Here is a 71,535-nt window from a genome sequence, read left to right on the forward strand (position 1 = left end):
CAACGTCTACTTAATAACCTTAGCCATCTTTCTCTTGACTGGAATTGTCCTGTATTCTACTACAGTTCTATTATGTATCTAACACCAATATACTAGTATTGACTCTTAGCTATATAGCATGATGGGAGGGAGGAAGGGGGAAATATGTAAATTGAAAAACACTGTTTACTTGATGTTTTGTTTATTAATAAAATGCCTGTACATTTGATTGAATAACAGCAATAAAAAAAAAATTAAAAAAAAGCAGAGGAGATGGGGGAAAAAGCTCTCCAGACCCCCAGCAGCTTCACTGACAGTCCTGACAGTCCTTACAGCTGGCTGTAAGGACTGCCACTTTGTGTTGAAAATTCAGGATTTGGGCTATCATTACCCTAGGCCTTCCATGATTCTCCTCGCTCGATTCTGCCCGCTCAATTTGGATTGGCCATAGAGATTGTCAGCCAGCTTAAGTTCTCTTACAGGTCTGGCCTCCAGCAACCTCCGCACTTCCAGCTCTGTAACACTTTCTGGCAGCCCTGTAACCCACAGTTATTGTGGTGCGATCGATTCTCTATATCCTCCAATTTCTCCTCTAGCTGTGCCATCGCATGTGCTCCATCCTCCATGTCTGAGACGTGCTGTTCCAGCGTGGTCACCCACTGGGTAAAAACCTCCATACTTCCTGTGATAACATCGAACTTCAAAAAAAACTTGATCGAATTTGGCATCGATGGCTGTGTGACTGCCGCAGTGACTGCCTCACGTAGGGCTGTGTCGGATGCAGGTTCGGCTGTTACCGGCTCTCCCTCACACGCCGGCATCTTAGATTCAGTTGGCTTTAATTTGACCTTTTCTTTTCGGACAGTCTTGGAGGTTATAGCCACTCCAATTCCCCGCAACGCTGCAATGCTCAAAAAGCTGATAGCGTATTAGCCCGATTTGGAAAGGTATGAAGCCAAATGGCTACTTGTTGGGTCCGATATGGGGCGGCCTACGGAGCAGGACAGACCAGCATCCTGCTTCCTTTTAAACGTTTTCTGGAACTTAGGAACGAATATGACATTGAAGAACATACACAACATGTTTTCTCACAACTGCAACATTGCGCAAATAATATGATGTTACGTCCCCATACAGGGCTCCCATGCACATACAAACAATGCATACAGGCTTCCATTCATACACACAACACACATCTCAGGCAGGCTCCCATTGAATCACACACATACACACACACACACAACTCAGGAAGGATCCCATTCACACACATCCCAGGCAGTCTCTCATTCACACACACACTCACAACCCAGGCAGATTCCCATTCACAAACACACACAATGAAGGCAGGCTCCTGTTCATACACTCACAAACACATATACACAAACACATCCCAGGCAGGCTCCCTTTCACACACACACACACACATCTCAGGCAAGTGTCACACATGCACACACACAGGCAGTCAGACTTCCTTTCTCTCACACATACATACTCATACACAGGCAGCTTCCTCTCTCATACCCACAGGCAGGCTTCCTTTCTCTCACAAATACAGGCAGGCAGGATTTATTCCTCTCTCATATATAGGTAGGCTCCCTCTTACACATACACACACACACACACATTCACATAAGCATGCAGGCTTCCTCTCTATCTCAAATATACACACAGGCAGGCTTCCTCTCTCTCTCTCACACACACACACACATAGGCAGGCTTTCTTTCTCTTTCATACATACACACACAGGCAGCTTCCTCTCTCTCACACACACATACACACACACACACACAAACATACACACATATAGGCAGGCTTTCTTTCTCTTTCATACATACACACACAGGCAGACTTCCTCTCTCTCACACACACACACACACACACACACACACACAGGCAGGCTTTCTTTCTCTTTCATACATACACACACAGGCAGCTTCCTCTCTCTCTCTCACACACACACACACACACATAGGCAGGCTTTCTTTCTCTTTCATACATACACAGGCAGCTTCCTCTCTCTCTCACACACACACACACACACACACACACATAGGCAGGCTTTCTTTCTCTTTCATACATACACACACAGGCAGATTTCCTCTCTCTCTCACACACACACACATAGGCAGGCTTTCTTTCTCTTTCATACATACACACACAGGCAGCTTCCTCTCTCTCTCACACACACACACACACACACACACACATACACACATATAGGCAGGCTTTCTTTCTCTTTCATACATACACACACAGGCAGACTTCCTCTCTCTCTCTCACACACACACACACACATAGGCAGGCTTTCTTTCTCTTTCATACACACACAGGCAGCTTCCTCTCTCTCACACACACACACACACATACACACATATAGGCAGGCTTTCTTTCTTACATACACACGCAGGCAGGCTGTTCCATTGGCACTTGGTTTCGCCTCTTTTTCAGCCGCCAACAGGTTGGGCTCCACCAGCAGCCCCGCAGCCTTTCTTCTTTTTTGGCCGCTGGCAGATTGGAGTCCATCGGTAGCCCCATAGTCTCTCGTCTCTGCTCCACTGTTAGTTGCCAGTTTGACTCAGCTTACTGCCGCTATCCCCCAAGTGTACCACCCTGTGCAAATGCACAATCGGGCTGATGCTATAACTAAGCACTGAGCCTAGTGCACAGGCGCATGAGCTCTTAGACGCGTGCTTTGGACGCGCTAGGCTAACACCTGATGCAATAAGGGGATTAGCACGTCCAAACCAGCGCGTAGCTAACAGCACTCATCACATGTAAATGCATGGAGATGAGGCTGTTAGCTATTACCCTGATGCAAAAGATCACTGTGCACCTGATGCACACATTTTAACTTGGAAAAGTAACACCAGCCCCTCGGCCCCGAGCCACGAAGCCACAAAAAAGCAGGAAACCACGGGAACCAGCATGAAAAAAAGAATTTTGTTGGCAGTCAGGTTAAGGAAATGGACGCCCATTAACTGAGCATCTGCTTCCCTAACCGCCGCACAGCCACTTCTCCTGGACGCCCGATGCCGTGGATGTGGTAGGGACGCACAATTTACCCCTAGTGCGTCCTTTTGGGCTTGACCTCTCATTCAAATAATGCATCGCGCGCCCAGGAGAGGCGGCCGGGCAGGAGCTAGGAGAGCACGAGCACCGTTTTACACAAGCCGAACATGCACAGCGGGTCGTGCCGGGCCGCCTCACCTTGTTTAAATCCCATGTAAAAACCCACCCTTTTAAAGCTGCTTTTAAATCTTAATGCCTGCTTATCCCAGTCACAGCTTTATTGATTTTAACTGTGTTTTTAATACATTAAATTTCTTTTTTTTTTCTCTCCATTTTATTTCAAATAATACATTTGAATTGCCCTTGAATAAGAAGCACATCACTCATACCATTAGGAAATGCCACAAGAAAGAATAACCTTAAGAAACAAATACCTGATTGACATGAAGTTAGTTCACACGGAGAGGATGAGAGCATACAAACAGATATTTTTATATATTAATACCCCATCCCGTAGTAATTAAACGGGAACCTCCCTATTTTGTAGAAAGCTCTCAGGCTGTAAGGGATCACAGAAAATAAACCTTGCCCCCGGGAATGTAAGTTGGCATTTGCATGGGAATTTAAGCAAAAACTGAGCCCTAACAGCCCGAACTCTGGGCTTTAAAGCAAAAAATGTTTTTCTTTTAGATTGTCAGGAACAAAGCTGGACTTTTAGAAATAAATAACCTGAAGGCTAAGTGCATGTCAGGCTGTGAGACTAAGAGTGGCCGAAGCTCCAGGAAGGCTGTAAGAGAATTGTTAGGGCTCACCCTCTGCTCCCGATCTAGCATGTTGTACAGTTTGGCAAAGTTAGGCTGAGATTCTTCAGTTAACATTAGAAAATCCAGGTAAAATCTTTTCAGCATCTCAGTAGGAAACCTTACTGGGCATTTAGGGAAATTTAAAAATCAAAGATTTAACCTACCAGAAAAATTTGCCAAATTTTCCATTCTAAAATGCAACATTAAATTGCCTTTAAGCAAAGATGCATTACAATGTTGTAATCCTGAACATTTTTCCTCACCAGAATTAATCTTACCATTCACATGCATAAAAACGTGAGAATGATCTCTAAGCAGATGGGTTGCAGAGGCTGAATTTGCTAGCACAGAGTCCATTCTAACTGTGAGGCATTGCTCCGTTTCAGAGAACTGCGAGTGAATACTTCAGCTTTGATGGAAGAAAGGGACTCACTCCATGCTGGAGTTACATTTTCAGGAGCTCCCATCTTGGGAAGGTAAGGGGAAGCAGTACCTAAACCAGACGAAGGGAGTGAGAGAGCAGGATCACTCCCAAGCAATGAACTCTGCACACTAAACAAGTCGAGAGCCAGGAGGAGCGGGCCCAGATGGGAGGCTGCTTTGTACAGATCCCTTTCATTTCTTACCCGTACCTGTAGGAAACAGAATGATCAGTGTTCTGGCACTAGGGGGGGGGGGCGCCGTAGTGGGGAGAGGTGGGCATTGGGAGGGGAGAGGTGAGAGTGCGGGGTGGCAGGGTCTGTGTGACTCATAGGTGAGGGAGAGGAGGAGAGGTGGGCGTTGGGAGGGGAGAGGTGAGAGGTGAGAGTGCGGGGTGGCAGGGTCTGTGTGACTCATGGGTGAGGGAGGGGAGGAGAGTGGGCGTTGGGAGGGGAGAGGTGAGAGTGCGGGGTGGCAGGGTCTGTGTGACTCATGAGTGAGGGAGAGGAGGAGAGGTGGGCATTGGGAGGGGAGAGGTGAGAGTGCGGGGTGGCAGGTTCTGTGTGACTCATGAGTGAGGGTGGGGAGAGGTGGGCGTTTGGAGGGGAGAGGTGAGAGTGCACGGTGGCAGGGTCTGTGTGACTCATGGGTGAGGGAGGGGAGAGGTGAGAGTGCGGGGTGGTAGGGTCTGTGTGACTCATGAGTGAGGGAGGGGAGGAGAGGTGGGCATGAGAGGGGAGAGGTGAGAGTGTGGGGTGGCAGGGTCTGTGTGACTCATGGGTGAGGGGGAGGAGGAGAGGTGGGCGTTGGGAGGGGAGAGGTGAGAGTGCGGGGTGGCAGGGTCTGTGTGACTCATGAGTGAGGGTGGGGAGAGCTGGGCATTGGGAGGGGAGAGGTGAGAGTGCGGGGTGGCAGGGTCTGTGTGACACATGAGTGAGGGTGGGGAGAGCTGGGCATTGGGAGGGGAGAGGTGAGAGTGCGGGGTGGCAGGTTCTGTGTGACTCATGAGTGAGGGTGGGGAGAGGTGAGAGTGCGGGGTGGCAGGGTCTGTGTGACTCATGGGTGAGGGAGGGGAGGAGAGTGGGCATTGGGAAGGGAGAGGTGAGAGTGCGGGGTGGCAGGGTCTGTGTGACTCATGGGTGAGGGAGAGGAGGAGAGTTGGGCGTTTGGAGGGGAGAGGTGAGAGTGCGGGGTGGCAGGGTCTGTGTGACTCATGGGTGAGGGAGGGGAGGAGAGTGGGCGTTGGGAGGGGAGAGGTGAGAGTGCGGGGTGGCAGGGTCTGTGTGACTCATGGGTGAGGGAGGGGAGAAGAGGTGGGCGTTGGGAGGGGAGAGGTGAGAGTGCGGGGTGGCAGGTTCTGTGTGACTCAGGGTGGGGAGAGGTGGGCATTGGGAGGGGAGAGGTGAGAGTGTGGGGTGGCAGGGTCTGTGTAACTCATGGGTGAGGGAGGGGAGGAGAGGTGGGTGTTGGGAGGGGAGAGGTGAGAGGTGACAGTGTGGGGTGGCAGGATCTCTGTGATTGAAGGGTGAGGGTGGGGAGGAGGTGGGCATTGGGAGGGGTGAGGTGAGAGTGAGGTGTGGTAGGGTCGGTGTGAGGGAGGGTGAGGGTGGAGAGGAGAGGTGGGTGTTGGGAGGGGAGAGGTGAGAGGTGAGAGTGCAGGGTGGCAGGGTCTGTGTGACTCATGAGTGAGGGTGGGGAGGAGGTGGGCGTTGGGAGGGGAGAGGTGAGAGTGATGTGTGGTAGGGTCGGTGTGAGGGAGGGTGTGTATAAGAACATAAGAACATAAGAAAATGCCATACTGGGTCAGACCAAGGGTCCATCAAGCCCAGCATCCTGTTTCCAACAGTGGCCAATCCAGGCCTTAAGAACCTGGCAAGTACCCAAAAACTAAGTCTATTCCATGTAACCATTGCTAATGTCAGTGGCTATTCTCTAAGTGAACTTAATAGCAGGTAATGGACTTCTCCTCCAAGAACTTATCCAATCCTTTTTTAAACACAGCTATACTAACTGCACGAACCACATTCTCTGGCAACAAATTCCAGAGTTTAATTGTGCGTTGAGTAAAAAAGAACTTTCTCCGATTAGTTTTAAATGTGCCCCATGCTAACTTCATGGAGTGCCCCCTAGTCCTTCTACTATCCGAAAGAGTAAATAACCGATTCACATCTACCCGTTCTAGACCTCTCATGATTTTAAACACCTCTATCATATCCCCCCTCAGTCGTCTCTTCTCCAAGCTGAAAAGTCCTAACCTCTTTAGTCTTTCCTCATAGGGGAGCTGTTCCATTCCCCTTATTATTTTGGTCGCCCTTCTCTGTACCTTCTCCATCGCAATTATATCTTTTTTGAGATGCGGCGACCAGAATTGTACACAGTATTCAAGGTGCGGTCTCACCATGGAGCGATACAGAGGCATTATGACATTTTCCGTTTTATTCACCATTCCTTTTCTAATAATTCCGAACATTCTGTTTGCTTTTTGACTGCCGCAGCACACTGAACCGACGATTTCAATGTGTTATCCACTATGATGCCTAGATCTCTTTCTTGGGTTGTAGCACCTAATATGGAACCCAACATCGTGTAATTATAGCATGGGTTATTTTTCCTTATATGCATCACCTTGCACTTATCCACATTACATTTCATCTGCCATTTGGATGCCCAATTTTCCAGTCTCACAAGGTCTTCCTGCAATTTATCACAATCTGCTTGTGATTTAACTACTCTGAACAATTTTGTGTCATCTGCAAATTTGATTATCTCACTCGTCGTATTTCTATCCAGATCATTTATAAATATATTGAACAGTAAGGGTCCCAATACAGATCCCTGAGGCACTCCACTGTCCACTCCCTTCCACTGAGAAAATTGCCCATTTAATCCTACTCTCTGTTTCCTGTCTTTTAGCCAGTTTGCAATCCACGAAAGGACATCGCCACCTATCCCATGACTTTTTACTTTTCCTAGAAGCCTCTCATGAGGAACTTTGTCAAACGCCTTCTGAAAATCCAAGTATACTACATCTACCGGTTCACCTTTATCCACTTGTTTATTAACTCCTTCAAAAAAGTGAAGCAGATTTGTGAGGCAAGACTTGCCCTGGGTAAAGCCATGCTGACTTTGTTCCATTAAACCATGTCTTTCTATATGTTCTGTGATTTTGATGTTTAGAACACTTTCCACTATTTTTCCTGGCACTGAAGTCAGGCTAACCGGTCTGTAGTTTCCCGGATCGCCCCTGGAGCCCTTTTTAAATATTGGGGTTACATTTGCTATCCTCCAGTCTTCAGGTACAATGGATGATTTTAATGATAAGTTACAAATTTTTACTAATAGCTCTGAAATTTCATTTTTTAGTTCCTTCAGAACTCTGGGGTGTATACCATCCGGTCCAGGTGATTTACTACTCTTCAGTTTGTCAATCAGGCCTACCACATCTTCTAGGTTCACCGTGATTTGATTCAGTCCATCTGAATCATTACCCTTGAAAACCTTCTCCATTACGGGTACCTCCCCAACATCCTCTTCAGTAAACACCGAAGCAAAGAAATCATTTAATCTTTCCGCGATGGCCTTATCTTCTCTAAGTGCCCCTTTAACCCCTCGATCATCTAACGGTCCAACTGACTCCCTCACAGGCTTTCTGCTTCGGATATATTTTAAAAAGTTTTTACTGTGAGTTTTTGCCCCTACAGCCAACTTCTTTTCAAATTCTCTCTTAGCCTGTCTTATCAATGTCTTACATTTAACTTGCCAATGTTTATGCTTTATCCTATTTTCTTCTGTTGGATCCTTCTTCCAATTTTTGAATGAAGATCTTTTGGCTAAAATAGCTTCTTTCACCTCCCCTTTTATCCATGCCGGTAATCGTTTTGCCTTCTTTCCACCTTTCTTAATGTGTGGAATACATCTGGACTGTGCTTCTAGAATGGTATTTTTTAACAATGACCACGCCTCTTGGACATTTTTTACTTTTGTAGCTGCTCCTTTCAGTTTTTTTCTAACAATTTTTCTCATTTTATCAAAGTTTCCCTTTTGAAAGTTTAGCACGAGAGCCTTGGATTTGCACACTGTTCCTTTTCCAGTCTGCCTCCTCCCTACCACTATGTGGTAGGGAGGAGGCAGACGTGTGGCTCCCTTCTCTCATTCTGTCTTCCTGCCAGGTCGCTCCTCTTGGGTTGGGTCTCTCGCCGCCCATTCCTCCAGCACGGCCTCTGCTCGCTCCTCCGCTCGCTTCCTGACTCCGTGGAGGGCCTCGGCTGGGTGGCGTCACCGCAGCTCCACCATACAGGCAGAGTTTGGGGGGTTTGATTAGAACTAAGAACTATTTCCCCCTGGGGAGTGTTTTTTTCATGGTTTCTCGTTTTAGCAACAAATCAGAAGACCTAAGTATAACTGGGATGACTCAGACCTGTTGACCTTCAGCCCTGCTAAAAACATCCGTTCTGGCTTTGCCGCTGATCGCAGCAGCGTCCTAAACATGAGCTGACCAGGGACGACAAGTCCTGTCTCCCTCTCCCCATCTCCCCTCCTTACCCAGCGGCGAGGGCACCGGCGGGCAGCCCCGGGCCTGCATGGCTTATTCCCAGCGTATCTGCGCCACCTCCTTGACCACCTGAAGAGGAGACGCTCACACACCTTCTTCGGTCAGGCGCGCTGGTGAGTGTGAGAGCTCGCGGGTGCTGTGAGAGAGAGCCAGGGCGGCAGCTTAATGCACCCACCCCCACCCTCCAGAAAAATGACAGGAGACACTGGTGCAGCTGCGAGTAACCTTTACTGAGTATTAGAGAGGGGGCGGGGGGGGGGGGACGGAGAGACACAGGCACACTGGTGAGTGTGAGAGCGCGCGAGCGCTGTGAGAGAGAGCCAGAGCGGCAGCTTCGTGCACCCACCCCCCCTCCAGAAAAATGACAGGAGACACTGGTGCAGCTGCGAGTAACCTTTACTGAGTATTAGAGAGGGGGCGGGGGGGGGGGGACGGAGAGACACAGGTGTGCTGGTGAGTGTGAGAGCGCGCGGGCACTGTGAGAGAGCGCCAGGGCGGCAGCTTCGTGCACCCACCCCTCACCCTCCAGAAAAATGACAGGAGACACTGGTGCAGCTGCGAGTAACCTTTACTGAGTATTAGAGAGGGGGCGGGGATGGGGGGGGACGGAGAGACATAGGTGCGCTGGTGAGTGTGAGAGCACGCGGGCACTGTGAGAGAGAGCCAGGGCGGCAGCTTCGTGCACCCACCCCTCACCCTCCAGAAAAATGACAGGAGACACTGGTGCAGCTGCGAGTAACCTTTACTGAGTATTAGAGAGGGGGCGGGGATGGGGGGGGACGGAGAGACATAGGCGCGCTGGTGAGTGTGAGAGCGCGCGGGCGCTGTGAGAGAGAGCCAGGGTGGCAGCTTCGTGCACCCACCCCCCCTCCAGAAAAATGACAGGAGACACTCGTGCAGCTGCGAGTAACCTTTACTGAGTATTAGAGCGGGGGCGGGGAGGGGACGGAGAGACATAGGCGCGCTGGTGAGTGTGAGAGTGCGCATGCACTGTGAGAGAGAGCCAGGGTGGCAGCTTCGTGCACCCACCCCCCCTCCAGAAAAATGACAGGAGACACTGGTGCAGCTGCGAGTAACCTTTACTGAGTATTAGAGCGGGGGCGGGGAGGCCTTGCTACGGCTGCATGCAGGGCGTACAGACTCTTCCAATATACATTCGTATGAAAAAACATGAGATATCACCTCTAGTGATTATATAAACCGTTTCCTATACTGCTGTATAAAAAATCCATACAAAAATATATATATATGTGTGTGTGTGTGTGTATAAAAAAGAGAGCGTGTGAGAGGGGTGCGCTGCTCTCACACCGGGAATGTAAACGAGGACCGGACGCTCCGCCGCAGAAACAGCGCCTGCACCATTCCTGATCCCAACCAGTCCTTCCAAGAGAGGGAGCGGCCCTGTCCCCCGTGCTGGCCCGCCTGGACGGGGGGGGGGGGGAGTGCGTCTCTGTCCTGTCACTTATTTACTGGTGACATTTATAGCCCCCCCCTTCCTCCTCCTCCAGGGGCCGCTGCCCGAGGGTGAAGTCCCATCGGCCGAAGGCGCTGCCTGGCTTCACTTCTGCTCCCGCTGGGGGCTTTTCACGCTGTCCGTCCGCACGATGCAGGTCGGCCGGTGTCGGTTCAGCAGGAGGATGAGCTGCTGCCGCTCCTGCTTCAGCTCCTGGATCTGGGCCTTCAGCTCCGAGTTCATGCTCTCCAGCCGCTCAGACTCCTGCGGGATTGAGGGCAGACACAGGGGTTTAGACGTGCAGCGGGCACACTTTCACCAAAGAGAGCTGCCACGGCCCGTTTTCTGGATTTCTTTTTAATTCACAAGAAAACCACCGCCCCAATCAGGGAGAAAATCTGTCATGTAAGGTTATTAAACACGCCGCCCGCCCCCGGAAACAAATCCCACGTCCGAATGCTTAGCTTTTCACAGTCTTTCCAGGGAGAAAGCTCAGCCATGACTCCCCCCAGGTAAGAAAATGTGGCTGCAGCCCAGCAGCCCAGGAATAAGTATCCTGCATTAATTCTAACGCACCTGCACCAGGTCTGAGGGAGGGCTCACAGCAGGACACCCGCCCTGCATCTCCTCCTTCAGTGAACCCCAAGAGAATCAGCACCCCCCAGAAGACTGAGTTGTTGGGCACTGCCACCCGCTCTGGCATGGATTCTTTAACCCCCGCCACGATAAGAAGCAGCTGAAGCCTCCCATTCACCATCGCTCTCAGGCATCAGAGTTAGGCAAAGCAGGAGCACGTGGCAGAGCTCAGAGTTTGGAAGTCAGGCCTGTGTTAATTGCCTTACTCAGCTGTATGAGGGCACGGTTCAGAAGACAGGTACACGGTAAAACACCCATTACCACACAGACATCTCTCCTGCAAATTCCCTGCACGGGAGGCGGCACAAGGAAGGGGACAGGCAGAGGACTGAGGCCCAGGATGGTATGGGGGTTGCTGTAACACAGGAAGGACTCTGCCACGGCTCTGAGTTACAGCGGGATGCGTGGCTCAGTGATGTGGCTACACCCGGTCACAGTGTAGGGAGCAGGGAGGGGTGGGTGGGGTAGATACCCAGTTACAGTGTAGGGGCCAGGGAGGGGGTGGGTGGGTATATACCCAGTCACAGTGTAGGGGGCAGGGAGGGGTGGTTGGGTATATACCCGGTCACAGTGCAGGGGGTGGTTGGGTATATACCCGGTCACAGTGCAGGGGGCAGGGAGAGGGTGGTTATATACCCGGTCACAGTGTAGCAGGCAGGGAGGGGGGTGGGTGGGTATATACCCAGTCACAGTGCAGGGGGCAGGGAGGGGTGGGTGGGGTATATACCCGGTTACAGTGTAGGAGCAGGGACGGGGTGGGTGGGTATATACCCAGTCACAGTGTAGGGGGCAGGGAGGGGTGGGTGGGGTAGATACGCAGTCACAGTGTAGGGGGCAAGGAGGGGGTGGGTATATACCCAGTCACAGTGTAGGGGGCAGGGAGGGGTGGGTGGGTATATACCCGGTCACAGTGCAGGGGGTGGTTGGGTATATACCCGGTCACAGTGCAGGGGGTGGTTGGGTATATACCCGGTCACAGTGCAGGGGGCAGGGAGAGGGTGGTTGGGTATATACCCGGTCACAGTGTAGGGGGCAGGGAGGGGTGGGTATATACCCGGTCACAGTGTAGCAGGCAGGGAGGGGGTGGGTATATACCCAGTTACAGTGTAGGGGGCAGGGACGGGGATGCTTACCTTTTGCAGGAACTCTGTCCTCTCTTTCTTTTTGTTGCGACATCGAGCTGCTGCCACTTTGTTCTTTTCTCTACGTCTTTTCCTCCTCTCTTCTTCCTCGTCCAGCTGAGGGATAGAGAGACAGCGACCCTGTTAAGCCCTGACATTCACTTACGGGACTGTACCTGCAGAAAGGTCAGAGGCTCCCTGATGAGAGGTGGATGTCATGGTGCAAGGGCAGTGGCCGTGCGCGATGCACCCTAGATGAGAGCCAGGTGTGAGAGGTTGCACTTGATGCCTGTTGGGTAGGAGCCAGGGGTCACTGTAGGCTCTGCTCCTGGGCCTTTGGCAGATGTGCTTTTCAGTTTGCAGCTCAGCCTCCCTGCAAGGTGATATCAGTCAGAGGGAGGGGATACTGAAAGCCCACATTAAGGAGCTGCCTGCCTGATAGCTGCACAAACGTAGGTAAATGCTGTTCACAGGAAAGGTTCCTGGGCTTCGGGCAGACTTGTGTGTATGTACATTTCCTTTGGGAGTGCGTGCAGGGTGTTTGGCTGCTAACGCTGCGCACATGAGAAGCTTGGGAGTGAGCACCAAGGTGAGGCGTGGATTACAGGAGACAGCGGGCAATGCTAAATGTTACATGCCTTGAAAAGAAAGCTGTGTGGGACCGGTTCTCTTCAATATCTTTGTGAGTGACATTGCGGAAGGGATAGAAGGTAAGATTTGGCTATTTGCAGATGATACTAAGATTTGCAACAGAGTGGACACGTCCAAAAGAGTAGAGAGAATGAGACGGGATGTAAGGAAGCTTGAATGGTGGATGAAGATCTGGCAGCTGAGATTCAATGCCAAGAAGTGCAGAGTCCTGCATCTGGGGTGTGGAAATCCAAAAAGCTGTATGTGATGGGGGGTGAAAGAGAGAGAACTTCGGGTGACAGTGTCTGGGGATCTGAAGTCAGCGAAGCAATGCGACAAGGCGATAGCTAAAGCCAGAAGAATGCTGGGCTGCATAGAGAGAGGAATATAGAGTAAGAAAAGGGAAGTGATTATCCCCCTTGTACAGGTCCTTGGTGAGTCCTCACCTGGAGCACTGGGTTCAGTTCTGGAGTTTGTATCTCAAAAGGGACAGAGACAGGATGGAGGCGGGCCAGAAAAGAGAGACTAAAATGGTGGGAGGTCTCCATCAAATGACTTACGAGGAGAGGCTGAAGGACCTGAATATGTACCCCCTGGAGGAGAGGAGGAGCAGGGGAGATAGGATACAGACCTTCTGATACATGAAAGGTTTCAATGATGCACAATCTACAAATCTTTTCCATCAGAAAGAAATCAGTAGCACTAGGGGTCATGAAATTAAACTCCAGGGAGGAAGACTCAGAACCAACGTCAGGAAATATTTCTTCATGGAGAGGGTGGTGGATGCCTGGAACGCCCTTCTGGAGGAGTTGGTGAATACAAAAATGGTGAAAGATTTCAAAGGGGCATGGGATAAACACTGTGGGGATCCCTAAAGGCTCGAGGATGGGAATGAAGGAAAGAGTGCATGGGGGTAACTTGCTGGTGTGGCTGTTACTGCCCTTAACCAATAAGCCTTCATACTGTTGATGCAACTCCATCATTGCTCTCTGCTTCAACAGCAGGGGGAAAAGAGGAATTGGACTCAGAGAGCAACCAGCGAGGGCCTTGACTTTGAAAGTCTGGGAACTGATAATTATAAAGGTGGCTTGTATGGCGCAGTGCTTTCTACCACAAGCTTGCTGGGCAGACTGGATGGACCGTTTCGTCCTTTTCTGCCGTCATTTCTGTGCTTTGTGATTTTTTTGAGAGAAGCAATAGATCAAGACAAATAAATCAATAACTGGAAGAAAAATGCAGTGATACATGCACAGGTGCAGTTTCAATATGTAAAAACAGAAGATAAGCAGCAGGGTTTTGTTAGCTTCTAGATCAGGGGTCGGCAATGTACGGCATGCACAACGGGGGCGGGATAGGTAGCTTGCTATGGGTTGTGATACCCCTCCACCATGCAAGCCTGCTGCCACGGGGCCAGTCTCACAGCTCTGAGGCACAACTCCTGCTGCCGCCCGCCCCATGATCTGGCAGGCTGTCATGGAGCCAGGACGCGGTGGCTCCCTACAGACTCATCTCGTTGGTGGCTGAAGAGTAAGAGAAGCCCAGCAAGCCGCTGTGCTAGAGGGACAGTGTCAGGATCCCGCAGTGGCTAAAGACAGGGAGGATCCACCAGCTGCCAATGGACCCCATCCCACTGGCGGCTGAACTGAAAAGTCATGGGATAGGAGGCAATGTCCTTTCGTGGATTGCAAACTGGTTAAAAGACAGGAAACAGAGAGTAGGATTAAATGGTCAATTTTCTCAGTGGAAAAGGGTAAACAGTGGAGTGCCTCAGGGATTTGTATTGGGACCCTTTTTCTCATCTCCTGTTTCTAAGTTTGTTTTTATGTGAGGGAAAACATAACAGTAAGACCATAACTTACAATAAACCCTGCCCCAGTGCGGACCTAGCGAATGCTCTAACCACCGCACTATCCAATCTAAACTGCTCTGACCCAGACTCAGCCCTAGCATCCTGGAATAACATCACACGAGACATCGCCAATAAACTCTGTCCAGTCTCCAAAAAAGATTAAGAAACTCCCCAAAACCCACCAACCCATGGTACACCACAGAACTGAGAACCCTAAAATCTACTCTTAGGCAAAAGGAAAGACAATGGCGTAAAGACCAAACCCCGCAGAACTCCGCAGCATACAAATCAGTTCTCCACAGCTACAGACTCTCCACCCAAAAACACAAACGAGATTATTACGCTAAAAAAATCCATGACTACAGATTCAACCCCAAAACACTCTTTTCCTACGTCTCTGGCCTCACGACTCCTATCCCTCCCACTACACCTGAATTCGATGACTCCGCCAAATGCAAGGAACTAGCCAAGTTCTTCTTCAACAAAATTGCAACGCTCCTAAAGAGATTCCCCCCTTCTTCGAACAATGTCACACCTACCATGACCATTCCCTCTTCCCCCTCCCAACCCTCAATGCCTACTCTTAACTTTACCTCCACCATAGAAACTCAACCCTCAATGCCCACCCTTGTCTTCACCTCCACCATAGAAATCCAAACCATTCTCAAAAAACTCAAACCCTCTTACCACCCTGAAGACCTTATACCCTCCAAAGCACTTCTAACCATACCCAATACAATAGCTAAAGCCATAGCAGATATTATCAACTGCTCGATTGCACACGGATCTATTCCAGATGCACTCAAACACGCAGTGGTCAAACCCCTCCTTAAGAAACCTTCGCTCGACCCCAAAGACCCTGCTAACTTCCGCCCAATATCCAACCTCCCCTTCATTGCCAAGCTTTTGGAAAGAGTGGTTAACTTCCAACTCTTGAACTATCTAGAAGACCACCAGATCCTCCACCCAGCACAATTTGGTTTTAGGAAACACTTCAACACTGAATCCCTTCTGCTCTCCCTTTCCGACCACCTCCTCAGAGGCATGGGTCAAGGCCATAGCTACCTCCTTGCCCTCCTCGACATTTCATCAGCCTTTGACACTATCAGCCACCACCATCTAATAACTCGCCTGGAACTCATTGGCATCTCAGACCTAGCCCTTTCCTGGTTTAAATCCTTCCTCCCAAACAGAAAGTTCTCAGTCAAAATCGGGAACTCCACATCCACACCACAACCCCTCCAACAGGGAGTCCCCCAAGGCTCATCTCTCTCATCCACCCTTTTCAATATTTACATCACCCCCCTCTGCCAACTCCTCTCTGATCTCCATCTCAAGTTTTACCTCTACGCTGATGATGTTCAGATCATCATCCCCATCCAGAACTCCATCTCTGACGCACTAGAACATTGGGAGAAATGCCTTACAGCCATCAACTCCCTGCTCACCAACCTACACCTCGCCCTCAACACAAACAAAACTGAACTTCTACTCATCTCACCTCACGCTGCCCCTGCACCTCCGCCATCTGGTACCTCCAAACTCCACCTCCTCTCAACACAACCAGCCGTGAGAGACCTTGGAGTTCTCCTTGACCACCAACTAAGCATGAAGAACTACATAAACTCCATTCTCAAAGCCTGTTTTTTCAAACTCAACGTACTTAAAAAACTCAGTCCCCTTCTTCACACCCAAGACTTTCGTACAGTCATACAGGCCACCATATCATCCAAATTAGACTACTGTAATGCTCTTCTTCTAGGACTCCCTTACTCTTCCATCAAACCTCTACAAATGTTACAACATGCCACAGCGAGACTCATTGCAAACTCTCGTAAATACGACCACATCACCCCTATACTCAGAGACCTACACTGGCTCCCCATAGCCTCTCATATTATCTACAAAACACTCACCATAATGCATAAAGCAATTTACACCCACAACTCCAACTGGCTAGACCTACCCTTCACAACCACCCAGTCCAATCGACCGACTAGAACGACCAATAAAGGCACCCTAGTTGTGCCCTCCCTTAAAGCAGCCCATCTCACCTCTACACGTGACCGTTCTCTTTCCATAGCAGGTCCCACTCACTGGAACACACTGCCGCCTGACCTACGCCTTGAACCATGTATGAACAACTTCAAAAAGAAATTGAAAACATGGTTGTTCAAACATGCCTACCCAGAATAAAAACTCACACCTCCTCCAATAAAAAATAGACCACATTGCGTCTGTTCCATCTTCCTCATACTGAGGAACCATATGTTGTTATCCTCTCTCCTCGTTCACACCGAGGAACCATGTTAATGTTACTGTTATTTCTCGTCTATCCTATTTAATTATTTACCCTCCTCCCAGTTACTAATTCCCTGTTAAAATGTAACTTCCATACTTTACCAGTTTTGATGTAAACCGGCATGATGTCCACAACTAATGCCGGTATATAAAAATGTTTAAATAAATAAATAAATAAATAAATAAATATCAGTTTCAATCATATGTTTACATAACTTTTGAATATTTTAAACTTGGAATTAATGTCAATTAAAATTAATATTCAAGAGATGTGTGAAAGGAATCTGTCGGATCAGGATGACGACCGGCTTGTGGCACTCGAGGACCAGCGTTACCTACCCCCTATTTAAATCTTGGCACATCACTTCCAACAGGTTGCCTACCCCTGAGTTATATTCTGTATGCAATGTAAGGCAGGAAAAATAGAAACAGAAATGCATTTCCTCCTGTGCTGTGCAAAATACAATGAGATGAGAGATGCTCCTTGCCCAAAGCTGAGAGAGAAAATCAGAGACTTCCACAAAAGAAGGAGCAAGAATCCAGGGCAGAAAGAGGAGAAACAGCAGCAAATGTGTTGTATCCAGCCACCGGGGCAAAAGCAATATAGAGCGGCATCAGAACCTGGAAATTATCTTATGGACTTTGTAATTCTCTTTATTTTAATCGCTTTGGAAACTATTTACTGAACAGCATTCAAAAGTGCATTAACATCCTATTGTGTTTAACACATTAGTTAATGTGCTATTCAGTAAACGGCATACGTGAATATGCAGATAATGAACTGGTAAAGAGCAGAAGGAAGGTATCTGTGCTCCTGCCACCTCAGCCCTCCCTCTCCCCAGAGCACGAGGACACCCCCACTCCCAGCAGAAGTCCTCCTCCGAGCTGCCCCCTACCTCAGGTCCATGGGGCTTCTGGACTAAGATGCTCGCTGACGTCACACTCTTTGCCGCCCAGAAGACCCATGGACTGCTTTGAATGTGGTAGGGAGCACCTGGAGAATGGGAGGATAGGATTCATCCTCAGAGTTGCTGAGGGAAATGGACTTCACGGGAGGTGTACCGGGTGCTGCATAACCTTTGCGTCCCCTACAGCACCCCACTGTTATGGCCGCCGGCCGCGGCAGTCCGCGACTGGCGCCCGCCACTTACCAGAGCGGGCTGCAATAGGCACCATCCCTGGCATCCTCCTCTCAGCCGTTCCAGCCGCAACCGGGCTAAGCCGCGTCCTGGCCTGCCTTCCCTTCCTGATGATGGCTCCTCCCACGCCGGGCCTCCCTACAGCCGCGCGCGCAGTCTCTCTCTCATTTAAAGGGACCACGACAGGAAATTGTCGCGGTGCCTCCCTCGGACCCCTCCTGGCTTGGTTCCATTTAAGGCAAGGTCTGCCCCTCAGCCCTTGCCTTGGTTTCTTGGCTCCTGGTCCGTGTTTCCTGCTCCTCGGAGGAGGATCACTCCTAGATTCCGTGCATTCCTTGACTCTTCTGGCTGTTTGCCCTTCGCCTGGAACTCGACTTTGTAGATTGCCACCTGTCCCGTCCTTCCGCCTGGATCTTGACTCTGCTTTCTGCTGCCTGGGAGTCTGCCCTGGGGTCCTGACGCTTGTTGGGTCCTCCGCTGTCGGGTCCAGGTCCACTGCAGCCCTCGCTCTTCGCTTCAGACTGGTCCCAGATCGGGGAATTCCTTCGAGCTCTTCAACCGCATTCAGAGACCCCACGTAAGTCCAGCCAGCACCGGCACCCAAGGGGAATGTGGCTGGTAGTGGTGAAGCTCCTGCGGGATCTCTGCTTCATCCCAGCCTCGCCTTCCGACGGTGGGGACCTGTGGGGGTCCCTCCACAGGTGGCGCCAACTCCACCTCAGACAAGGGATCCACCTTTCAGAATCGCAACACCCCACTGGATTATCCCACTAAATTAGTTTTTGTACCATTTTGTAAGCCATCAATTTGGAGTTTAACAATACCTTACACATTACTAAAATGTATTATCTATGGCCTGAAAGTACGATATCGAAAAACAGCATCAGATTGACCATATTAAGTGTATCGCATTTTGTGAGGCGCGTGATGCTGGAGCAACCTTTATTACAAAAAAGCAAATTGCTGAAAAGTTAGGTCAAAGCAAAAGCTGGGCTCAGAGGACATGGGGCAAGACTGCTAATGTGTGTTTTACGAAATTTGCTGACAGTCGACCGCTAAAATTGTCTCAAGAAAGTCACAAAATTATTGAAAATTATAGCAACAAGCAAAAAAAAACCTGTTACCAAGCGGCACAAACGATTTTAGATGAGAGGCGGAAAACAGTTGATAGGGCAGTTTATCATTATTGAGTCAGGACTGGTATCCAGGTATTTCGTGTTATTTCAAAACCACTGAAAACGGAAACTGATATCCAAGACAGGCTCGGGCTGGCGAATGTTAGGTTTTGTAGGTTTCATGGACCCTTGGCCCAAGGTGGGGGTTGACACTACCTGAGGAGTTGGGCTCCACGGGTCCCCACCGTCGGGAGGCGAGGTAGACTGGAAACAGAGGCAACAGGACCACGGCTGTGGCCCAGGAGAGAGAAGGTGTAGAAGAGCTGTCTGCGTCACAACCACGTGATGGTACGCGCCTGCACTGAGCAGTACTGTGGGGTGCCCCGAGGAGTGGGGTCAGAGAGAGTCAATTCAATGGTATCACAGTGCTAGGCAGGTCAGGAGAGAGGATGTACCAGAGGAAGGATCTCCAATGCAGAAACGCACAGGGAAGGCCCTGAGAAGCGGGGTAGCGCGGAGAAAGAGTCCCAGGAATGGAAGCACAGAGCAGGCCCCCGAAGAGCGGGTACCCAGAGCCAGAGTCCTCAATCAGACAGTAGAGATCCAAGACAGGAACAAGCCCCAGAGGAGCTCAGGGAACTCGTTGCCAAGTCGTTTAGTGTAGGCCAAAGGAGGTGCTTAAATGTCTCAGGCTAGTGATGTCATCAGCCGGGGCGACCCTGGAGTTCCCACCAATGGGCCTTTAAAGGGAGGACAGATGGCACGTGCGCACGCATAAGGAGGCCCGGAGTCAGAGCGTAGGTCGGTGGCGTCCCAGCCGCCATGTGGGGCACAGAGAGCCAGGAGGAACGTGGCAGTAGCGGTTGGCCACAGCTGCGAGTTCACCAGGAGTGGAGAGCCAGGCATGACATGACGTCAGTTGGGTTGGCCACGGCCAACGGTCATAACAGCGAATTGATTATGAAATTGGGATGAAGAGGATTTCCTACATCTAGCATCTTCTGATGAATTTTTCATTTGGTCAACTCAAAAAACAAATTTTCAAAATGATTGAGTTTGATAAACTTTGAATGAAATTAGAGGAGAGAAACATCATCGCCAAATTGTCAGAAACTCTACTTGCATTGGCTTATTTGTCATGTTCACAGCAAAGAAAATGTTATGGGTATTTATTTATTTATTTATAGGTTCTTCTATACCGCGGTACGTATAGCAATACATCACCTCGGTTTACAGTGAAACATTAATTTAGCAACAGGCTTTACATGTAACAGTATAAAATAAACAGTAAAACAATTAATAGCAACAGGCTTTACAGAAAAACATGGGTTTCAAATAATATGCATAAATATCGAACAATAGAATATTAATCAAAGAACGTGGTAATCAAAGTACGTGGGCAATCTTGGGATGGCGCCTATTTTCAGAATACGATTTTAGCCGAAAATGTTATCCCATTTTTGAGTGATCCGGAAAACGTTTTGGTAGAAGGCGCTATGCATGCAAGCCAACGCCACGCAACAGCTGCTTAAAGAAAATGGCATTAATTTTTGGGGTAACGACGCTTGGCCAGGGAATTCTCCAGGCTTGAACTTGAACTCATATTAAGGATAAGTTGGAGAGTTTAATGCTGAAGGAAAGTGGTCAGGGATGTTATTCCACTGAAACTTTGCATCATAATTTGAATTTAATCTTAATAAATTTGGAAAATGATAAAGATATATTTCAAAATTTGTTGTATTCATACCCCACTTGTATTAAAGCTGCTCTGAAAGTTAATGGTGGAAACACCAACTATTAATTATATGTTGCATAATTCCACTTTGAATGCTGATTAAAATGGTACACTGCATGGGGGAGGCAAAAGGTTTGCAACACCCAGTAGTTAACATTTTTTGTTACTGCTGATAACCCGGCTTAATGTGATTTGCGGTAAGCAATTTAAAAACGAATGCGCTGCTTTGCAAACATTTACATATAATGCATATCATTTAACTTTTTTTTTTTTTTTGTAAAATGTATTTTGTTTGTGCATTCCTGGTAATGCCCATGCCTGCATCATCATTAACTTATTATACGCCAAATTAGGTATTTAATGAACTGAAAGAATATGTGAACGCCAGAAGTCTGAATAGTAAAACTGGTGAGTTAGTACATATAGCATTGTACAAGAATAAAGACATTGTAGGTACTTCAGAGACATGGTAGAAGGAGGATAACAAAATGGAAAACAGCGATACCAGGGTATAAATTCTATCAACATGACAGAGCAGATGGAATTGGTGGAGGGGTGGCATTATATGTTAAGGATGGCATAGGCTGTTGACTGTAATCTGCTGAGATTGGTGGATCAGCCAGAATAAAAATTGTCGAAATAAAAAAATAGAATCAAGCAGGATAAAAATCCTGCAGGAAACAAAATCCACTGTGGAATCCTCATGGATAGAAATTCCATGTATATTGAGTAAGAGTATAGGAGTGGGTGTATATTACCGGCCACCTGGCCAAAATCAAGAAACAAGACTATGAAATGTTAGCGGGAAATTTAAAAAACAAATAAATGTAGCAACACAGTAATAATGGAAGACTTCAATTACCCCAGAATTACACCTGCTTTCGGTGTAATTTGGTGTACAAAGGTGGGGGGGTGGGTTAGGTAGGGGAAGGGAGGGGAAGGTGAGGGGAGGTGGAAGGAAAGTTCCCTCCGAGGCCGCTCCGATTTCGGAGCGGCCTCGGAGGGAACAGGCAGCGCCCGCCGGGCTCGGTGCGTGCAGGTTGCACAAATGTGCTACCCTTGCGCGTGCTGACCCCGGATTTTATAAGATACGGTGCGCGCAAGGGTAGCACATTTGTGCAACCGGCGCGCGCTGCCTGTTCCCTCCGAGGCCGTTCCGAAATCGGAGCAGCCTCGGAGGGAACTTTCCTTCCACCTCCCCTCACCTTCCCCTACCTAACCGACCCCCCCGGCCCCTATCTAAACCCCCCCCCTACCTTTGTTGGCAGATTTACGCCTGCCGAAAGCAGGTGTAAATCTGCGCGCACCAGCGGGCTGCTGGCGCGCCATCACGCGACCCAGGGGCTGGTCCGGAGGCCTCGACCACGCCCCCGGGCCGGCGTCACACCTCCCGCCCCATCCCGAAATTTGTGCCGCCCACCCACCACGCCCCCAACACGCCCCCTTTGCAAAGGGGGCGCCTGGTGCACGAACAAAGTACGCGCGCGTAAATTTATAAAATCTACCCCTAAATGTTTTTATGAGATATACACATAATTTAAAAATACCATTTTGGAAGCCCAGATAAAATACATTCCATGCATTAAAAAAGGTTAAAGGAAGACCAAATGATTGCCAATATGGTTTAATGGTGAGGTAAAGGAGCAATTACAGCTCCTCCTCGATGAACTTCCTTTTGAAATATTTTTTGATATTTTTGAATAAAATTTTTAATACATTTTTGAATAAATTTTTGAATAAAATTTTGAAATATTTTATTGATATTTGGACATGCTTTAATAATTTTTATGAGTTCTAATTGTTGGATAGTATTCTGTTCAGCAGCTGTTTTGTAACATTTTTGGTATAACTTTACAATTATTTCTGTGTGGGGCTCTGTAGCAGCTTGGCTTACTCTGTTTTCCCAATAGAAAATGTATTAGTGTTTAGGGCCTGGTTTAATAGTTGTATTTCTTAGATAGGGCTGTTACTGTTTGAGTGCATGCCATACTACAGGTGTAACTTTGTGCAGATTAGTTTGTGTGCATTATTGCAAATCCTGAGTCTGTTAGGTGCTATATTTCTCTTTCCATTTCTCCAGGTTCGCACCGCATGCGGAGTGGCTTTTTTGGTTTTCCATTCCAGTTTCTGTCTCCATATTTATAATTTGTGGTCTTTCTGTACTTGATGAAGGTCAGTTCTGGGTGTGTGACCGAGGTGAGGTATTTTACTAGCATGTAGGCATTTGTATCAATCTTATTTGTTGTGTTTTCTCAATAGGACATGCATTAGTGGTAAATTACTGTCTTTTCATAAGGAAGGCTATTTTGGCTGGTAGTAAAAGGAGTTTGTTTTGCTTTTACTGAAATGTCATCAGAACCAGAATATCTTTTTTGTATGGCGAGTTGTACAGGGTAATGCCCTAGATCTGCTCTGCACTCATTACTGGGGGTTATGGGGATTCCTGTGGATGCAGAGTGCATGTTTACAGTTAGCCCCGTGATGGTCACATGTTCAGTGTGTCATGCATGTGAGAACCATCTGTCAGGTGTGTCCTGGCCAAAAAAAGGTTGAGAACCACTGCTCTATGCTATCGAGTAGCCACAGCTCAGGTATAAAAATCAGGTCACATAGAAACATAGAAATGACGGCAGAAGAAGACCAAACGGCCCATCCAGTCTGCCTAGCAAGCTTTCACACTTTTCTTTTTGTCATACTTATCTGTTACTCTTGGCCCCCATCAGCAACCCCCTGGTTCCAGTTTCCCTACACCCCCGCCATCGATGTAGAGAGCAGCGCTGGAGCTGCATCTAAGCGAAGCATCCAGCTCAATTGGTCAGGGGTAGCAACTGCTGCAATAAGCAAGTTACTTCCATGCTTATTTGTTTACCCAGCCTGTGCCATTCAGTCCTTGTTGGTTGTTGTCTGAATATAATTCTTCTTTTCCTTATTCCCCCTGGTGTTGAAGCAGTGCGTTGCGCTGGATATGTATTCCCAGTGAAGTATCAGGCTTAATTGATTCAGGGTAGTAACCGCCGTAACAAGCAAGCTACTCCCATAATTATTTGTTTGCCCAGACTATGTAATTCATTCCTTGTTGGTTGTTGCCTGAATATAAATCCTCTTTTCCTCTTTCCCCCCTGCCGATGAAGCAGAGAGCTATGCTGAATATGCACTGGAAGTGAAGTATCAGTCTTTCTCCCCTGCCGTTAAAGCAGAGAGCTATGCTGAATATGCACTGAAAGTGAAGTATCAGACTTTCCCCCCTGCCGTTGAAGCAGAGAGCTATGCTGGATATGCACTGAAAGTGAAGTATCAGATTTTCCCCCCTGCCGCTGAAGCAGAGAGCTATGCTGGATATGCACTAAAAGTGAAGTATCAGACTTTCCCCCCGCCATTGAAGCAGAGAGCTATGCTGGATATGCACGGAAAGTGAAGTATCAGATTTTCCCCCCTGCTGTTGAAGCAGAGAGCTATGCTGGATATGCACTGAAAGTGAAGTATCAGACTTCCCACACTGCCGTTGAAGCAGAGAGCTATGCTGGATATGCACTGAAAGTGAAGTATCAGACTTTCCCCCCTGCCGTTGAAGCAGAGAGCTATGCTGGATATGCACTGAAAGTGAAGTATCAGACTTTCCCCCCTGCCGTTGAAGCAGAGAGCTATGCTGGATATGCACTGAAAGTGAAGTATCAGACTTTCCCCCCTGCCGTTGAAGCAGAAAGCTATGCTGGATATGCACTGAAAGTGAAGTATCAGATTTCCCCCCTGCCGCTGAAGCAAAGAGCTATGCTGGATATGCACTAAAAGTGAAGTATCAGAGTTTCCCCCCGCCATTGAAGCAGAGAGCTATGCTGGATATGCACTGAAAGTGAAGTATCAGACTTCCCCCACTGCTGTTGAAGCAGAGAGCTATGCTGGATATGCACTGAAAGTGAAGTATCAGACTTTCCCCCCTGCCGCTGAAGCAGAGAGCTATGCTGAATATGCATTGAAGTATCAGACTTATTTGGTTTGGGGTAGTAATGACCTCTGTGTGTTGGACATGGTGTAACTGATTCCATCCCAGCACATGCAAATTCTCATTCTTTGGAGAGGTAAGGAATGAATTCTCTGTAGGGAAAATTGTGAAGAAAGTTACAAAGGTTGAGCCCAAGCATTTTAAGGGAGAGAATCAATAAATGTTTTCATTTCATCTGTTTTTCTGAAATATCTGCATTTTTTTTTTCAAGGACCCTGACTTTTACAGTCTGAGAAACTAAGTATGGGGGTGACCTGTACGGCACAGCAGATACTGCCATAAGCTTGCTAGGCAGACTGGATGGACTGTTTGGTCTTTTTATTTCATCATTTCTCTGTCTCTATGTTCCTGCATGCGATACGCGAAGACGCTTCGGGAACTGAAGATTAAACTTGATTTGCTTTTGCACCAGCGTGGAATACAAAGGGTTAAGGTCCTTACGCTGTGCTGAGATTTTGGCTAAGTGATCTTGAAAGATAGGAATCTGCTGATCTTTGTTACTGCACATTTCTGAGTTTATGGTAGGCTTGCATTATCTGTTTGCGGGCAAAATTACGAACTTTAGCAATCTCAAGGAGTACCCCAAGGATCCTCTCTTTCCTCTATATTATTTAATATTTACCTTACACCTCTATGCCGGCTACTATCAAAACTGCGTCTTCAATACTTCATCTACGCGGATGATATTCAGATACTCATACCAATCACCAGCACTATCACAAATGCCTTGATCACTTGGAATGCAGCCTTATTAGAAATTAAAACAATTCTCATGGACAATCAATTGGCTATTAATACCAATAAAACCGAGCTTATCATTGTTTCACCTCCAAAAAATGCATCCCCGAACTATGCTGGTCTTTCACATGACACATCTGCTATTACTCAGCAAGTACGCAGCCTTGGCGTCATCATTGACAGCAATCTCACTTTTAAAAAATTCATCGCGGATACAGTTAAAAGTGGTTTCTATAAGCTACATACACTAAAACGTATCAAACCTCTTTTATACCAATACGACTTTCGCACTGTTTTACAGGCGACTATTTTATCAAAGATTGATTACTGCAATGCATTGCTTCTAGGTCTTCCTAAAACTACAATTCAACCCTTGCAAATTTTACAAAACGCAGCTGCCCGCATCATCACTGACACAAGCCGCCATGAGCACATCACTCCAGCACTTCAATCATTACACTGGCTACCCGTGGCATCCAGAATAATATATAAATCCTTGACGCTGATTCATAAAGCCATCCACAACAGAGATATGAATTGGTTCACTGATCACCTACAATTCAAAACATCAATCCGCCCAACCAGATTCCAGCATTTAGCTAAACTGAAGATCCCTGCACCCAACCTGACTAATCTTTCCACTACAAAAGAACGTTCATTTATCATTGCTGGATCCAGAATATGGAACACTATGCCATCAGAATTATGCCAAGAATTTTGCTACAAAAAATTTAAACAAAACTTAAAAACCTGGTTATACAAAAAAGCCTACTATTCTTGAACTGAGTCCTTTGCTTTGTGTACTAGATAGTCCCACAGACACTCATATTCTGATATTTATATTCATTATACAAAGTTTTATATGGATTTGTATTCTTTCAGTTATAATGTTTTATTGTAAAGCTCTATGCTGAATTAATGTTTGAATGTAAACCGAGGTGATGTTACTTACGTGCCCCGGTATATAAAAAGCCCGTAAATAAATAAATAAATAAATAATCACAGTACAGGGCTGGTTATCACCATCCCTTTTGTTGCCCAGCTGATGCTCTTTCTCTGTTTTTAAAGATCCCGCCATCTCAGTCAAATTTAGGGCTTCCAGCAGTCATTTCTCTATAAAACTTGGCAAGTTATAAGAACATAAGAAATTGCCATACTGAGTCAGACCAAGGGTCCATCAAGCCCAGCATCCTGTTTCCAACAGTGGCCAATCCAGGCCACAAGAACCTGGCAATTATCCAAACGCTAAGAAGATGGCTGTTCGAACAAGCTTACACCCAATGATCCTCTCCTCTACTGAAATACCGATTAATATTACTGTTCTCACTGAATCATTGCTACACGCTGATTTTATTCTTCTCACTGCTAATTTTGACTTTTTTGGTCTCTGAACTTCCATTTATTATTAGACTTGCCATTAACAGAGGATTACGATTACCATTGGTTTATTGTATTTGGTTTTATTTTGTTGGTTTTTGTTGATATATATCATGTCTATGTTATTTCAATTTCTCTGTAAAGCCTGTTGCTGAATTATAGTTTATTGTAAACAGAGGTGATGTTTTTAACGTGCCGCGGTATATAAAAAAAAAATCACTAAATAAATAAATAAGATCCCATGCTACTGATGCAATTAATAGCAGTGGCTATTCCCTAAGTAAACTTGATTAATAGCCGTTAATGGACTTCTCCTCCAAGAACTTCTCCAAACCTTTTCTGAACCCAGGTACACTAACTGCATAGGTGAAGGATTGCCTTCAGCCAGTTCTATTATTTAAATACTTATCTAACAAAGGGCTTTAAACTTAATCCTCGATTTCAGAGGGAGCCAGTGTAGAGATTTTAGTATGGGTATTATATGGTCACTGTTCTCGCTCCAGTTAATCTGGCGGTTGCATTTTGTAAAAGTTATAAGGGACTGAGAGTACCTATTGGGAGGCTGAGTAATAATGCATTCCCATAATCTAAACCAGAGAAAGGTTTGGAGTACTGTGCGAAAATGCTCCTGATGTAGTAAAGGCTTTAAACACTTCAAAATTTGGAGTTCATTATGACTTTCACTACTCTTTGCAGTAATATGCCTTTTCCTGTTTAAATCATTGTCTCTTGTTATTGCGAGATCCCTGGCATATGAGGACAATTCAACGTTTGTATGATCTAAGTGGAAGGCAAGGTTAGCAGGTTGGTTTCCTAGTTAGGATAATTTCAGTCTTTTCAAGATTGAGTAGGACTTTTATACGAACCGATAATGTTTTAATTGCAGAGATGTGCACTCCTACTGGCTTCATAGATCCCCTCTGTTTTCCTGCTGATACTGCTTCTCTGCCACCTGTTTCCCAGGTCATCTTGTCTTGTCTGTTGGCACCGCCACTAACTTGCTGGTATCAGCAACCGAGTGGTCCTCCAGGACAGACAGCCTTCCTTCAACGTTATCCAAAAGAGGGTCCCGTGCCGAGAGTGTGGGTTTGCTGCGATATAGAAGTGAACTTCTTGTCTAAGGTTAGCTCAGCGAGAGTCTCGCTGTCTAGCTCTGGCCTGCGTGACTTCTCCGCCTCGGTGGCCATGTTGTCAGCTATCGCACGCGGTTTCTCCTTTTTCCCCCCCCCTTACCCAGCGATTCATGCACGTATTGGACAATTGACGTACGCTCCTCTGCCCTTCATGAAAAGCAGTCGATTGTTTTCCTTATGATTACCGAGGGATGGCACCACATCCCACTAGGCTCACCACAAGATGTGACCTCCCTAAGCATTTTAAAGAAGTGGTTTGTTTTTAATTAAGAACATAAGAACATAAATTGCCTTGCTGGGTCAGACCAAGGGTCCATCAAGCCCAGCATCCTGTTTCCAACAGAGGCCAAACCAGGCCACAAGAACCTGGCAATTACCCAAAAACTAAGTTTAAATGCTTATTGGAGACCCCAAGAACAGGTACATAACACATGGGAAATCCCTTTGCAAAATCAGCAAAGTCTTCACAACAAGGAAAGAAAGAAATAACTTAGAGACTCCGGAAACTGAACATTAATGGCTCCGACCGTTACAGGAGAACTTTACGTTGTAAGAGAGGAAATCCCTTGCTAATACCAGGCTGGCAATGAAACCATGAAGCGGGTAAGTCTGTGCAAGAAGAGCTTACATTAATGAAACCTTTGAATTTGGATTTTTCTGCAGCTGAGGTGGATGATTTAGTTATCGGGTGGAGTCAGCAAGGAAGGAAGGTTCATGGTCAGAGAGCTCAGCAGCGGCAGCTTTTAGTTAATAAATAAGAAAAACGTTTCCCTTCTATTCTGTGGATTTAGGTGACAAAGATGGAGGAAAAGGAAAAGTGAATTGGATAAAGTAGGCTATTTCCCAGAATGTAAGTGAGAAGTGAAGAAAGCTAAGGCTGTTTTATACTAAGTCCAGCCCGGTGTGCCCATCCTCTCACCGGCTCGCTCTTCCACATGCCCTATTATTCCCTTTCCTTCAGTCTTCTTAACTTTCTTTTCTTTTCAACCATTGTCTCGCTTTATGAAATGCCCCAAGTCTCTTGCCCTGTATGTTTGTCTTATTGGACTGTAAGCTCTACTGAGCAGGGACTCTCTTTCCTTGTGTGTGTGCAGCGCTAGAGAAATGTTAAGGTGGGGGAGGAGAAGCACTTCCGGGGTGACCTGGGTACCCCTGGGTGCATGTTTGTCTGTAAGGGGGGTGCAGTCTGGACTCACTGTGTTACTGCCCAAAATGAAAGACTTTCCTGTTTAACGCTGATGATGATGAATGGCACAAACTCACACTGCAGCATTTTCCTCTCAATTTCTTACAGGCTCTTCCCTTTATCTGTGCAGGATTCACTTATATCAGGACAGGGAAGGTGGGGCTCCCAGATATGCAGGGATGGTCAGAAGCCTTTCCAAAGTGATGAAAGCTGGCAAACGTCTATGACACGGAGAGTAAATCCTCTCTCTCTCTCCCCAGGGTGGTGAACACCGGATGAGTGTCCCCATGGTTAGCAGATCTTCTGCATTGCCTTAGTCTTACACAGTCGCTATAGTTCTCCCTGGATCCCTGATGGGAAGGATTAGCTTGAAACGAGCAGCTCTCCTGCTTCAGACAGGAAGGAAGGGCAGCCAAAACCTCCTCTGGGATCTTCTCACACAGGGCTGCTCAAACCGGTCCTAGGGGCCTCCCCAGGCCCCAGCCAGTTGGGTTTTCAGATAACTCTACTAGGGATGTGCATTCGTTTGCGACGAAATAGGAAATATAGACGATATTTCCTATTTTGTCACATTTCGGGGGAGTCGCTGAAACAATAGGAAAACCCACGAAATTTCCTGTGGATTTCTTATCGTTTTTGGGTGGGGAGAAAGGGCACATAAAAAACAAACAACCCAAACCCACCCCATCCCTCCAGGCAGGCGCCAAAGGTACAATAACAATTTGGGAGGGGTGGGAGAAAGGTTAGGAAGTTTAGTTTAGGGAGAAGGGAACGGGCCATCCATTGCTCCTACCATGTGACAGGGGCCGGCCAATGGCACCGATAGCCCCTGTCACATGGTAAGGGCAAAGGGCCATCAGCGCCATTTTGATTAGTGGCAGCCAACGGCCTGAGACCCCGCTGGACCACCAGGGACTTTCAGTAAGTCTTGGGGGGGGGGGGGGGGATCAGGAGGGTGAGTTGCAATTAATGAAATTTGAGAGAGTTAGCCAGCCAGATTCAGGCTGTGGAAACCCCCTCACTTGGACGGATTAATTACAAGAGGAAGGCGACCAGCAGCAGTATCCAGCTATCAACATTATGGATGTGGAAACACTTCCTGAGCTCCCATATTCAGTGGTTTTAGGGCTTGATTGTCCCCACTTTAAAACCTTGTGCAGCTGGCCAGACCAGATGGCCGCCAGCAGCATTGCCAAAGGGAAGTGAGGTATCCCGGACACCCGGGAACTTACTGTGATAAATTAAGACCAGCGGGTGACCTGCAAACCCTTGATTGCGGGTGTAGAAGGGAAACCTTAGATGGGTTAGATAGAGGAAGAGAGGAACAGCGGCAAGCGATCAACCTAAGACGCCTGAGCTAAGGGAAAGGGCATGGGAAGAAATATACAGGAGAAAACCCTTGCACTGCTTAAAGGACCCCATGCGGAGGTCTGGCCTGCTCCACTTAAACAATAAAATAATAAATATTTAAAGTGGGCGATAAGATACTACAAATTTAATATCAATAAAGGCCTATTTACAATAAAGTCTAACATAAAATGAACCCAGTGATGGATCCAATGCACCCGGCATGGCCAGGTTTCCATAAGATGTCGGCTTCAGGGCTGATTCTATATTTGAAGAGAAGAGGCTGACATATTGATTACTTTATATTATTTATATTTTTGTGTACCGCGCTTGTTGCTTTCGTCCTTATTTGTGCGGTTCACCTACCTCACTGTTTGTTTTTCCACCTTAAACCCAACACATCAGGGAATGCTGGAGCGGAGCGGGGCGGAGATGCCTGGGGAGCTGTATAAATAGGAGGGGCCCATCCTATTTATACAGCTCCCCAGTGGAAGGGAGTGGACAGTGGAGTGCCTCAGGGATCTGTATTGGGACCCTTACTGTTCAATATATTTATAAATGATCTGGAAAGAAATACGCCGAGTGAGATAATCAAATTTGCAGATGATACAAAATTGTTCAGAGTAGTTAAATCACAAGCAGATTGTGATAAATTGCAGGAAGACCTTGTGAGACTGGAAAATTGGGCATCCAAATGGCAGATGAAATTTAATGTGGATAAGTGCAAGGTGATGCATATAGGGAAAAATAACCCATGCTATAATTACACAATGTTGGGTTCCATATTAGGTGCTACAACCCAAGAAAGAGATCTAGGCGTCATAGTGGATAACACATTGAAATCGTCGGTGCAGTGTGCTGCGGCAGTCAAAAAAGCAAACAGAATGTTGGGAATTATTAGAAAGGAAATGGTGAATAAAACGGAAAATGTCATAATGCCTCTGTATCGCTCCATGGTGAGACCGCACCTTGAATACTGTATACAGTTCTGGTCGCCGCATCTCAAAAAAGATATAATTACGATGGAGAAGGTTCAGAGAAGGGCAACCAAAATGATAAGGGGAATGGAACAACTCCCCTATGAGGAAAGACTAAAGAGGTTAGGACTTTTCAGCTTGGAGAAGAGACGACTGAGGGGGGATATGATAGGGGTGTTTAAAATCATGAGAGGTCTAGAACGGGTAGATGTGAATCGGTTATTTACTCTTTCGGATAGTAGAAAGACTAGGGGGCACTCCATGAAGTTAGCATGGGGCACATTTAAAACTAATCGGAGAAAGTTCTTTTTTACTCAACGCACAATTAAACTCTGGAATTTGTTGCCAGAGGATGTGGTTAGTATAGCTGTGTTTAAAAAAGGATTGGATAAGTTCTTGGAGGAGAAGTCCATTACCTGCTATTAAGTTCACTTAGAGAATAGCCACTGCCATTAGCAATGGTTACATGGAATAGACTTAGTTTTTGGGTACTTGCCAGGTTCTTATGGCCTGGATTAGCCACTGTTGGAAATAGGATGCTGGGCTTGATGGACCCTTGGTCTGACCCAGTATGGCATATTCTTATGTTCTTAAGAGGACGCCCTGGGGAGAGAAGAAAAACCCCAGAAAGCCAATACTGCCTTTGTGTTTGGACCTGCGAAGGAAAGCAGCGTTGTATCTGTTTCTTGTCACTAATAAAGAAGATTATGAGAGATTCTTGCCAGAGTCCAGCCTAGGTCTGTTCTCTGGTTACTCCAAGACCACTCGCGGGGTTTAGAAGAGGAAGAGTCCATGGCGAATGATTCACCAGGTAGAGTAAGGAAAGCTCTCGCTATCCCTGGGCGGGAGAAAGAGGGCTGAGATCTGCTTTAGGGGACCTGCCAGGTACCTGTGACCCGGACTGACCACTGTCGGAGACAGGACGCAGGGTTCAGTGGACCCAGCATGGCGATTCTTATTAACATTAGTAAACGCGCCTCTTCATGTACTATTTTTGCAGCACATGTACCAAGCGTCAGGTTAATAAAGTTTCTTGACATTTTTTTTTGACATATAAGTGGAGAGGATCAGATCTATTGACCTCTTGTTGATCTTCTATAATTTAATGTACACGAGGGTTTGGGAGGGGGAACGGGGAGTCGGTCTGCAGTGATGTCTCTTCTTCCACGAGAAGGGGCAGTGGACAAGGAGTAGGAGGCAGAGGGATGGGGGTAGGCGTCCCTGTAGGGAGGTTCTCCGGGGTCCTCGCTGCTGGGGTGTGACTGTAAGTTCCGTTGGGAGAACAGCAGTCGTAGTCAGTGGTGGTTTCTTTTACAATGTCGGGAGACCTGAAACTAATTTCTGTCAATACTAAGCGCCTAAATTCCCCAGTCAAAAGAAGGCTGTTCTTCCGAGATATGGCCATGCTCAAAGCTAATGTGATATTTTGCCAGAAAACACACTTGACCAAGCATAAAGAGAAATTGCTACGAGTTGAATCCTTTCCGCAGGAATATGTTTCTGCAGCTACCAAGAATAATAACTACTGTGGGCTGGGCATATTGTTCTCTCAGTCCCTGGTAGTGGATGTGCGGGCAGTGTTGAGGGACACTGAGGGCAGATATGTCCTTGTTAAAGTCCTTATAGCTGGAGAATTGTATACTTTGCCCAACTTACACGCTGATAACTTGGACCAAGGACCCTTCTTAGATACTATCTCTAACCTTTTGGAGACGTGGGTAGGGGGGGGGGGGGGTCACCTAATTGTTGAGAGGAGATTTCAATATCACACAGTACCCTTATTTAGATAATTTGGGCTCAGGGACTGGGGGCATGATAAAACACAGGCAGTCTCTCAAGAATTTAATGACATTGCTGGATATATAGAGATTGAGGATCCCGACGGCTCAGAATTTTACATTTTTCTTTTGTACCCATAAATCATATTCCCGCTCGCACTACTTTTTAATCGACAAAATGCTAGTGGGCTTTGTTACAGACGCTGACCATGCACCAGTCTGGGTGTGCGTAAGGCTAAAGTGTAGAGAGGAAGGGGTAAGATACTGGAGTTTGAATGATAGCTTATTGATTCTCTTGCAGAGGAGATAAGGGAATATTTGTCTATTAATCGTACATCTAAAGTCACATCTACTGTGCTTTGGGAGTGTCTGAAAGTGGTTACAAGGGGGACATGATTTCCTGGGCTTCATTCCTTAAAAAGGAAAGGGAGAAGAAAAGGCTTCTGCTTATGCAAAAAATCGCCAGGCTTGAAAGAAGCCCCAAATGGGTCCCAATGCCCCAGAGTTCAGAAGCGAATGCGTGACCTGGATTTGGCCAAAATAGCTTTCCAATGTGCTTAAACAGCGACATTTGAGTTTGGCAATAAGGCAGGCCGAGTGTCAGTGAGATGGCAAAAAGAAAAGTTCACTCAAAATCATGTCACCAAGATTAGAGGCAAGGTGGGGAAAGTTTTCTAGCTCTGACACATACATTGACTTGCAGGATATTGAACGATATTTGGGGGGTGTAAATATCTCAAACCTGGCTGAGGAAACTAGGAAGAGACTCAATAAGGACATCACAGAGTTCGAAGTGAATCAGGCCAGCAGGGATTTGAAATTGGGTAAGGCACCCAGACTTGATGGTTTTACGGCTAAATTCTACAAATCATTTTTGCCGGTGCTGATGGAACCATTAGTTACTATGTTCAACTCCTTGCGCTGTGGTGGATCTATTTCGCCCTATGTGAATTTGGTAGATTTTACTATTTTGGCAAAAGGGGGGAGAGATCCTACCCTTTGCGGTTCCTATAGACCCATCTCCCTAATCAATATAGACCTGAAGATAATAGGGGCCAGAGGCACCTTTATTGATACATCCTGACCAGTCGGGATTTGTACCTGGGAGGTTGGCATCTGATAATGTCAGAAGGGTCTTGGAATTAATTTGGAAAGTGCAGCGGGATAGTGTGCCAGTGGTTCTATTGACGGTTGACACAGAAAAGGCCTTCGACAGAGTTCACTGGCCGTTTCTCTTCCAACTAGTGGAGAAAATAAACCTAGGATTAGGCTTTATTGAATGGATCAAAAAAACTGTATGATCACCCGCAGGCATGTATTAAGATGCCCGCCGTCTCCCCTCCTGTTTGCATTTTTTAGACTCCTTTGCAGAAAAGATCCGTACTACTACCCGGGTGGGTGGTCTGAGGGTGAGGGGGATGGATTACAAAATCTCGTTGCTTGCTGATGACTTGCTCTTTACAGTTACGGAAATTTCCGTTCTGGAGACTATTTGGGGGAATCTCAGGGTTCAAGGAGGATAAATCAGAGATTTTGAACATTTCCATGCCCCAGGAGCAGTTTAAATTAGTTGGGGATTCTCTTCCATTCAAAGTGGCTTAGGAGGTGGGGTAAAAATAGGTCCAAAAATTGAGGAACTTTGAGTTTAATTATGACCCCTTGATGAAGGAAATACAAAGGGACTTGGATAGATGGGATAGAATGCATTTTTGGTGGATAGGTGGAGTGGCTATTTGCAAGATAAATATACTTCCAAGATATTATTTCTTCCAGATGCTACCAGTGTGAGTTCCAGCCGGACTATTAAAAAGTTGGCAGCGTAAGCTATTTCGATTTATAAGGCACCATAGACCCCCCCTTGGGAGTCAGGCAGAGTTCTTTTTCAATGGATATTAAGAGGGGGTATTGACGTACCTAATTTACTGTTGTACTAAGTGGCAGCACAGTTGAGTGCCATGTTGCAGTGGCATGTGAAAGTGCATACCAAGGAATGGGAACCTTGTCCACACTTTGTGACATCCGCGGGTGGGAGTGCGGATCTCTGCTCACCGGGGGCTTATCGCCCTATTCACGCTTGATCATGGAGGAAGGGGCCAGTGGGCCAAGGGCGATTCTTTCACCACACCTCGTTTTTGTATAATAAATACTTCAGTCCGCCTTTGGAGGCTGGGGTCATTGCGAGCCTGACAGGGAAGGGGATAACTAGATTAGAGCAACTTTGGGATGGTCACGGTTTACTGGGATTTGAAAAATTACAGCAAATATATCTGACCCAGATCAACCGCTTTTCATATAACCAAGTGGCTCACTATTTCTGGGCTGAGAAAATAGGCTCTGACCTACAGGGCAAAACACTTTTTGTAGGTTTTTGTGATCAAGCAGCCCATATCTAAAATTTATGCACCGCTAAACAGGGAATTGACCTCGAAACAAATTTCAAGAAGCCTGGGAGAAAGATTTGGGAGAATCTCTGGAAGACAGTGTTTGGAATCAGTGTTTCCTGGCTTCCAGCAGGGGGTCAGTTTCGGCCCTAATAAAAGACAACGGGTATAAGTTACTCTACAGGTGGAATCTGACCCCAGCTAGGTTGAGCAAAACGTTTCCCACGTAAGTAACAAGTGTTGGAGGGGCTGTGGCCCCATGGGCTCACTCTTCCATATGTGGTGGGAGTGCTTGGAGGTGAGCAGGTTTAGGGCGGGACACCCTGGGAATCTCTGTCCCTAAAGTCCCCAGAGTATGCCGACTGAGGTTGGGAAGGAGCCTCAGCAGCGCTCGATGATGCAAATCTTGATTGCAACCAGGTGGGACATTGCCACAATGTGGCTTCAGACTACAGTGCGCACTATAAGAATGGTTTCCTCCAGGATTGGGAAGGTGTACTATACTGGAAAACGTATGGCCCTTCGTAATGACATCTTACATGCTTTTGAGAAGATCTGGAAACCTTACATACAGTGGAAGCATAAACAATAGGGGTACGGGGGGGGGGTGAAAAGGAGGGAGCTTGTATCAATCTAGGGGCCTTTCCTGGAGTTTTAGGGTGGGTGGATTGGGGGTTGGGATAAAAGCTAAACAAAGCAGTCTTCATGAGGTACTTGGTATGTGGCTGTTCAATGCTTTCTACTTTTGACCTATTGCTGTTTCAGTGCTTCAAACACAGTGAAAGACCTAATTGTAACGTTTGTGATTCTTCCATGCTTTGCATTCTATATCTTAAACTATTTGTATCTGCACGTGTGTCTGCTAATAAAGATTTAATTACAAAAAAAATAGTTTCTTGAATTTTGAATAACCAGCAGCAAGAGAAAGAAAGTCACACACACAGACAGGAACAAACGCAAATGCACAGAGAGGCACAGTCACACACAGACAGGAACAAACGCAAATGCACAGAGAGGCACAGTCACACACAGACAGGAACAAACGCAAATGCACAGAGAGGCACAGTCACACACAGACAGGAACAAACGCAAATACACAGAGAGGCACAGTCACACACAGACAGCACATAAGAAAATCTCACCTACAAATCATAACACATGAGCATCTTCAGGGCACCATCTTCCTCAGCCAACCTATCCCAACGCAGCCAACTCAAAGGCTAAGCCCAATGCAACCCAACCGATCCCAATCCAGTCACACTCAGCTCAAAGAAAACTCTTCCGCGTCATCCCATACAATCTCAGCTTGGCCATGGTGTTGCCTAAAAATTCCCCTGGAAGCTCATGGAAGCGGTGCTCAAGTACAAGAAAGGAGGTAACATTCGCACCCAGGACTGAGGACCGACTCTAGGAAGTGGTGAGGAAGTGGGCAGCACTGTATGGATGCAATTTGGTGTCATTTCAGGGGGGCAGATCTTTCTCTTGTTTGCGAGATCATTGAAGAGGAGAAGATGGGAAGGTGACCTCAGGCCTGGGGCTCAGTTTGGATCTTCTCAGAGTAGGCACTGCATGAAGGGAGGGGTCAGGAGAAGGCATTACCTCACTTTTCACCGACTGCAGCCTCTTGCCAAGCTTCACATCCAGAAAGTGCAGCGGAGAGATGATGGCTCCCAGCCTGTGAAGACCTGTGAGCTTCAATTCCTGGGCTGTCAGGGCAGTGCTGGGGAGCCTGGTCAGCAGTCCAAGCCCTGGCAGTGTGCCAGCAGTCAGAGATGGGTCAGGGATCTGCCCTGGCATCATATCCAGAGGCAGCACTCAGAGAACTGCAGAGTAAGAGAGGCAAGACGTTATCAGACCACTGCCAAAAAGGACCAGTCCAAAGCTCTCAGACTGATGCAAGGCACAGTGTACTAGGTCAGTAATCAACTCACTCTGTGTCATCAAACAGGGCATCAGTGGCAGGGGATGCAAATACCACTCAGAAGGGAAGAGGCCATGGGTGGGCATCTGAGAACTAGAACAGCAGGGGGTGCTGCAGGGTAGGAGGGAGGTGCATTGGCAGAGCTGTGTGTGTGTGTGTGAGGGTCTCAGTACTGGAATAGCAGGAGGTGCTGCAGGGCAGGAGGGAGGTGCATTGGCAGAGCTGTGTGTGTGTGTGTGTGAGGGTCTCAGTACTGGAATAGCAGGGGTGCTGCAGGGTAGGAGGGAGGTGCATTGGCAGAGCTGTGTGTGTGTGTGTGTGTGTGAGGGTCTCAGTACTGGAATAGCAGGGGTTGCTGCAGGGTAGGAGGGAGGTGCATTGGCAGAGCTGTGTGTGTGTGTGTGTGTGTGTGTGTGAGGGTCTCAGTACTGGAATAGCAGGGGTTGCTGCAGGGTAGGAGGGAGGTGCATTGGCAGAGCTGTGTGTGTGTGTTTGTGAGGGTCTCAGTACTGGAATAGCAGGGGAGCTGCAGGGTAGGAGGGAGGTGCATTGGCAGAGCTGTGTGTGTGTGTGTGTGTGAGGGTCTCAGTACTGGAATAGCAGGGGTGCTGCAGGGTAGGAGGGAGGTGCATTGGCAGAGCTGTGTGTGTGTGTGTGAGGGTCTCAGTACTGGAATAGCAGGGGTGCTGCAGGGCAGGAGGGAGGTGCATTGGCAGAGCTGTGTGTGTGTGTGTGAGGTCTCAGTACTGGAATAGCAGGGGGTGCTGCAGGGCAGGAGGGAGGTGCATTGGCAGAGCTGTGTGTGTGTGTGTGAGGGTCTCAGTACTGGAATAGCAGGGGTGCTGTAGGGTAGGAGGGAGGTGCATTGGCAGAGCTGTGTGTGTGTGTGTGAGGGTCTCAGTACTGGAATAGCAGGGGTGCTGCAGGGCAGGAGGGAGGTGCATTGGCAGCGCTGTGTGTGTGTGAGGGTCTCAGTACTGGAATAGCAGGGGTGCTGCAGGGTAGGAGGGAGGTGCATTGGCAGAGCTGTGTGTGAGGGTCTCAGTACTGGAATAGCAGGGGTGCTGCAGGGCAGGAGTGAGGTGCATTGGCAGAGCTGTGTGTGTGTGAGGGTCTCAGTACTGGAATAGCAGGGGTGCTGCAGGGCAGGAGTGAGGTGCATTGGCAGAGCTGTGTGTGTGTGTGGGGAGGGTCTCAGTACTGGAATAGCAGGGGGTGCTGCAGGGCAGGAGGGAGGTGCATTGGTAGAGCTGTGTGTGTGTGTGTGTGTGAGGGTCTCAGTACTGGAATAGCAGGGGTGCTGCAGGGCAGGAGGGAGGTGCATTGGTAGAGCTGTGTGTGTGTGTGTGTGTGAGGGTCTCAGTACTGGAATAGCAGGGATGCTGCAGGGCAGGAGGGAGGTGCATTGGCAGAGCTGTGTGTGTGTGAGGGTCTCAGTACTGGAATAGCAGGGGTGCTGCAGGGCAGGAGGGAGGTGCATTGGCAGAGCTGTGTGTGTGTGAGGGTCTCAGTACTGGAATAGCAGGGGTGCTGCAGGGCAGGAGTGAGGTGCATTGGCAGAGCTGTGTGTGTGTGTGGGGAGGGTCTCAGTACTGGAATAGCAGGGGGTGCTGCAGGGCAGGAGGGAGGTGCATTGGTAGAGCTGTGTGTGTGTGTGTGTGTGTGAGGGTCTCAGTACTGGAATAGCAGGGATGCTGCAGGGCAGGAGGGAGGTGCATTGGCAGAGCTGTGTGTGTGTGTGTGTGTGAGGGTCTCAGTACTGGAATAGCAGGGGTGCTGCAGGGCAGGAGTGAGGTGCATTGGCAGAGCTGTGTGTGTGTGTGTGAGGGTCTCAGTACTGGAATAGCAGGGATGCTGCAGGGCAGGAGGGAGGTGCATTGGTAGAGCTGTGTGTGTGTGTGTGTGTGAGGGTCTCAGTACTGGAATAGCAGGGATGCTGCAGGGCAGGAGGGAGGTGCATTGGTAGAGCTGTGTGTGTGTGTGTGTGTGAGGGTCTCAGTACTGGAATAGCAGGGGTGCTGCAGGGCAGGAGGGAGGTGCATTGGCAGAGCTGTGTGTGTGTGAGGGTCTCAGTACTGGAATAGCAGGGGTGCTGCAGGGTAGGAGGGAGGTGCATTGGCAGAGCTGTGTGTGTGTGAGGGTCTCAGTACTGGAATAGCAGGGGTGCTGCAGGGCAGGAGGGAGGTGCATTGGCAGAGCTGTGTGTGTGAGGGTCTCAGTACTGGAATAGCAGGGGGTGCTGCAGGGTAGGAGGGAGGTGCATTGGCAGAGCTGTGTGTGTGTGTGAGGGTCTCAGTACTGGAATAGCAGGAGGTGCTGCAGGGCAGGAGGGAGGTGCATTGGCAGAGCTGTGTGTGTGTGTGAGGGTCTCAGTACTGGAATAGCAGGGGTGCTGCAGGGTAGGAGGGAGGTGCATTGGCAGAGCTGTGTGTGTGTGTGTGGGGGGGGGTCTCAGTACTGGAATAGCAGGGGGTGCTGCAGGGCAGGAGGGAGGTGCATTGGCAGAGCTGTGTGTGTGTGTGAGGGTCTCAGTACTGGAATAGCAGGGGGTGCTGCAGGGTAGGAGGGAGGTGCATTGGCAGAGCTGTGTGTGTGTGAGTGGGGGTCTCAGAACTGGAATAGCAGGGGGTGCTGCAGGGTAGGAGGGAGGTGCATTGGCAGAGCTGTGTGTGTGTGTGTGTGTGTGTGTGAGGGTCTCAGTACTGGAATAGCAGGGGTGCTGCAGGGCAGGAGGGAGGTGCATTGGCAGAGCTGTGTGTGTGTGAGTGGGGGTCTCAGTACTGGAATAGCAGGGGGTGCTGCAGGGCAGGAGGGAGGTGCATTGGCAGAGCTGTGTGTGTGTGAGTGGGGGTCTCAGTACTGGAATAGCAGGGGGTGCTGCAGGGCAGGAGGGAGGTGCATTGGCAGAGCTGTGTGTGTGTGTCGGGGGGGGGGGTCTCAGTACTGGAATAGCAGGGGTGCTGCAGGGCAGGAGGGAGGTGCATTGGCAGAGCTGTGTGTGTGTGAGGGTCTCAGTACTGGAATAGCAGGGGTGCTGCAGGGCAGGAGGGAGGTGCATTGGCAGAGCTGTGTGTGTGTGTGTGTGTGAGGGTCTCAGTACTGGAATAGCAGGGGTGCTGCAGGGTAGGAGGGAGGTGCATTGGCAGAGCTGTGTGTGTGTGAGGGTCTCAGTACTGGAATAGCAGGGGGTGCTGCAGGGTAGGAGGGAGGTGCATTGGCAGAGCTGTGTGTGTGTGTGTGTGTGAGGGTCTCAGTACTGGAATAGCAGGGGTGCTGCAGGGTAGGAGGGAGGTGCATTGGCAGAGCTGTGTGTGTGTGTGTGAGGGTCTCAGTACTGGAATAGCAGGGGGTGCTGCAGGGTAGGAGGGAGGTGCATTGGCAGAGCTGTGTGTGTGTGTGTGAGGGTCTCAGTACTGGAATAGCAGGGGGTGCTGCAGGGTAGGAGGGAGGTGCATTGGCAGAGCTGTGTGTGTGTGTGTGTGTGAGGGTCTCAGTACTGGAATAGCAGGGGTGCTGCAGGGCAGGAGGGAGGTGCATTGGCAGAGCTGTGTGTGTGTGTGTGTGAGGGTCTCAGTACTGGAATAGCAGGGGGTGCTGCAGGGTAGGAGGGAGGTGCATTGGCAGAGCTGTGTGTGTGTGTGTGTGTGAGGGTCTCAGTACTGGAATAGCAGGGGGTGCTGCAGGGTAGGAGGGAGGTGCATTGGCAGAGCTGTGTGTGTGTGTGTGTGGGGGGGTCTCAGTACTGGAATAGCAGGGGTGCTGCAGGGTAGGAGGGAGGTGCATTGGCAGAGCTGTGTGTGTGTGTGTGAGGGTCTCAGTACTGGAATAGCAGGGGTGCTGCAGGGTAGGAGGGAGGTGCATTGGCAGAGCTGTGTGTGTGTGTGGGGAGGGTCTCAGTACTGGAATAGCAGGGGGTGCTGCAGGGTAGGAGGGAGGTGCATTGGCAGAGCTGTGTGTGTGTGTGTGGGGGGGGGGTCTCAGTACTGGAATAGCAGGGGTGCTGCAGGGTAGGAGGGAGGTGCATTGGCAGAGCTGTGTGTGTGTGTGGGGGGGGGGGGTCTCAGTACTGGAATAGCAGGGGTGCTGCAGGGTAGGAGGGAGGTGCATTGGCAGAGCTGTGTGTGTGTGTGTGAGGGTCTCAGTACTGGAATAGCAGGGGTGCTGCAGGGTAGGAGGGAGGTGCATTGGCAGAGCTGTGTGTGTGTGTGGGGAGGGTCTCAGTACTGGAATAGCAGGGGGTGCTGCAGGGTAGGAGGGAGGTGCATTGGCAGAGCTGTGTGTGTGTGTGTGGGGGGGGGGTCTCAGTACTGGAATAGCAGGGGTGCTGCAGGGTAGGAGGGAGGTGCATTGGCAGAGCTGTGTGTGTGTGTGTGGGGGGGGGTCTCAGTACTGGAATAGCAGGGGTGCTGCAGGGTAGGAGGGAGGTGCATTGGCAGAGCTGTGTGTGTGTGTGTGAGGGTCTCAGTACTGGAATAGCAGGGGTGCTGCAGGGTAGGAGGGAGGTGCATTGGCAGAGCTGTGTGTGTGTGTGGGGAGGGTCTCAGTACTGGAATAGCAGGGGTGCTGCAGGGTAGGAGGGAGGTGCATTGGCAGAGCTGTGTGTGTGTGTGGGGAGGGTCTCAGTACTGGAATAGCAGGGGGTGCTGCAGGGTAGGAGGGAGGTGCATTGGCAGAGCTGTGTGTGTGTGTGTGAGGGTCTCAGTACTGGAATAGCAGGGGTGCTGCAGGGTAGGAGGGAGGTGCATTGGCAGAGCTGTGTGTGTGTGTGTGTGAGGGTCTCAGTACTGGAATAGCAGGGGTGCTGCAGGGTAGGAGGGAGGTGCATTGGCAGAGCTGTGTGTGTGTGTGGGGGGGTCTCAGTACTGGAATAGCAGGGGTGCTGCAGGGTAGGAGGGAGGTGCATTGGCAGAGCTGTGTGTGTGTGTGTGGGGGGTCTCAGTACTGGAATAGCAGGGGTGCTGCAGGGTAGGAGGGAGGTGCATTGGCAGAGCTGTGTGTGTGTGTGTGGGGGGGGTCTCAGTACTGGAATAGCAGGGGTGCTGCAGGGTAGGAGGGAGGTGCATTGGCAGAGCAGTTTCTGCTGGGGACAGGGAGTGCAGGTTCTGCTATAAGAGTCACTTGCTTCTTCATATCAATTTACTTGTAGTTAACAAGAACTACACTATCTTCTGTTTATTGCCCCTGAGCGTCCTGCCTCTCCCTCATTCTCCCCCAAGCAGTTCCTGTATTAGTTTATTGCCCCTTCCTGAGGTGCCATACCCCCTTCACACTTCCAAACCTTCCCGCAGAAGGTCCCAGACAGGAGTCCCCTGCCTCCCCTCCTGCAGAGCTTGGCCCGGATCCCCCGTCTCTGCATGGCCCCTTCCTCCAGGAGCCCGTTAGCAGCCACAGCCCCGCGGCAACAGGCAGGGAGGCTCGGTGCAGGAGCCTGCAGGCAGCCACTGAGAGGAAGGCTCCGTGTCTCTCACACACGCACTTCCCAGAGCTGCCAAAACAAGCAGAGAAGGAGCCAAGCACATTCACCCTGCACTTCTCACACCACAAACGGCTCAGGAGCAGCCAAGTCTCAGGCACCAAAGACACAAAGCAGAGCCTGTGTTCCCGTATTCCTCCAGAGGGAAAGATTCAGAACCAATCCTGGGCCCGGGCCTGTGTGTACTGCCCTCCCACTGCTTCCAAACCCACACATTACCCTCACACATGGGGATACAGAACTGGGCCCGGGCCTGTGTGTACTGCCCTCCCACTGCTTCCAAACCCACACATTACCCACACACATGGAGATACAGGACTGGGCCCGGGCCTGTGTGTACTGCCCTCCCACTGCTTCCAAACCCACACATTACCCTCACACATGAGGATACAGGACTGGGCCCGGGCCTGTGTGTACTGCCCTCCCACTGCTTCCAAACCCACACATTACCCTCGCACATGGGGATACAGAACTGGGCCCGGGCCTGTGTGTACTGCCCTCCCACTGCTTCCAAACCCACACATTACCCTCACACATGAGGATACAGAACTGGGCCCGGACCTGTGTGTACTGCCCTCCCACTGCTTCCAAACCCACACATTACCCTCACACATGGGGATACAGAACTGGGCCCGGGCCTGTGTGTACTGCCCTCCCACTGCTTCCAAACCCACACATTACCCTCGCACATGGAGATACACGACTAGGCCCGGGCCTGTGTGTACTGCCCTCCCACTGCTTCCAAACCCACACATTACCCTCGCACATGGGGATACAGAACTGGGCCCGGGCCTGTGTGTACTGCCCTCCCACTGCTTCCAAACCCACACATTACCCTCGCACATGGGGATACAGAACTGGGCCCGGGCCTGTGTGTACTGCCCTCCCACTGCTTCCAAACCCACACATTACCCTCACACATGGGGATACAGAACTGGGCCCGGGCCTGTGTGTACTGCCCTCCCACTGCTTCCAAACCCACACATTACCCTCACACATGGGGATACAGAACTGGGCCCGGGCCTGTGTGTACTGCCCTCCCACTGCTTCCAAACCCACACATTACCCTCACACATGAGGATACAGAACTGGGCCCGGGCCTGTGTGTTCTGCCCTCCCACTGCTTCCAAACCCACACATTACCCTCGCACATGGGGATGCAGAACTGGGCCCGGGCCTGTGTGTACTGCCCTCCCACTGCTTCCAAACCCACACATTACCCTCGCACATGGGGATGCAGAACTGGGCCCGGGCCTGTGTGTACTGCCCTCCCACTGCTTCCAAACCCACACATTACCCTCGCACATGAGGATACAGAACTGGGCCCGGGCCTGTGTGTTCTGCCCTCCCACTGCTTCCAAACCCACACATTACCCTCACACATGAGGATACAGAACTGGGCCCGGGCCTGTGTGTTCTGCCCTCCCACTGCTTCCAAACCCACACATTACCCTCGCACATGGGGATGCAGAACTGGGCCCGGGCCTGTGTGTACTGCCCTCCCACTGCTTCCAAACCCACACATTACCCTCGCACATGGGGATGCAGAACTGGGCCCGGGCCTGTGTGTACTGCCCTCCCACTGCTTCCAAACCCACACATTACCCTCACACATGAGGATACAGGACTGGGCCCGGGCCTGTGTGTACTGCCCTCCCACTGCTTCCAAACCCACACATTACCCTCACACATGAGGATACAGGACTGGGCCCGGGCCTGTGTGTACTGCCCTCCCACTGCTTCCAAACCCACACATTACCCTCACACATGAGGATACAGAACTGGGCCCGGGCCTGTGTGTTCTGCCCTCCCACTGCTTCCAAACCCACACATTACCCTCACACATGAGGATACAGGACTGGGCCTGGGCGCATATGTATAGCCCTCCCACGGTTCCTACTCACACAGACATGGGGAAGGAGGCCTGGACTTGGGCCGTTGTGCATGTATACAGCCCTTCCACAGCACCGTACCCCTACAATTCTTTCATACACACGGAGAGAGACCAGGAGTGGGGGAGCTATATACATGTATACAGACCCAGGCCCCATCTGTGCCCATGTGCCTGGGTAATGTGGGGGTAACTAGCAGGGGGCCTGTGTGCACGGTTACAGCGCTGCCACTGCTCCTCCCCCTTCTGTTACCCTCACACATGAGGAGATGCCGTGTCTGGGCCTATGAACAACATTCCCCCTGCCTCCACACTACCCTCTCAGGAAGTAATGATTTGGAGGGAGTGTGCAGGAAATGTACGTCTGGGGGAGGTGTGGGGGGAGTATACAACCTGTGTCTGTACAGAGGAGGGTCTGGGTAGGATGAGTGTGCACCTTGCATCTACCGGAAGACAGGACTGGGAAGGTTGAGATGGTGTACAGCCCGTATATGAGCAGGAAGGTACCTGGGCTAAGTACGAGTGGGCATGAGATTGTAGCTGAGATATGGGCTGGGAGTAAGGGTTCATCTTTCTCTTGGGTGTTAGAAGACGCAGAATGATCCTGGGGGGGGGGCAGAGGTGAAAGCTAATCTTGGACAGTTGTGAAGCTTGTGCCTAGGGGGCAAAAAGGATGGAGTGCCAGCCTGTTTCCAAAAGATTGTGGGACTGGGGTACAGTCTGTTTGTTCTCCAGGGTTCGAGCAGAGCTGTTGGGATGCAGCCTGTGCTGTGCCTGGAGGGACGGAGAGAACCGGGGGCAGCCTCTTCCCCGGGGGGGGGTGAGGGGAAAAGGCTAGGATGCAAGCTTGGCCTAGCAGCATGGGATGCAGCCTGTTCTCTGTGTGAGGGGACAGAGGTGAGGTTTGGGGTGCGGGATGCAGACCTTCGTACGCACTCTGTGTGTGGGACAGAGGTGAGGTTTGGGGTGCGGGATGCAGACCTTCGTACGCACTCTGTGTGTGGGACAGAGGTGAGGTTTGGGGTGCGGGATGCAGACCTTCGTACGCACTCTGTGTGTGGGACAGAGGTGAGGTTTGGGTTGCGGGATGCAGACCTTCGTACGCACTCTGTGTGTGGGACAGAGGTGAGGTTTGGGGGTGCGGGATGCAGCCTGTTCTCTGTGTGTGGGGACAGAGGTGAGGTTTGGGGTGCGGGATGCAGCCTGTTCTCTGTGTGTGGGGACAGAGGTGAGGTTTGGGGTGCGGGATTGCAGACCTTCGTACGCACTCTGTGTGTGGGACAGAGGTGAGGTTTGGGTTGCGGGATGCAGACCTTCGTACGCACTCTGTGTGTGGGGACAGAGGTGAGATTTGGGGTGCGGGATGCAGACCTTCGTACGCACTCTGTGTATGGGACAGCGGTGAGGTTTGGGGTGCGGGATGCAGACCTTCGTACGCACTCTGTGTGGGGACAGAGGTGAGGTTTGGGGTGCGGGACTGCAGACCTTCGTACGCACTCTGTGTGGGGACAGAGGTGAGGTTTGGTGTGCGGGACTGCAGACCTTCGTATCGCACTCTGTGTGTGGGACAGAGGTGAGGTTCGGGGTGCAGGATGCAGACCTTCGTACGCACTCTGTGTGCGGGGACAGAGGTGAGGTTCGGGGTGCGGGATGCAGACCTTCGTACGCACTCTGTGTGCGGGGACAGAGGTGAGGTTTGGGGTGCGGGATGCAGACCTTCGTACGCACTCTGTGTGGGGACAGAGGTGAGGTTTGGGGTGCGGGACGCAGACCTTCGTATGCACTCTGTGTGTGGGACAGAGGTGAGGTTTGGTGTGCGGGATGCAGACCTTCGTACGCACTCTGTGTGTGGGGACAGAGGTGAGGTTCGGGGTGCGGGATGCAGACCTTCGTACGCACTCTGTGTGCGGGGACAGAGGTGAGGTTCGGGGTGCGGGATGCAGACCTTCGTACGCACTCTGTGTGTGGGACAGAGGTGAGGTTTGGGGTGCGGGATGCAGACCTTCGTACGCACTCTGTGTGTGGGACAGAGGTGAGGTTCGGGGTGCAGGATGCAGACCTTCGTACGCACTCTGTGTGTGGGGACAGAGGTGAGGTTTGGGGTGCGGGATGCAGACCTTTGTACGCACTCTGTGTACGGGGACAGGTGAGGTTTGGGGTGCGGGATGCAGACCTTCGTACGCACTCTGTGTGCGGGGACAGGGGTGAGGTTTGGGGTGCGGGATGCAGACCTTCGTACGCACTCTGTGTGCGGGGACAGGGGTGAGGTTTGGGGTGCGGGATGCAGACCTTCGTACGCACTCTGTGTGTGGGACAGAGGTGAGGTTTGGGGTGCGGGATGCAGACCTTCGTACGCACTCTGTGTGTGGGACAGAGGTGAGGTTTGGGGTGCGGGATGCAGACCTTCGTACGCACTCTGTGTGTGGGACAGAGGTGAGGTTTGGGGTGTGGGATGCAGACCTTCGTACGCACTCTCTGTGTGGGACAGGGGTGAGGTTTGGGGTGCAGGATGCAGACCTTCGTACGCACTCTGTGTGTGGGGACAGCAGTGTATAGGGGTGCAGTCTGTCCCCAGGAGTTGAGTTTGGGGTTCAGGCTATGCCCGGGGTGTGAATGCATGGGGTGCGGGGTGAGTTTGGGTTTCAGGCTGTGTCTGGAGTGGCCCCAGGAGTAGAGTTTCGGGTTCAGGCTGTCCTTGGGGTGTGGATGCATGGGGTGGAGGGGTGCAGGCTCTCCCCGGGAGGTGAGTTTGGGGTGCAGGCTGTGCTTGGGGTGCAGATGCATGGGGTGGAGGGGTGCAGGCTCTCCCCGGGAGGTGAGTGTGGGGTGCAGGCTGTGCTTGGGGTGCAGATGCATGGGGTGGAGGGGTGCAGGCTCTCCCCGGGAGGTGAGTTTGGGGTGCAGGCTGTGCTTGGGGTGCAGATGCACGGGGTGGAGGGCTGCAGGCTCTCCCCGGGAGGTGAGTTTGGGGTGCAGGCTGTGCTTGGGGTGCAGATGCATGGGGTGGAGGGCTGCAGGCTCTCCCCGGGAGGTGAGTTTGGGGTGCAGGCTGTGCTTGGGGTGCAGATGCACGGGGTGGAGGGCTGCAGGCTCTCCTCGGGAGGTGAGTTTGGGGTGCAGGCTGTGCTTGGGGTGCAGATGCATGGGGTGGAGGGGTGCAGTCTGTCGCAGGGAGGTGAGTTTGGGGTGCAGGCTGTGCTCGGGGTGCGGATGCATTGGGTGGAGGGCTGCAGGCTCTCCCCGGGAGGTGAGTTTGGGGTGCAGGCTGTGCTTGGGGTGCAGATGCATGGGGTGGAGGGGTGCAGTCTGTCGCAGGGAGGTGAGTTTGGGGTGCAGGCTGTGCTTGGGGTGCAGATGCATGGGGTGGAGGGCTGCAGGCTCTCCCCGGGAGGTGAGTTTGGGGTGCAGGCTGTGCTTGGGGTGCAGATGCATGGAGTGGAGGGGTGCAGGCTCTCCCCGGGAGGTGAGTTTGGGGTGCAGGCTGTGCTTGGGGTGCAGATGCATGGGGTGGAGGGGTGCAGTCTGTCGCAGGGAGGTGAGTTTGGGGTGCAGGCTGTGCTTGGGGTGCAGATGCATGGGGTGGAGGGCTGCAGGCTCTCCCCGGGAGGTGAGTTTCGGGTTCAGGCTGTGCTTGGGGTGCAGATGCACGGGGTGGAGGGCTGCAGGCTCTCCCCGGGAGGTGAGTTTGGGGTGCAGGCTGTGCTTGGGGTGCAGATGCATGGGGTGGAGGGCTGCAGGCTCTTCTCGGGAGGTGAGTTTGGGGTGCAGGCTGTGCTTGGGGTGCAGATGCACGGGGTGGAGGGGTGCAGGCTCTCCTAAGGAGGTGAGTTTGGGGTGCAGGCTGTGCTTGGGGTGCAGATGCACGGGGTGGAGGGGTGCAGGATCTCCTAGGGAGGTGAGTTTGGGGTGCAGGCTGTGCTTGGGGTGCAGATGCACGGGGTGGAGGGGGTGCAGGCTCTCCTCGGGAGGTGAGTTTGGGGTGCAGGCTGTGCTTGGGGTGCAGATGCACGGGGTGGAGGGCTGCAGGCTCTCCCCGGGAGGTGAGTTTGGGGTGCAGGCTGTGCTTGGGGTGCAGATGCACGGGGTGGAGGGGTGCAGGCTCTCCCCGGGATCCTCTCGGTTAGGCTCTTACGTACCGTGCGGTCTCCGCTCCTGGATCAGATCTCCGGGTCGAGTCGCTCCATGCAGCGGCCCGGGTCCTCTCTCACCGGCGGGAGGAGGCGGCTTGTGCCGGGGGTGGGGGGGAGCACCGAGCGCCCCTCTCCCCGCTCTCCCTCCCGGGCTCCTGCTGGCGGCGGCGGCGGCCCGGGTTGCATCAGCTCGGGATTTATAGCGGCGGAAGGGAGGAGGGCGGAGGGAATGCGGAACCGGCCCAGCTGCCAGCGGCGACGTCAGAGGGGAGGAGGGAGGAGAGGAAACAGCGAGGCAAGCCTGCGACTGGACAAGAGCCTTCCCGGCACTGACCAGTGAGCAAAGGACTCCTCCCAGCGCTGACCGGTGCCCTGCAGAGGGAGCAAAGGACTCCTCCCAGCACTGACCAGTGCCCCTGCACATTGAGCAAACCACTCCTCCCAGTACTGACCAGTGCCCTGCAGAGGGAGCAAAGGACTCCTCCCAGCACTGACCAGTGCCCCTGCACATTGAGCAAACCACTCCTCCCAGCACTGACCGGTGCCCTGCAGAGGGAGCAAAGGACTCCTCCCAGCACTGACCAGTGCCCCTGCACATTGAGCAAACCACTCCTCCCAGTACTGACCGGTGCCCTGCAGAGGGAGCAAAGGACTCCTCCCAGCACTGACCAGTGCCCCTGCACATTGAGCAAAGGACTCCTCCCAGCACTGACCGGTGCCCTGCAGAGGGAGCAAAGGACTCCTCCCAGCACTGACCGGTGCCCTGCAGAGGGAGCAAAGGACTCCTCCCAGCACTGACCAGTGCCCCTGCACATTGAGCAAAGGACTCCTCCCAGCACTGACCGGTGCCCTGCAGAGGGAGCAAAGGACTCCTCCCAGCACTGACCAGTGCCCTGCACATTGAGCAAAGGACTCCTCCCAGCACTGACCGGTGCCCTGCAGAGTGAGCAAAGGACTCCTCCCAGCACTGACCAGTGCCCTGCACATTGAGCAAACCACTCCTCCCAGCACTGACCGGTGCCCCTGCACATTGAGCAAACCACTCCTCCCAGTACTGACCGGTGCCCTGCAGAGGGAGCAAAGGACTCCTCCCAGCACTGACCAGTGCCCCTGCACATTGAGCAAAGGACTCCTCCCAGCACTGACCGGTGCCCTGCAGAGGGAGCAAAGGACTCCTCCCAGCACTGACCGGTGCCCTGCACATTGAGCAAAGGACTCCTCCCAGCACTGACCGGTGCCCTGCAGAGTGAGCAAAGGACTCCTCCCAGCACTGACCAGTGCCCTGCACATTGAGCAAACCACTCCTCCCAGCACTGACCGGTGCCCTGCAGAGGGAGCAAAGGACTCCTCCCAGCACTGACCAGTGCCCCTGCACATTGAGCAAACCACTCCTCCCAGTACTGACCGGTGCCCTGCAGAGGGAGCAAAGGACTCCTCCCAGCACTGACCGGTGCCCCTGCACATTGAGCAAACCACTCCTCCCAGTACTGACCGGTGCCCTGCAGTGAGCAAAGGACTCCTCCCAGCACTGACCGGTGCCCCTGCACATTGAGCAAACCACTCCTCCCAGTACTGACCGGTGCCCTGCAGAGGGAGCAAAGGACTCCTCCCAGCACTGACCACTGCCCCTGCACATTGAGCAAACCACTCCTCCCAGTACTGACCAGTGCCCTGCAGTGAGCAAAGGACTCCTTCCAGCACTGACCGGTGCCCTGCAGAGGGAGCAAAGGACTCCTCCCAGCGCTGACCGGTGCCCTGCACATTGAGCAAAGGACTCCTCCCAGCACTGACCGGTGCCCTGCAGAGTGAGCAAAGGACTCCTCCCAGCACTGACCGGTGCCCTGCACATTGAGCAAAGGACTCCTCCCAGCGCTGACCGGTGCCCTGCAGAGGGAGCAAAGGACTCCTCCCAGCACTGACCAGTGCCCTGCAGAGGGAGCAAAGGACTCCTCCCAGCACTGACCGGTGCCCTGCAGAGGGAGCAAAGGACTCCTCCCAGCACTGACCAGTGCCCCTGCACATTGAGCAAACCACTCCTCCCAGTACTGACCGGTGCCCTGCAGAGGGAGCAAAGGACTCCTCCCAGCACTGACCAGTGCCCCTGCACATTGAGCAAAGGACTCCTCCCAGCACTGACCGGTGCCCTGCAGAGGGAGCAAAGGACTCCTCCCAGCACTGACCAGTGCCCTGCACATTGAGCAAAGGACTCCTCCCAGCACTGACCGGTGCCCTGCAGAGTGAGCAAAGGACTCCTCCCAGCACTGACCAGTGCCCTGCACATTGAGCAAACCACTCCTCCCAGCACTGACCGGTGCCCCTGCACATTGAGCAAACCACTCCTCCCAGTACTGACCGGTGCCCTGCAGAGGGAGCAAAGGACTCCTCCCAGCACTGACCAGTGCCCCTGCACATTGAGCAAAGGACTCCTCCCAGCACTGACCGGTGCCCTGCAGAGGGAGCAAAGGACTCCTCCCAGCACTGACCAGTGCCCTGCACATTGAGCAAAGGACTCCTCCCAGCACTGACCGGTGCCCTGCAGAGTGAGCAAAGGACTCCTCCCAGCACTGACCAGTGCCCTGCACATTGAGCAAACCACTCCTCCCAGCACTGACCGGTGCCCTGCAGAGGGAGCAAAGGACTCCTCCCAGCACTGACCAGTGCCCCTGCACATTGAGCAAACCACTCCTCCCAGTACTGACCGGTGCCCTGCAGAGGGAGCAAAGGACTCCTCCCAGCACTGACCAGTGCCCCTGCACATTGAGCAAACCACTCCTCCCAGTACTGACCGGTGCCCTGCAGTGAGCAAAGGACTCCTCCCAGCACTGACCGGTGCCCCTGCACATTGAGCAAACCACTCCTCCCAGTACTGACCGGTGCCCTGCAGAGGGAGCAAAGGACTCCTCCCAGCACTGACCACTGCCCCTGCACATTGAGCAAACCACTCCTCCCAGTACTGACCAGTGCCCTGCAGTGAGCAAAGGACTCCTTCCAGCACTGACCGGTGCCCTGCAGAGGGAGCAAAGGACTCCTCCCAGCGCTGACCGGTGCCCTGCACATTGAGCAAAGGACTCCTCCCAGCACTGACCGGTGCCCTGCAGAGTGAGCAAAGGACTCCTCCCAGCACTGACCGGTGCCCTGCACATTGAGCAAAGGACTCCTCCCAGCGCTGACCGGTGCCCTGCAGAGGGAGCAAAGGACTCCTCCCAGCACTGACCAGTGCCCTGCAGAGGGAGCAAAGGACTCCTCCCAGCACTGACCGGTGCCCTGCAGAGGGAGCAAAGGACTCCTCCCAGCACTGACCGGTGCCCTGCAGAGGGAGCAAAGGACTCCTCCCAGCACTGACCGGTGCCCTGCACATTGAGCAAAGGACTCCTCCCAGTACTGACCAGTGCCCTGCAGAGTGAGCAATGGACTCCTCCCAGCACTGACCGGTGCCCTGCACATTGAGCAAAGGACTCCTCCCAGTACTGACCAGTGCCCTGCAGAGTGAGCAATGGACTCCTCCCAGCACTGACCGGTGCCCTGCAGAGTGAGCAATGGACTCCTCCCAGCACTGACCGGTGCCCTGCAGAGGGAGCAAAGGACTCCTCCCAGTACTGACCACTGCCCTGCAGAGGGAGCAAAGGACTCCTCCCAGCACTGACCGGTGCCCCTGCAGAGGGAGCAAAGGACTCCTCCCAGCACTGACCAGTGCCCTGCACATTGAGCAAAGGACTCCTCCCAGCACTGACCACTGCCCTGCAGAGGGAGCAAAGGACTCCTCCCAGCACTGACCACTGCCCTGCAGAGGGAGCAAAGGCTCTCCTCCCAGTACTGACCAGTGCCCTGCACATTGAGCAAAGGACTCCTCCCAGTACTGACCAGTGCCCTGCACATTGAGCAAAGGCTCTCCTCCCAGTACTGACCAGTGCCCTGCAGTGAGCAAAGGACTCCTCCCAGTACTGACCAGTGCCCTGCAGAGGGAGCAAAGGACTCCTCCCAGCACTGACCAGTGCCCTGCAGAGTGAGCAAAGGACTCCTCCCAGTACTGACCAGTGCCCTGCAGTGAGCAAAGGACTCCTCCCAGCACTGACCGGTGCCCTGCAGAGGGAGCAAAGGACTCCTCCCAGCACTGACCAGTGCCCTGCAGAGTGAGCAAAGGACTCCTCCCAGCACTGACCGGTGCCCTGCAGAGGGAGCAAAGGACTCCTCCCAGTACTGACCACTGCCCTGCAGAGTGAGCAAAGGACTCCTCCCAGTACTGACCAGTGCCCTGCAGAGTGAGCAAAGGACTCCTCCCAGTACTGACCAGTGACCCAGCCTGCTGTTAGGGGACACTCCTCCCAGTACTCACCAGTGACCCAGCCTGCTGTTAGGGGACTCTCCTCCCAGTACTCACCAGTGGCCCAGCCTGCTATTAGGGGACCCTCCTCCCAGTATTGACCATTGCCCCAGCCTGCTATTAGGGGACACTCCTCCCAGTACTGACCAGTGACCCAGCCTGCTGTTAGGGGACTCTCCTCCCAGTACTGACCAGTAGCCCAGTCTGCTGTTAGGGGACTCTCCTCCCAGTACTGACCAGTGACCCGGTCTGCTGTTAGGGGACACTCCTCCCAGTACTGACCAGTGACCCGGTCTGCTGTTAGGGGACTCTCCTCCCAGTATTGACCAGTGACCCGGTCTGCTGTTAGGGGACACTCCTCCCAGTACTGACCAGTGACCCGGTCTGCTGTTAGGGGACTCTCCTCCCAGTATTGACCATTGCCCCGGCCTGCTGTTAGGGGACACTCCTCCCAGTACTGACCAGTGACCCAGCCTGCTGTTAGGGGACTCTCCTCCCAGTACTGACCAGTAGCCCAGTCTGCTGTTAGGGGACTCTCCTCCCAGTACTGACCAGTGACCCGGTCTGCTGTTAGGGGACACTCCTCCCAGTACTGACCAGTGACCCGGTCTGCTGTTAGGGGACACTCCTCCCAGTACTGACCAGTGACCCGGTCTGCTGTTAGGGGACTCTCCTCCCAGTACTGACCAGTGACCCGGTCTGCTGTTAGGGGACACTCCTCCCAGTACTGACCAGTGACCCGGTCTGCTGTTAGGGGACTCTCCTCCCAGTACTCACCAGTGACCCGGTCTGCTGTTAGGGGACTCTCCTCCCAGTACTCACCAGTGTCCAGCCTGGTGAGTACTGGGAGAAAGTGCGTGAGTGTGAGCTCGGGTGGCTGAGAATATCCTCAGGAGCAGCCGCCTGTCAGACTGGGCACAGGGTAACGGGGAGTAAAGGAAGGTGACTCAGCACAGGTTAGTGACCCCTGGCAGCTGTGGGACAGCAGCGCTGGCAGACGTCCAAAAACACATCCAGGTCTTTGTGAAGGCCTCACATGCAGGTGCAAGAAGCTTTGTATAAAGATGAAATCCTTCTGGCCGGACCTCACAGCCTCAGCTTTGGGCTGATGAAGATTGAAGAGGTCACTCAGGCATCAAAGACTCTTTTGTTGGTTTTTGGGTTTTTTTTCATTTATTTTTTGTTGAATTTCAAAGTTTTCACAAAGATACAACTTTGCTTAGGTAATGTGACACATTCTGAAAATAAAGCTAGGAAATCATTGCAATCGTCACCAGGAAACCTAATACCTATTACATCTTTTCTATCCATTGGACCCCAAAACCTAGGGGTGGAGGCATATTAAGGAGAAATAGAGAAACATTTATAGGAAATAGCCTAGCGAAAACACGGCTACGTAACTATTTTCTTTTATGTCAGTTTCCTTGAGTCAATAAATCTCCTTCATTTTGCTGGTGCTGGGAACACAAAGTTATCTCCTCGCAGCTGCAGGAAACATTTTGCTGGGTATCTTAGAAAGAAAGACGCCCCAGTACTTAAGGCTTCTCTCCTGAGCTGTCTTCGAGAGATCAGGGAATATTGGTCTTGCTTGACCCATTCGATTTTCTGAAATATTTCTCCGTGACTGCAGTCAGAAAAGTAACCAATAATGTGGCTCTTTCTATGATTTCATAATGCGAGGATTCCAGGTAACCCGTAAGATTTCCAAGATCCATGGGCTGTAGCTGCACTTGTAAAAAATAAACCTTATCCACGGGGGGGGGGGGGTCTGGTCTGAGGCAAACTCTAATACTTCCAAGGGGTAACACCCGGTCATTCCCCCACCACCTTCAGCAAGTTTACAAATTCAAGGGTCTCAATCTATTCTGGAATGAAAGTCACTGGTCAGCCTCTCACCTTCGCCTCCTCTGACAGATGCTTCCTATCCCTCTCTCCGGCTGAGTTTTCCAGCCATTCTGGAGCTGGTACACACCCTGCATTCGCTCCCTCGGATAACCTCTCTCCGGGGCTCTGGCCGCTCAGCTGCTGCCGCTGTTCTCGCTCCTGCGGACAGGGGGTCTGACTGCTTCCCCTGTCCTGTCCTTCCCCCTTCTCCTCCTGTAGCCTGCAGGTTGTTCATGAGGGGAGGGGATGGAGCAGGAGCAGAGAGATAGCTGAAATCGAGGGCACCCAGCCTGTAGCTTTCTTCAAAATATATCATATTACCTCTGTACTGCACCAGGGTGGAACCAGACTGCTGGCGCTAACCTTTAAAAAGGAGATAGAGCAGCTTTTAAACTAGAACAAAGGGGAAAGCCGACAGTCGCTCGGCAGTGCATGGTTCGGAGAGAGGTATCTTCAAAGGATACTAATGATGCATTAGAATTAGGGCATCCCGACAGTGAGGTTCCAATAATTAGAAAAGTAGTCCAAGTGCCTGTAACTAAAAACTCACCTGAGCTAAAAAATTCTAACTTATCCCTATCAATTAAAAAGCAGAATGAAAATACAAACAAAAACAAACTTTGAAATGTTTGTATGCTAATGCCAGAAGTCTAAGAAGTAAGATGGGAGAATTAGAATCTATAGCAGTGAATGATAAACTGCAATTCGAATCCTCCGTAGTGGATTATTTGTTGAAATCTACTGATCCTGAAACCGGGTAAAGTAATTTAAACAGCATTTAAATAAATATATATTTCAAGAATTTTTTAGGCAACAACTCAACACCCACCGACTAAGCGTTGAAGGAGGACGAAACCCCTGATGAAAGGTCCATGGACGGACCTGAAACGCGGCTGCGTCGGTCACCCATCAATAACATCAGATAAGTCGGGATGTTGAAGGAGCTTATTTTTTAAGCCTTCATTTACATTCTTCTATGCCTACAGGGTTGATCATAAGCATTTAAATCAGCCATCTATACCCTTTTGGGATCATTATAACTTTGCCGGGATATTTACAATTGTTTAAATTACTTTACCCGGTTTCGGGATCAGAAGCTTTATAGATTTTAACAAATAATCCACTACGGAGGATTCGAATTGCGGTTTTTCAATTGATGTTTAGGAATTCCTCCAAAGTAATTTGGTGCTCATTGTGAGTTTTAGCAGTGAATGATGACATAGACTTAATTGGCATCTCAGAGACATGGTGGAAAGAGGATAACCAATGGGACAGTGCTATACCGGGGTACAAATTATATCACAATGACAGAGAGGAGCACCCGGGAGGAGGTGTGGCGCTGTATGTCCGGGATGGCATCAAGTCCAACAGGATAAACATCCTGCATGAGACTAAATACAAAATTGAATCTTTATGGGTACAAATCCCCTGTGTGTCGGGGAAGACTATAGTGAAAAGGGTATACTACCATCCACCTGGTCAAGATGGTGAGATGGACAGTGAAATGCTAAGAGAAATTAGGGAAGCTAACCAAATTGGTACTGCGGTAATAATTGGAGATTTCAATTACCCCAGTATTGACTGGGTAAATATATCATTGGGATATGCTAGAGATATAAAGTTCCTGGATGGAATAAATGACATTTATATGGATCAATTGGTTCAGGAACTGACGAGAGAGGGAGCAATTTTAGATCTAATTCTCAGTGGAGAACAGGATTTGGTGAGAGAGGTAACGGTGGTGGGGCCGCTTGGCAATACTGATCATAATATGATCAAATTTGAATTAATGACTGGAAGAGGAACAGTGTGCAAATCCTCGGCTCTCGTGCTAACTTTCAAAAGGGAAACTTTGATAAAATGAGAAAAATTGTTAGAAAAAAACTGAAAGGAGCAGCTCCAAAGGTAAAAAGTGTGCAAGAGGCGTGGTCATTGTTAAAAAATACCATTCTAGAAGCACAGTCCAGATGTATTCCACACATTAAGAAAGGTGGAAAGAAGGCAAAACGATTACTGGCATGGTTAAAAGGGGAGGTGAAAGAAGCTATTTTAGCCAAAAGATCTTCATTCAAAAATTGGAAGAAGGATCCCACAGAAGAAAATAGGATAAAGCATAAACGTTGGCAAGTTAAATGTAAGACATTGATAAGACAGGCTAAGAGAGAATTTGAAAAGAAGTTGGCTGTAGAGGCAAAAACTCACAGTAAAAACTTTTTTAAATATATCTGAAGCAGAAAGCCTGTGAGGGAGTCAGTTGGACCATTAGATGATTGAGGGGTTAAAGGGGCACTTAGAGAAGATAAGGCCATCGCGGAAAGATTAAATGATTTCTTTGCTTCGGTGTTTACTGAAGAGGATGTTGGGGAGGTACCCGTAATGGAGAAGGTTTTCATGGGTAATGATTCAGATGGACTGAATCAAATCACGGTGAACCTAGAAGATGTGGTAGGCCTGATTGACAAACTGAAGAGTAGTAAATCACCTGGACCGGATGGTATACACCCCAGAGTTCTGAAGGAACTAAAAAATGAAATTTCAGACCTATTAGTAAAAATTTGTAACTTATCATTAAAATCATCCATTGTACCTGAAGACTGGAGGATAGCAAATGTAACCCCGATATTTAAAAAGGGCTCCAGGGGCGATCCGGGAAACTACAGACCGGTTAGCCTGACTTCAGTGCCAGGAAAAATAGTGGAAAGTGTTCTAAACATCAAAATCACAGAACATATAGAAAGACATGGTTTAATGGAACACAGTCAACACGGATTTACCCAGGGCAAGTCTTGCCTCACAAATCTGCTTCACTTTTTTGAAGGAGTTAATAAACATGTGGATAAAGGTGAACCGGTAGATGTAGTATACTTGGATTTTCAGAAGGTGTTTGACAAAGTTCCTCATGAGAGGCTTCTAGGAAAAGTAAAAAGTCATGGGATAGGTGGCGATGTCCTTTCGTGGATTGCAAACTGGCTAAAAGACAGGAAACAGAGAGTAGGATTAAATGGGCAATTTTCTCAATGGAAGGGAGTGGACAGTGGAGTGCCTCAGGGATCTGTATTGGGACCTGTACTTTTCAATATATGTATAAATGATCTGGAAAGAAATACGACGAGTGAGATAATCAAATTTGCAGATGACACAAAATTGTTCAGAGTAGTTAAATCACAAGCAGATTGTGATAAATTGCAGGAAGACCTTGTGAGACTGGAAAATTGGGCATCCAAATGGCAGATGAAATTTAATGTGGATAAGTGCAAGGTGATGCATATAGGGAAAAATAACCCATGCTATAATTACACAATGTTGGGTTCCATATTAGGTGCTACAACCCAAGAAAGAGATCTAGGTGTCATAGTGGATAACACATTGAAATCGTCGGTGCAGTGTGCTGCGGCAGTCAAAAAAGCAAACAGAATGTTGGGAATTATTAGAAAAGGAATGGTGAATAAACGGAAAATGTCATAATGCCTCTGTATCGCTCCATGGTGAGACCGCACCTTGAATACTGTGTACAATTCTGGTCACCGCATCTCAAAAAAGAATAATTTTTTGAAAGAACGCTGCCTTCCTGCAGCGTTCTTTCTGTTTAGACAATCTTTATTATGTCTTTATTATGTCTCTCTTAAGTCCCAATCCCAAAGTCTTTTGCCTCAACCCTGGTTTTAAACCAAATATTTACCCTGCTAACCGGTCAATGTATTTTGAGTTATCTCCCTGGTTTTCCTGAGTTTTATGATCTAAGTTGGTACTTCCTTGTTCAATGTAATGCACTCTTTGATGCACTGTTAACCGTTACAATGTAAACCGAATTGATTTGTAACTTGTTACAAGAATATCGGTATATAAAACTGTTAAATAAATAAAAATAAATAATTGCGATGGAGAAGGTACAGAGAAGGGCAACCAAAATGATAAGGGGAATGGAACAGCTCCCCTATGAGGAAAGACTAAAGAGGTTAGGACTTTTCAGCTTGGAGAAGAGACGGCTGAGGGGGGATATGATACAGGTGTTTAAAATCATGAGAGGTCTAGAACAGGTAGATGTGAATCGGTTATTTACTCTTTCGGATAATAGAAAGACTAGGGGGCACGCCATGAAGTTAGCATGTGGCACATTTAAAACTAATCGGAGAAAGTTCTTTTTTACTCAACGCACAATTAAACTCTGGAATTTGTTGCCAGATGATGAGGTTAGTGCAGTTAGTATAGCTGTGTTTAAAAAAGGATTGGATAGGTTCTTGGAGGAGAAGTCCATTACCTGCTATTAAGTTCACTTAGAGAATAGCCACTGCCATTAGCAATGGTTGCATGGAATAGACTTAGTTTTTGGGTACTTGCCAGGTTCTTATGGCCTGGATTGGCCACTGATGGAAACAGGATGCTGGGCTTGATGGACCCTTGCTCTGACCCAGTATGGCATGTTCTTATGTTCTTATGTATCTGGAGTACCGTGTGCAGTTAAGGTGCAGAGGAAGGCGACAAATATGAAAAAGGGGATGGGGCATCTCCCCTATGATGAGAGGAAGTGCAGGCGAGGGCTCTTCAGCTTGGAGGAGAGACAGAGACATGAGTGGAGTTTATAGAATCATGAGTAGGGTGGAGCGGGTAAATAAAGGGGGGTTATTAAATACTAAAACACAAGGAGACATAACAGATCAGAGAAAGTGCTTTATCACTCAGCGCACTAACAAGCAGGGGAATCTGCTGCCAGAGGACGTGAGCAAGGTGAGAGCACAGCGGGGTTTGCACAAGTTCCTGGAGCATCAGTCCATAGCGTACGATTAGCCAGGCAGGCTGAAGAAAGCCTCTGCTATCTCCGGGAGTGAGAGAATCTTAGGAGCCTGGGACACTGGGTCAGTACTGGCATTAGGGACACTGGGTCAGTACTGGCGTTAGGGGCACTCTTCCCAGTAATGGCCCCGTGACCAAGCGTGATGTTAGAGGACATGATCCCCTCTGATCCACCACTGGCCCAGTGTCTCAGCATAGGATTAGGGGACTCACCCTCCTGTGAACTAGTACTGGCTCAGTGTCCCATCAAGATGTTAGGGGACACTTGCCCCTCTGAGCTGTTATAATCTGGTATGGTTGTGAACCCTGATCGTAGTGAGAGCTGACTCCACCCACAGGGAGGAGCCTGTGGGGACTCGCCACGATAGTCGTGGCCTCAGCTGAGACGGACACAGATGTAAAAGACTTTATTATACTGGAAACGTGGGTAGTACCCACAACGTTGCCTCAGGTACAAACTTAGGGGCAGATTTAAAAAATGTGCGCGATCGCGTACTTTTGTTCACGCACCAGGCGCGAACAAAAGTACGCTGGATTTTATAAGATACGCACGTAGCCGCGCGTATCTTATAAAATCCGGGGTCGGCGCATGCAAGGGGGTGCACATTTGTGCAACCTGCGCACGCCGAGCCCAGCGCACGCTGCCTGTTCCCTCCGAGGCCGCTCCGATTTCGGAGCGGCCTCGGAGGGAACTTTCCTTCGCCCTCCCCTTCCCCTACCTAACCCACCCCCCCGGCCCTATCTAAACCCCCCCCTACCTTTGTCGGCAAAGTTACGCCTGTTTTCAGCAGGCGTAACTTTGTGCGCGACGGCCGGCAGCCCCGCTCCGTGTTCCGGTCCCGGGGGCTGGTCCGGAGGCCGCGGCCACACCCCCTGGACGAAACCACACCCGCGTCGCCGCCCCCGAAACACCGCGTCACGTGCAACACACGCCCAAAACGCCGCGTCGCTCCGGGCACGCCCCGACACGCCCCTTTTACAAAGCCCCGGGACTTACGCGCGTCCCGTGGCTCTGCGCGCGCCGGAGGCCTATGCAAAATAGGCCTCCGGCGCGCGAGGGCCCTGCGCGCGTAAATCCGGCTGGATTTACGCGCGCAGGGCATTTTAAAATCTGCCCCTTAGATTGTAAACCCTCTGGGAATAGGGAAAAACCTATAGTACCTGAATGTAATCCACTTTGAAGTGCTGAAAACAGTGTGAAAAAAGAGAATATAAAAAAAATTTGGGAGATCACATGACACCTTGACGGGAGCAGACGTGTCTTCCCGTCCTGGAGCGTAGGCTTGTCCCATCCATCCACATCCCGAGGCTAAAATTGCTTTTTTGCTGACTACCCGGAGGGTGCTCGGTTTACTGTTTACCAGCGACTATTTGGAGAGGTGGCATGGCAGTGAGAGCTGGAAAAAAAGAGAAAGATCGTGAAAAGGCCCGCACGCCGGACCCGATTCCAGAAATGGCCGCGGACGAGCCCGAGATGGGAGCGGGAGTTTCGGGCTCTACAGCGGAGCTGACGGCGGCGGTGTTAGTGGCTTTGAATCCGGAATTTAAAAAAATCTCAGCCCAACTACAGGAACTTACCGTGGGGATGGCAAGTGTTGATCGGCGCTTCTCTGAAATGGAGGCCCGGATTTCCACAAACCAAGATGGCCTCCACGTGGTACAAACGGAGATGGCAGCTCTGAAACGGACAGTGGAAAATCAAGCCCAGAAGTTAGAGGACCTCGAAAACCGCTCTCGCAGAGCTAATTTAAGGTTGGTGGGGCTGCCGGAGACTCTCACCGAATTTCAGCTGTCCAAGTTTCTTGAAGGCTGGCTCCCGTCCGCACTGGATCTATCGGGGTTGTCGGGCACCCTCCGGGTCGAACGTGCACACAGGCTTGGCCCTAAACGCGACGATTCGGCCAGGCCTTGCGTGGTGATTGCGAAAATCCTGAACTACTCCCACAAGGCAGCAATTATAGGTGCAGTTCAGCAGGGGAAGAAACCGGTGCATGAGAACACCCCTATATTGATTTTCCAGGACTTTTCGTTGGCGGTTTCACAGCAGCGCCGACTTTTGGCGCCATACTGCTCTCAGCTGTACAAAAGGGGCATTCGGGCCGCGTTGATTTACCCCGCACGGCTTAGAGTGCCCACGCTGCAAGGAATAAAATGGTTCACCGAGGTGGAAGCGGTTCAGCAGTATCTTCAGTCTTTACCTGAGCCCACCTCCGGGGATGTTTAAAAATCTGTTACATGCACACGGAGCGGAAAACAAAAATAGTTTATGTTAAGTTCCTGAGTGGGCTTTGGACTGCAGAATAACTCAATTGTATTCAGCACAGCTTTGCACATAGCCCCAGTGGACTTTGGGTTTATTTCTTTTTTATAGACTGGGGTTGAAGCGGTGCCCCGTTTGGTGATGCCGAGGGTGCTGCGTAACTTTTCATGTTTATTCTTTGTTGATGTGTTCTGAGCTGTCTGGGTGATCTAAGGGCTACAGGGCCCACACATAGGGGGGAGGCAGTACGTAGAATGGGGTGGGCAAAATTTCACTATCGTGGTTTGGCTAGGAGATGTGGAATATGGGGGTTGAGGTGCTATCTTAGGGCCTCCGAATACCAAAGTTTCTTTTTTTTTCCTTCTTTCTCATTCTCTGAGTGGGATGAATAGATGTGGATGGATGGGAGAGACTGGGCTCCTTGTCAAGGGGATCTTCACCTACCAGTAGATGGTGGGACAGGGAGAGTGTGTTTGTCGGCGGGAAAGGGGGGGTAAGCATGCGGGAGGGAGGAGGGGGGGGAGGGGTTAGGTAGGGGGAAGGGGCGGGTGGGGGAGGGGGGGGGGACAGCAGAATTCATGCCGTATGGAGGGTGATTTAAGGATGGTTGCAGTTGGAGCAGGTACTCAAGCGAGCACATTTCCCGAAGGGGTGGGTCCAGCTGGGAGGCGTACCCCTTTTGCATTGTTCGACAGTTTTTGTACAACACTTTGAGTTTGGGATCCACCTTGAGTACGCATAATTTTCGTATTTACTCCTGGAATGTGGGGGGAATCAATTCTCCTATTAAAAGGTCTAAAATTTTACAAGCCCTGAACAAAAAAAGAGTGGACTTGGCCTTTATACAGGAGACGCATTTAACGGATACCAAGCATGTAAAATTAAAGCAACGATGGGTGGGGGAGGTGTACTATGCGTCTGGGACTTCCCACTCTGCAGGTGTCGCTGTATTAGTTCGGAGATCTTCTCCGGTGCAGATTCTAAAACAAATTAAAGACCCGGAGGGGCGCTATATAATATTGGAAGGGGTTTATAATCAAGCTCCTCTGATCCTCTGCAATGTCTACGCGCCTAACGTGTATAGCGCTTCCTTTTACCAAAAAATACAAGCCCTCTTGTTGCCGTATATGGATGAGATGTTAATCGTGGGAGGGGATTTCAACGTGGTTAGAGACCCTTCTCTGGATAGGGAATCTACAGCGCAGGGCCGTTGTGTGCCTAGTAAGGGGATTACATTTTTAGAGACCTCCCTTCACCTTGTAGAGGTTTGGAGGATGTTACATCCAACTGAGAAAGAATTCACACATATTTCCAGGGCCCATGGCTCCCACTCGAGGCTGGATTATTTTTTATTAAGTTCTCATAGCTTTTTTCGGGTGGTGGAAGCGGGGATTGAGGATGTGGTTTGTCTGACCACGCCCCTATTTGGTTGGCTCTTACTGCTGCCAGACAACAGTCTAGTACCCCATTGTGGAGGTATCCGTACTATTTAGCGGAGGATGTACATTTCCAGACCCATCTGAGAGAATGTTGGGATGCCTTTGAGGCCTCAAATGCTCAACATAAAGATGATCCCATCCTCTTTTGGAATACAGCGAAAGCGGTGTTAAGAGGTGAGATCATTTCTTATGTCGCCCACAGGAAAAAAACATTAGATAAACAGCTCATTCAGTTGACAGCACAAATGCAGAAGGCTAAACGAGAGTTGATTGCAGGTCCTTCGAAGGTGCGTAGGGATCATTACTGGAAGCCAATAGTAACAGGTGGGAGAGAGAAAAAGGGAAAAAAAATGGATAAAGTGCGTAGCTTGCTGGGCAGACTTGATGGGCCGTTTGGTCTTCTTCTGCCGTCATTTCTATGTTTCTATGTTTCTATATTACTTGGCCCTGCAGACTTCTATTAATACCCTTCTGCATCAACGAGCAAAGAAAAGTTTGCTTTTCTATCAATACAAATTATTTCAGTTTGGCCAAAAGTCTGGTAAAATGTTGGCTCATTTGGTTAAGTCCGCTCGGGGGTCTCAGCACTTTCCTGCCATAAGGAATGCAAGTCAGCAGTTGGTGACCGATGGGGATGATATTGGCCGGGTTTTTCGGCAGTACTATGCCCAATTATACCAATCAGGGGGATGGGCGGAATCTAAATGGGAGGATTTTGGGGACTGGAGTCACTTTCCCTCCCTGACAATAGAGCAGTGCGGGCATCTTAATGTCCCCATCTCAGAAGAAGAGGTCTCCAGGGTGATAATGACGATGCACAAGTTAAAGGCTCCGGGACCCGATGGGTTTAGTGCAGAGTTCTTTAAGTGCTTAATAGGGCCACTGGCAAAAACTCTACCTACAGTCTACAATGTGCTAGTAGCACGGGGTGCGTTTCCTCCCAAAGGGAATCTCGCCTATGTCACTTTGATTCCGAAGGCGGGTAGGGATCCGTTGCTCCCTGAATCTTATCGGCCCATTTCCTTATTAAACGTCGATCACAAGATTTTGGCAAAAATCCTAGCAGAGCGCCTGGCGAAGGTTTTACCAGGTTTGATACAGCCGGGACAGGTGGGCTTTGTTAGGCAGCGCTATGCCATTCGGAACCTGAGACAGGTGGTTCTGGCAATGGCTCTTTGTAAGAGGGTGGAGGAGCCTTATTTGATCACTAGTCTGGATGCCGAAAAGGCGTTTGATAGAGTGGAATGGGGCTTCATGTTCCACATCCTAAGATCCATGGGGTTCAGTGGCTTCTTTTACCAGGCGGTGGCACTTCTCTATAGCACCCCGGAGGCCTGCATCCAAGTAAATGGGAGATTGACGGACCCTTTTTCGGTTGGACGAGACACCAGACAGGGGTGTCCGCTCTCCCCCATGCTTTTTTTGATTACCTTGGAACCCTTCTTATTAGCCATACAGGCGCACACGGGTATTAGAGGGATACAATTTCGGGAGGGGCAGGACAGGGAACTGTTCAAATATGCGGCTTTCGCTGATGATGTCTTACTGTTCCTTACTACACCACATCGTTCTTTGCAAAACCTCCTTGGTCTATATGGTCAGTATGCTGAACTATCTGGAATGCGGGTCAATTGGGAGAAGTCTGAGGCGCTGGCTTTCCCTGATACACTTAAGGAGAGATGGGAGGGGCCCTTCCCTTTCAAATGGGCGCGTGGGTCCATTAAATATCTGGGTATACATATCACTACTGAGGTGCAGAATATATATTCCTTAAATATTGCCCCTCTATTGAAAGCGACACAAGAGAAGTTGTTGGCGTGGCGTAATTTACCGCTCTCCTTGGGGGGGAGGATAGCTTTATTCAAAATGGTGATACTCCCCAAATGGCTGTATGTGTTACAGACATATCCCATGTTGTTACGGCCCAAGGATCTTGCTCGGGTAGACCAACTATTACGTCATTTCATTTGGAAAGGGGGGTGAGCTAGAATATCACTGTGCTGGTTAAAACGGCCCTGGTCGGCGGGAGGTATGGGACTCCCGAATTTACAACATTATGGGTGGGCGGCGAATCTGCGTCTGATCAGAGGCTGGCTGTTGGAGAAGTCGTCATTTATCAATTTAATGGCGGAAAACACATTTACTAGTCCACTGTCTTTAAGTTATGTACTAATGGGCCGGGGGGATACATTATCTCCACTACTGACGCAACACCCACTGGTTCTTCCATTGAGAAAGACATGGGCACATCTTACCAAGATTTTAGGGATCAGTATTCAATGCACCTATTTAACCTCCTTGAGAGGTAATCCTGATTTTACTCCTGGTTCTACGACTACCTATTTTGTTGATTGGCGGGCTCGGGAGTGGAATATTTGGGTCATGTCTTTGACTCCGATGGACGCTACATGTCCTTTGAGACTCTGCAGGAGTTGTACAGAATCCCTAATAAACATCGTTTTGGCTACATCCAACTGAGTCACTATGTCCGCACTCTGGGGGGATCGGAGCAGCACCTGGCGGCTTTTAAGGTACTAAATGAATTCCTGCACCTTGATGCTCCTAAAGAACCTTCCCTCTCCATGTATTATAAGGGGTATGCCAGGCGTGTTCGCTTTGATACATATGCGCTGTCTGTAGATCGTTGGAATAAAGATGGGAGTTTTCAATTGATGCCACGTATTTTGGCAGGCAGCGTGAGGGGGGTATTACCTGTCACAAGTAATATGTATTTTCGGGAAATGCATTTTAAATTTCTGTGTCGGGCGTATGTCTCACCATACATGGCATTTAAATTTGGTGTCAGTTCCACTGCTGGGTGCTTGCGGTGTGGAACTGAGAGGGGTACCTTGGCGCACATGTTCTGGTCCTGTTCCCAAACGCAACGATATTGGCACCGAATTTCTGCTTATTTGGAGGGCCTGGTGGGGGGGCAGTTGCCCTTCTCACCGTACTTATGGCTGTTTCACTGTATCACTAGGCACCTGGTACCTAATTATGGATTTCGGGCATTGTTAAAGAAAGCGGGTTTAGTGGGGAAAAAAATGCTTCTTTTGTATTGGCGGGACGCAAAGGGGCCCTCTTTTTGGACCTGGAGAGTACATTTCCACCGGCTGATGGAGTTTGATAACATGACATCTCGGACCTCATTGAACAGTCGTTGGCTGTTTCTTCAGACGTGGGACGCTTATATTCAACATCTGCCCCACCGGGCCAGGAGTTTGATACTGAATAGTGGATGTTAATCATACTGGACTGCAACCCGAGAACTTTGGTTATACGGCACTGAACTCTGGGGGCTGATTTGGGGGAGGGGCATATGGCGGCTAGGCTACTGTGGAGGACACGCTACTGGTGCCCAGTTGAGAGACTTGGGTTCCAGAGTGATAGAGAAGTGTGTTGCTATGCTGCGGGGGGAGAAAACGATAGTGGTATCATTTATCTGTACAAGGTGGATACGTTATACTTTGTTGCTTTGAGGTATGTTGTTGCCTGTATGAGTTCCATGCCTGTTGTATTTGGAGCCTTTGCACCACTTAATAAAAATATATTTCACACATAAAAAAAACTTGGAGAGAAGACACAGTCCAGAGTAGTAAGGCTGCTCGATGATGATATCCCTGGTAGTGGCCCGTAGAGTGGGGTAGGCCAGGGAACTCCTCTCATGGTGACACACCTCTCAGAGTGGATCTGGTAGTGGCCCACAGCGGGGTATGCCGAGGATCAGCGAGTAGTAGTTCAGAGAGGTGCAGGAGGTCAGCAGAGCAATGATGATGTTGGTACTCACTCCGTAGTGTAGAAATGTAGCTGGCATGAGTATGGTAGTGGCCTGAGGCACGGGGTACACCGGCGGTTCCCGTGCAAGATGGTAGAAGCAAGTGAAGCATTCACAAGGCTGAACAAGGCTGGGTCCCAAATGAGGAAGAATGGATTCTCCAGACAGGAAGGCCCACCGAGGAGCAGATGGCCAGAATGTAGCAAGGCCCCCGAGGAGCAGGTACCTAAGGCGTTCAAGTCCAGAAGATCAGGAACCAGTTCAGAGTAGTGAAGCGAAACGTCTCCAAAGGAGTGGAATAAGCAGGAAGGAAGTCCTTGCTAACTCGTAGGAAGCATAGGCTGGATAGTATAAATACGCTTGGCGGGTGACGTCATGCGGCGGGGACGCCCCCGAAGTTCCCACATGACGTGAATAAGAGAGGGGCTGGTGCACGTGCACATGCCCTAAGTAATCCCCGATTCAAGATGGCGGATAGGATCGCCCACGCCATCCTGGGGACGCTGAGGAAGTCAGTGTTTGCAGGCAGAGGCCATCATGGCTCCTAGAATCGCTGGTGCAGGGAAAAGAGAGGTAAGCAGCAAAGGTCGCAGCCGTCTGCAACCGACGGGCGCAACAGTACCCCCCTTAGGGCCCCTCCCAGGGGGTTTCGGATTCCTTAGATGAGTTAGATGAAATTGATGGATAAGATCCCTGTCTAGGATGTTAATAGCAGGTTCCCAGCTGTTTTCTTCCGGCCCATATCCTTCCCAGAATAATAGGTATTCCCAATGCTTTCCACGTTTGCGTACATCCAAAATCTCATCCACTTGGTATATAATATCCTCTTCAGCAGAAAGAGGCTGAGGGTCCGGAGTCTTTTTGGAAAACTTAGAGAGATACTTCAAGAAACTTCAAGAGAGATACGTGGAATTCGTTGTGTATCTTCATGGAAGTGGGTAATCGCAGGCTGTAAGTTACATGTCCCAGGTGGCGAAGAATGGAGAAAGAGCCAATGTTGCGAGGAGCGAATCGAACAGATGGCAGCTTGAGACGGATCAATTTGGTAGTGAGCCATACCTTGTCTCCTGGTTGGAATTGAGGTGCTGCTCTGCAATGAGCGTCATAACATTTCTTGGCCCGTTGTCCCGCCTTCTGCAAAAGGCTTTTGGCTTGTTCCCAGAGATGATGGAGTTCTTTAGCTGAAGCCTGGGCTGCTGGAGATGGAACTGACAAGGGTATAGGTAGCGGAGGTAATGGCTGACGGCCATACACTATCTGGAATGGTGATGATCCAGTGGCGGCAGATGGATGCAAATTCAGGGAGAATTCAGGGAACAACTCTGCCCATTCGTTTTGTCTGGAGTTGACGTAGGAGCGGAGGAACTATTTAAGTGTATGGTTTGTTCTTTCGATTTGACCATTTGATTGTGGATGGTATGCTGACGTCAGGTCTAAAGAGATATCAAACTTCTTGCAAAGAGCTTTCCAGAACTTTGCCGTGAACTGTACACCTCTGTCCGAAAGGATATGCTTCGGCATGCCGTGCAGGCAAAAGATATGCTGTATACACAGCTTTGCCAATGCTGGGGCAGATGGTAGTCCGGGTAATGCCATGGAGTGCGCCATTTTTGAGAATTGGTCAACAGTGACCCATATGGTATTGTTTCCGCTGGACACTGGCAGGTCAACAACGAAGTCAGTTGCGATGTGCATCCAAGGTTCCTCTGGAGCTGATAAAGGCTGTAGAAGGCCCCAAGGGCGGCCGGCCGGAGGCTTCTGGCTTGCACAGGTGGCGCAAGATTCTACGTTTGCTCATACATCTTCTTTCATTGAAGGCCACCAGTAGTATCTTTCTAGGGTGGATAGTGTATGGGCTTACCCAAGATGACTGGCTAATCAGGAGTCGTGGGCCCACTTAAGAAGTTTCTTCCTTAGGGTCCGAGGTACAACCGTCTTCCCAGCTGGAACGGAATGGGTAGCAGCCAGAATCACTTTATCAGGGTTGATTTTATGGTGAGGTGCATCCGGAACATCTTCAGAAGTGAAGGAACGTGAGAGGGTGTCTGCACATGTATTCTTGTCAGCAGGGCGGTACTTGAGTAGAAAGTCAAACTGATTAAAAAACAAAGACCATCGGGCTTGTCTATGATTGAGTCGCTGTGTGTGATGCAGATATTCTAAATTTTTGTGGTCTGTGTATACAGTTATCTGATATTGGGCTCCCTCGAGCCATGGGCACCACTCTTCAAATGCTAGCTTGATAGCCAACAGCTCTTTATCTCCTATGCCATAATTTCTCTCGGCAGGAGAAAAATGCTGGGAAAAAAAAGAGCAAGGGTGTAGGGTATTGGTATCACTCTTCTGGCTAAGAACGGCTCCTACACCAAAATTGGAGGCATCAACCTTGACTATAAATGGACGTTGAGGGTCCGGGTGGCGAAGGCAAGGTTTTTTGAGGAAAGCCTCCTTGAGGGTTTGAAAAGCCGAGACAGCTTCTGGAGACCACTGGGAAGGGTTGGCTCCCTTCTTTGTCATGGCAGTAAGTGGTACAGTCAAGGTGGAGTAGTGAGGGATGAATGAACGATAATAATTGGTGAAACCGAGAAAACGGTGGAGTGCTTTGAGGCCAGTGGGTTGAGGCCAGTCCTGTATACTTTTGGTCTTCTGTGGATCCATCTGGAAACCTCTGCTGGACACCACGTAGTGTAAAAAGGGAACAGACCCCTGGTGGAAGGCACACTTTTCGAGCTTAGCATAAAGATGGTTATGCCGTAGTCTTTGCAGGACTCTGGCAACATCTACCTGATGACTTTGTAGATCTTGAGAAAAAATTAGTATGTCATCTAAATACACGACCACACATTGGTAAAGCATATCCCGCAGAATTTCATTCATCATATTTTGGAATACGGCCGGAGCGTTACCCAGGCCAAAAGGCATGACCAAGTACTCGAATGGCCATCGCGAATATTCCACTCGTCTCCTTGACAAATACGGACCAGATTGTATGACCCTTTTAGGTCTAGTTTCGTGAAAATCTTGGCTTCCTGGAGTCTGTCAAATAACTCTGAAATCAGAGGTAAAGGGTATCGGTCTTTTATAGTAATTTCATTAAGTCCTCTGTAGTCTATACATGGACAGAGAGATCCATGCTTCCTGCCAACAAAAAAGAATCCAGCTCCGGCAGGTGACTTGGAGGGCAGGATAAATCCTTTTTGCAAGTTTTCTTGAATTTAGGCCAACATTGCCTCAGTCTCTGAGAGAGAAAGTTGGTAGACCCTTCCTCCGGGGGGGGAGCTCCGAGTCAGGCTTTAAATTAATAGCACAGTCGAAGGACTGGTGTGGTGGTAATACGCCTCTGCTTTTTTCGAAAACACATCTTGAAATGATGAATACTGCGGCAGCAAGCCTGGGAGAGAAGTAGAGGTTGTCATGCAGTGCATAGGTGTTACTTTCTTCAAACATCGGTTGTGACAAGTTGCCCCCCATTGTGATAGTTCCAGGGTGCCCCAGTCAAACTGGGGTGTATGATCTTGCAGCCAGGTTAGGCCAAGTTCTACTGGATGGATGGCTTTGTCAAGGACCAGGAATGAGATGGTCTCGGTATGAAGAGAACCTGTGCGCAAGCATATTGGCATATTGGTTGCATAGTGTAGGAGACTTCTACAGGAAGAGATTTGCCGTCTATTGAAGAGAGAAGCAGCGGAGTAAGTGTCAGAACAGTGGGAATCCGAAGATGTTCCACCAATCTTTTAAGTACAAAATTGCCACCTGCATCGGAATCAACAAGTGCAAGAGTCTGAAATTCAAGAGTCCTGGAAATAATTGAGACTGGGAGAGTCAGTGGAGGAGATGGTGTAGTAAGACCTAGGAAGAGTCCTCCGGTGGATCCTAGGTCTGCATGTTTCCCGGACAAATAGGGCATAATTGAACCGCAGGGCCAGGTTGTCCGCGGTACATTCAGAGACCTAATCTCTTACGGTAGTATCTTTCTTTGGCAGTAAGATG

At 50.1% G+C, this 71,535-nt stretch overlaps 1 protein-coding gene across 1 annotated transcript; it reads right to left on the minus strand.

Annotated features, from left to right (window-relative positions):
• Positions 1 to 9,825: 9,825 nt before the first annotated feature.
• JDP2 (Jun dimerization protein 2) lies at positions 9,826 to 49,318 on the minus strand. Its single transcript, XM_029598401.1, has 4 exons — positions 49,082 to 49,318; positions 37,260 to 37,483; positions 11,987 to 12,091; positions 9,826 to 10,481 (listed from the first exon to the last, which is right to left on the minus strand). The coding sequence occupies exons 2-4, from the start codon at positions 37,458 to 37,460 to the stop codon at positions 10,323 to 10,325; spliced, it is 465 nt and encodes a 154-aa protein (XP_029454261.1). The 5' UTR covers positions 37,461 to 37,483; positions 49,082 to 49,318; the 3' UTR covers positions 9,826 to 10,322.
• Between the last annotated feature and the right edge of the window lie 22,217 nt (positions 49,319 to 71,535).

Source organism: Rhinatrema bivittatum, chromosome 4 (genome assembly GCF_901001135.1).
Source record: "Rhinatrema bivittatum chromosome 4, aRhiBiv1.1, whole genome shotgun sequence".
Lineage (NCBI taxonomy): Eukaryota > Metazoa > Chordata > Amphibia > Gymnophiona > Rhinatrematidae > Rhinatrema > Rhinatrema bivittatum.

What these genes read in the sequence shown, in the direction of transcription:
- JDP2 (XM_029598401.1), bottom strand. Translation starts at nt 37,460, where the DNA reads ATGATGCCAGGGCAGATCCCTGACCCATCTCTGACTGCTGGCACACTG. An exon ending in TGCAGTCGGTGAAAAGTGAG is followed by an intron (nt 12,092 to 37,259) that starts GTAATGCCTTCT and finishes TCTATCCCTCAG; the next exon opens with CTGGACGAGGAAGAAGAGAG. An exon ending in GGACAGAGTTCCTGCAAAAG is followed by an intron (nt 10,482 to 11,986) that starts GTAAGCATCCCC and finishes TCAATCCCGCAG; the next exon opens with GAGTCTGAGCGGCTGGAGAG.